General features: G+C 36.1%; 11 protein-coding genes across 13 annotated transcripts; 5 read left to right on the plus strand and 6 right to left on the minus strand.

Annotated features, from left to right (window-relative positions):
* Window positions 1–11,769: 11,769 nt before the first annotated feature.
* On the plus strand, window positions 11,770–13,106 carry LOC147282055 (Glutaredoxin family protein). The gene has a single exon (XM_086248910.1). It carries the CDS (start codon window positions 11,770–11,772, stop codon window positions 12,973–12,975), a length of 1,206 nt encoding a protein of 401 aa, XP_086105036.1. The 3' UTR covers window positions 12,976–13,106.
* Window positions 13,107–13,550: 444 nt separating this feature from the next.
* LOC147282056 (subtilisin-like serine-protease S) lies at window positions 13,551–17,169 on the minus strand. Its single transcript, XM_086248162.1, has 11 exons — window positions 17,050–17,169; window positions 16,840–16,931; window positions 16,641–16,738; window positions 16,356–16,517; window positions 16,054–16,165; window positions 15,364–15,895; window positions 15,126–15,220; window positions 14,780–15,031; window positions 14,483–14,597; window positions 14,186–14,384; window positions 13,551–14,095 (listed from the first exon to the last, which is right to left on the minus strand). The coding sequence occupies exons 1-11, from the start codon at window positions 17,167–17,169 to the stop codon at window positions 13,551–13,553; spliced, it is 2,322 nt and encodes a 773-aa protein (XP_086104288.1).
* A 1,122-nt stretch (window positions 17,170–18,291) lies between these two features.
* LOC147282057 (subtilisin-like serine-protease S) lies at window positions 18,292–21,933 on the minus strand. Its single transcript, XM_086248165.1, has 10 exons — window positions 21,857–21,933; window positions 21,667–21,764; window positions 21,423–21,587; window positions 20,737–20,848; window positions 20,067–20,592; window positions 19,877–19,971; window positions 19,523–19,765; window positions 19,310–19,424; window positions 18,995–19,193; window positions 18,292–18,827 (listed from the first exon to the last, which is right to left on the minus strand). The coding sequence occupies exons 1-10, from the start codon at window positions 21,931–21,933 to the stop codon at window positions 18,292–18,294; spliced, it is 2,166 nt and encodes a 721-aa protein (XP_086104291.1).
* A 3,210-nt stretch (window positions 21,934–25,143) lies between these two features.
* On the plus strand, window positions 25,144–27,593 carry LOC147282058 (F-box/kelch-repeat protein At1g57790-like). The gene is made up of 2 exons (XM_086247220.1): window positions 25,144–25,260; window positions 26,193–27,593. Exons 1-2 carry the CDS (start codon window positions 25,232–25,234, stop codon window positions 27,289–27,291), a joined length of 1,128 nt encoding a protein of 375 aa, XP_086103346.1. The 5' UTR covers window positions 25,144–25,231; the 3' UTR covers window positions 27,292–27,593.
* A 970-nt stretch (window positions 27,594–28,563) lies between these two features.
* On the minus strand, window positions 28,564–33,159 carry LOC147282059 (RNA-binding (RRM/RBD/RNP motifs) family protein). Of its 3 annotated transcripts, none has more exons than XM_086249078.1 (9): window positions 33,032–33,159; window positions 31,557–32,034; window positions 31,358–31,474; window positions 30,996–31,136; window positions 30,657–30,830; window positions 30,008–30,215; window positions 29,737–29,912; window positions 29,303–29,388; window positions 28,564–28,981 (listed from the first exon to the last, which is right to left on the minus strand). In XM_086249078.1, the coding sequence occupies exons 2-9, from the start codon at window positions 31,998–32,000 to the stop codon at window positions 28,843–28,845; spliced, it is 1,485 nt and encodes a 494-aa protein (XP_086105204.1). In that variant the 5' UTR covers window positions 32,001–32,034; window positions 33,032–33,159; the 3' UTR covers window positions 28,564–28,842. The 3 variants fall into 3 exon arrangements, with proteins under 3 accessions (XP_086105204.1, XP_086105207.1, XP_086105206.1); XM_086249081.1 differs by having other exon boundaries at window positions 31,557–32,009; window positions 33,032–33,141; XM_086249080.1 differs by having other exon boundaries at window positions 31,557–32,378; window positions 33,032–33,141.
* Window positions 33,160–34,253: 1,094 nt separating this feature from the next.
* On the minus strand, window positions 34,254–36,371 carry LOC147282060 (replication protein A 14 kDa subunit B-like). Its single transcript, XM_086248820.1, has 3 exons — window positions 36,259–36,371; window positions 35,232–35,490; window positions 34,254–34,592 (listed from the first exon to the last, which is right to left on the minus strand). Exons 2-3 carry the CDS (start codon window positions 35,485–35,487, stop codon window positions 34,528–34,530), a joined length of 321 nt encoding a protein of 106 aa, XP_086104946.1. The 5' UTR covers window positions 35,488–35,490; window positions 36,259–36,371; the 3' UTR covers window positions 34,254–34,527.
* Window positions 36,372–38,040: 1,669 nt separating this feature from the next.
* LOC147282061 (F-box/LRR-repeat protein At3g58900-like) lies at window positions 38,041–39,820 on the plus strand. Its single transcript, XM_086248166.1, has 3 exons — window positions 38,041–39,141; window positions 39,271–39,414; window positions 39,572–39,820. The coding sequence occupies exons 1-3, from the start codon at window positions 38,041–38,043 to the stop codon at window positions 39,818–39,820; spliced, it is 1,494 nt and encodes a 497-aa protein (XP_086104292.1).
* Window positions 39,821–44,388: 4,568 nt separating this feature from the next.
* On the plus strand, window positions 44,389–46,738 carry LOC147282062 (uncharacterized). The gene is made up of 3 exons (XM_086248167.1): window positions 44,389–45,831; window positions 46,151–46,336; window positions 46,478–46,738. The coding sequence occupies exons 1-3, from the start codon at window positions 44,389–44,391 to the stop codon at window positions 46,736–46,738; spliced, it is 1,890 nt and encodes a 629-aa protein (XP_086104293.1).
* A 663-nt stretch (window positions 46,739–47,401) lies between these two features.
* Window positions 47,402–51,543, minus strand: LOC147282063 (putative RNA-dependent RNA polymerase 1). Its single transcript, XM_086246702.1, has 4 exons — window positions 50,902–51,543; window positions 48,754–50,567; window positions 48,498–48,648; window positions 47,402–48,389 (listed from the first exon to the last, which is right to left on the minus strand). The coding sequence occupies exons 1-4, from the start codon at window positions 51,541–51,543 to the stop codon at window positions 47,559–47,561; spliced, it is 3,438 nt and encodes a 1,145-aa protein (XP_086102828.1). The 3' UTR covers window positions 47,402–47,558.
* Window positions 51,544–57,902: 6,359 nt separating this feature from the next.
* On the plus strand, window positions 57,903–59,750 carry LOC147282064 (putative F-box/FBD/LRR-repeat protein At4g03220). Its single transcript, XM_086248168.1, has 4 exons — window positions 57,903–58,112; window positions 58,281–59,015; window positions 59,121–59,303; window positions 59,502–59,750. The coding sequence occupies exons 1-4, from the start codon at window positions 57,903–57,905 to the stop codon at window positions 59,748–59,750; spliced, it is 1,377 nt and encodes a 458-aa protein (XP_086104294.1).
* A 1,035-nt stretch (window positions 59,751–60,785) lies between these two features.
* LOC147282065 (putative RNA-dependent RNA polymerase 1) lies at window positions 60,786–64,558 on the minus strand. The gene is made up of 4 exons (XM_086247318.1): window positions 64,037–64,558; window positions 61,951–63,773; window positions 61,695–61,845; window positions 60,786–61,586 (listed from the first exon to the last, which is right to left on the minus strand). The coding sequence occupies exons 1-4, from the start codon at window positions 64,556–64,558 to the stop codon at window positions 60,786–60,788; spliced, it is 3,297 nt and encodes a 1,098-aa protein (XP_086103444.1).
* Between the last annotated feature and the right edge of the window lie 2,302 nt (window positions 64,559–66,860).

Raw genomic sequence — 66,860 nt, forward strand, 5'->3', positions numbered from 1 at the left:
TCGAATGATCCAAGTCAGATGTGCCATATGTTTCATATATATCTCGTCTCCATGCCAACTCAGATAGATTGAGCTATTTGGAAATATGTGACACCGCCGTAATTGTTCTGAATTAATAATCACAATTATTGTTAGATTGCTTCAACATTACACTGATGGCTTGGTAACAAACTAACAACTATATCTATGGTGTTGCATGTTAATGGCACTCTCCAAAAATAAAACAAGGAATGCACAAAATTGATATGAATTACAAAAAATAAGGAACAACGAGTTAGTGACATTTTTATTTTCATTTGATAAGGACAGATGAAAGACTTTTTGAACAAAATAGGACAATATTCATCAAACAAATAACATGGTCCGATTCACTTTTATGTAGATAGATTTGCGAGTACTCACAACTAGTGTTTGAAGGCTCGAATTATTGATTAATTAAAATCAATAATTACATTACAAAAATAATATTTATTATTTTTATATATTACTTGTGAAATGTTGATATATCACTATACAAAACAATTACAATATTTGTCAAGAGTGTTCAAGCCCTCGGTTAAAATGTGGAGGGAGTTGATATAAATTAAACACATAATTTTGTTAACATTAATGTAATTATTACAGTGACTTTAAATATCAACGAAATATAATTATTCTCGTAATCATATTCTATCCTGTTACCTTTTTAATAAACAAATTGTTTTTATAGTATGGATGGTATAATTTGTTTTGCTAGGTGAGCTAAAAGCACGAGTTTAATTCCACCCTTAAAATTAAGAAACTTGGATTCCAATTTGGTTCAACCCCTTTGACCGCATAAGAAGTGTCTTACACTCACTAACCAATTTCGTTGGCTTGCGCTTATTCTTTATATAATTATTTATATATTTACATAGGTTTCTTAAATTAGCCATGCAAATGATTCAACATATACAATTATAAAAATAAAATAATAATAAAGAAACATAAACTAGTGTACCCGTGTCCGATGGTCCATATCAAAATTGGGTGACACTACTTTTCGTTGCTTTTTTTTCTTTCAAGTATAATGGCTAGTCATATATAGACCATGTAGCTAGCTAGCTAGACCATACATGCACTTGTCCGAAAAATAATGGCTAAACTATATAATAGGAGATACATATTTGTCTCATTCCCATAATACCTCAATGCTATATATATATTAAAGAGCTAGAAGATACCTTCCCACTGTTAATTATTTGAGCCAATGTCCTTATTTTCTAGTGATTTAGTGGTGCTAAAAAGAATATAAAAAAAGGTCCTAAAGAGTAGTAGTAACTAATATAGTAAATTAGTAATGATTAATTTATTCAATAATTGAATCTACCATGGACCTCATTTATTTACTGTAACTAAAACATTATTATACCATCTTGATGAAGAAAAACTAATATAATAATTAGTTTCTCTAATATTATTTTTCTCCAAATCACCATGTTTTGGCCAGTTACAATTTGAAAAAGAACCAAAAGTGGCAAAAAGAAAATATATAGTAAGAATAATCCCTAATTTCTGTGGATGGGCAGTCGTATGATAAGTTTCTGTGCCAATTATCACTAATGATAGAATGCAATTGGTAAATTTTTACCCACATACTTAAAAAAAAAAAAAAAAAAAAAAAAGTAAAAGTAAAAGTAATATAGAGTTCGGATTACGTTTCATTTAATTTTCTATGTGGAATTAGCGTGTCTGGTCCAAACTCTATTGTTTTAGCATCTAACTTATTCTCTCTAAATAATATAAATCTTATGTTTTAAACTCCTCAAGACTAGTAAAAATTATTGGGCGTAACAGATACATTGTCACGTGGTGTAACCAATCCAACGTGTAAGAGTATTATTGGACGATATATTTATATTAGTAAGGTATAATATTAATAACATCTACTCATATTATAATACGTTGGATTGGTTACACTATTTGGCAGTGTATCAGTTACAGAAAATAATTTCTCCAAGAGTAGTCTGTAAACTAGTGGCGGATCACGATAGAATTTTTTTCTTTCCTTAATCTTAAGTGAATATGGAAGTTTAACACAAATTTTCTTGAATTTTTCTTTTAAAAAAAGAAATTAAATATTTCATATATAAGTTAAGAGAAGGTTGAGGCATGCTTGCCCATATTCAATTTGATAAATTTCTTTATCACGCCTGTATAGTGACAAATAATATACTACACTACTACACTATATCTAAACACTTAGGCCTCGTTTGGTGCATAGGATAAATAGCTAAATTCATGTGTATTCAAGGAAGAACATGAAAGGTGTCTTCTAACTTAAAGGAAGAATATGAGAAGAAGATTGGAAGAAGATGAATTATTTAATCCCACCATTTTTGGAGGGATTGGAATGGATAAGTCTCCATTTATGATTAGTTCATCTTAATACATCTTATTCTTTCAAGTTAGAAACTTCTTCCTTGAATACACATGAATTTAACCATTTATCAATCCAATCCTATCCTACGCACCATAGTGATATGTGTATTCAACGAAGAAGATGAATGATGTCTTCTAACATGAAGGAAGAAGATGGATTAGCTATGAGGGGAAACTTATCCCCACTAATCCCACCATTTTTTGGTGGATTGAAAGGGATAAGTTTCCCCTTATATAGAATTAGTCCATTTTCTTCTCATCTTATTCCTTTAAGTTATAAGTTTCTTCTTTAAATACACATGAATTTAGTCATTTATCCTATCAAATCTACCAGGATTGAAGTGCCCACCATTCGAATTGGGAAATTGGCCAGTGGGAGGAGCTGAGGAACTACCACCAAAATGGAGATGGGAAGCACGGTGAGCAGCAACCAAGGCATGAGAAGTCGGAGAGACCATAAGGTGCACATTCTGAGCCTCAAACGAAAGGAGACGCACATGAAGATCAAAGAAGCTGGGAAGCGGGGAAGCATTCAGAATAGCCCTAACCACCGTAGAATAGTCAGTGCCGAGACCATGAAGAACCGCAGTGACAAGATCATCATTAGACACAGCTTTGTCAATAGTAGAAAGAGCATCAACCAAGGACTTGGCAAACTGGAGGAATTCAGAGACGGACTTGGCCAATGTTCGCATGCCAAATAACTGGAAACGAAGATTAGCAGCGTTGGCAACAGAGGTTTGATAAAACTATTTCCAAAGACAAGCCTAAATCGCAGCAGCGAAGGATTGACCAACAACAAAGGAGAAAACCGACTCAGTGAGAGTGGACGTGAGATAGCTAACAACTAGCTGATCTTGCTGAAACCAAGAGGTGAAGGTCGGGTTGGGCTGCGGTGGCAGACCGTCAACATTGGGAAGAAGAGCGGAAAGAGTGGCGTTAGTGCCATCAACAAACGAGTATAGACCATGCCCAATGAGGAAGGGTCGCATCTAACTCGCCCAGAGAAGAAAGTTGGACTTTGTGAGTTTCAGAAAATGAGCAACGTTTAGTCCAGGAAGGGAACCCGAGGAGGTAGAGGAGGAAGTAGGGGCGGTAGCCATTGAGAAGAGAGAGATAACGGAAAAGATGGCTAGGGCAAACAGAGGGAGGTGTCAAAAACAAGGAGAATAAGAAGAAAAACCCTAATAGCTCGTAAGAGCCTCTGATACCATGTAGAAGTGGTAATTTCTGATCAACATTAAGTGGGATAAAACCCATATATTTATACATCCCTAATCTTACAAATACAAGGAATGGTAACTTAACCCACAAGACAACGTGTAACACAAAGTAATTACAAATCCTACTAGAACTAGGGAACATGACTAACAGAATTTAGTCATTTATCCTATCAAATCCAATCTTATACATCAAATGAGGCCTTAAGGTTATATACAAATACGAGTTATAGCCCATTAATATTTAATAGGTTCTTAATTAAGGATTCCCTATTTTGGAAAGAAAGTTAAATGGAAGGAAACTAACGTAATAATTAGATATGAAGGATATGATATACCCCATGCCCTAACATCAGCTAGATCATTTAAAGATTGAGAGGCGCAGCTGGTTGATCAATTTCTAACTTCGATATATCGATCTTAATTTTCTAGGTCCTTAAATCAGGGAAACTAACAAAATAATTAGCAGTAGTTGACTTAATTGCAAGCAGAGCCATGCATGATTACATGTGATATAGGTTGCCATGTCTCCTTTTCGTTAGTATTATCATGTTGGTTACCATATATGTCTCATATGATCACCATAGCGACATGTCCCCCACTCCTCTCATGTTGCATGTTCTTTTTCTTCATATATCCATGCTAAATTAATTGCAAAATGTTCATAATTTACACGTATATGTGTCACCTATATATGTATATTCTTCGCTCTGTGGTTATTGGGTGGTTAGGTAAATGTGAAATTTTTCGCTTTTTCATGAGCGAGAGATCATATATATATATATAAGTTGTAATTATAAAATTATTTATTAATTTAAATGTAATTTGCTATAATCAAAATGTGCAACACAACATATATCGATTATATTTTTGTGGTCGAAAATGTCTCTTCTATGTATACGGCCAAGATAGTTGTATTTTTCGACCTTTACCTTAATATGGTGGGCGTGCCACCACACGGACCAGAAGCCAAAGTGTGGAAACACAAAAATGGATTTGTGTGTTTGGATGACAGTCGTACATGTAACCAAGACAATTTCAACTGTAACACATATACCTACAAAATTTTTACTCTCTCTCTATATTAATTTCTAAAAAACAGAAGGGTGAAACTCCAATTCTTGCTGGAAATGTAAGGTTAGACACTCAATTATTGGAGCTATAAGCCTCCACCTAAAATGTACATGAAATTAATTTGATCACTTGAATTTGAGAGAATGCATATATAGGTAGGTATTATCCAATGGATACGCCGCCTAATCTAAAGCATGGCAATTTAATTTGAACAGTTTGCCCTATAATTAAATTCATATATATGCCAATTTCTTGTACGTACATATATACATGCAGGAGAATGTCAGCTTCCAGCAATGCTTAACCAACCATCGACTCTTTCCAACCACCCCCTTTATTAAGTAATAATTATATATCCATCCAAAGTTATATATGATGACGTTTGAGATGCTATATACCTACCAAATATCATTCAACTAATTTCAAACAATTAATAATATTTCATAATTAATCTTGCAGCTAATTGCATGATTCCTAATATGGCTTTTGGTAACATCATCTTTTATATATATATATATATATATATATTCTTCTCTTTAAAATAAGAGTGAAGAAGTTGGTCTTCCTAGAAAGACAAAGATGAAAATGTAATATATAGCTCTTTATTACAACCATTGATGCCATGTCAATGAGATGAGTACATATATAGTTAGGGAGAGAGAGGCTAGGTAAACCTGCACCAAATATATATGGAATGGAATTTAGGGGTGTGATTTGGATTGGAAAATCCGAATCCGACCGATTTTGATATGAAAATTTTAGTTTTGGAAAGCTCGAATTATATTTGAAATCCGAAGATGCCAAAATTTGAAATTCTGAAAAAAAAAAAAAAAAATTGGATTGGATTGGAATTGAAATGATTTTGTAAATTCCGATCCGATATTTCAAAAATTATGTCAATTTATTTCGTATTTATATTAAATATTATCATTTATTATTTATTTAGTTTTCTACTATATGTTTCAATAATTTATTATTTGTTTCAAACATACACATATACATACATATATATATTAAAAACAGCTAGATGACTAATTATAAATATATGTATATTATAAATATGTGTATCATAATAACATAAATTCTAACAAAAACACCCACATTTTTGTACTTGTAATCACTAATTTTTTTTTTTTGTTTTTATTAGGGGGGAGGGGAAATTGAAGATGAGGCAATTAATTTCATAATTATTCACACACAAAAAAAATTCAAATATGCTCTAAAAAATATTCCGAAAATGTGAAAATTCCGATTTTTTATCCAAACGTTGAAGTGAATCCGACTATTGAAGACATTATCCCCAGCTCACTTATCCCACATCTTACACTTCCGATTATATATAAATCCTAATAAAGTGTCTGGATTTATAGCTTAAGTTCAGGCTTAGGAAGCCGAACTAAACTAAGCCGAGCCAAAAATAAAATAAGATATAAAAAATTAAATTAAATAGAGAAATAAAGATTAGAGGTGCAGGGTTTGTGGGCTGGGCTTGTTTACTTGTTAAGAGTCCGAGAAGAATTCTAAGATAAAGACGAAGACACAATATAATACATATCTGATATCTGATATGTCCCGTTTTATATGGCTTCTTCCGGGTTACGAGCCCCAATTCAAGTAAGCAAAGACGCCGCCAGATATGAACTTATTAATTATACGTGAGCAATGATCGATGAAGCTTCATCCTCGTAAAGCTTCTAGAGGCTGATCCAAGCTTTCTCAATTAAATTAAGAGGATTGTTATCCACTTTCTTTATTAATCTTTTCTTTTATTATTCTTATTTCGTAATATATTATGAAATATTCATTTTTTAGATAATTTATTGAATATTATTTTTGTAAAAAATTAATTAAATAAAAAATTATTTGATCATGTAATTATGATTAAATAAACAAATTATTAATAACAGTTTGATTCACCGTTTATTTATTTGATAATAATTACATAAGTAAACGATTTTCGATTTAAATAATTTTTTGAAAAAAATGATTTTCAATAAATGATTTTAAAAATGAATAGTTCCAATTATAAAAATATACTACGGAATGAGAATAATAAAAAAGAAGATCGGTGATGAAGGTAAATTGAAAAAAGTGAATAGCATTCCCCCTAAACTAATATACTTTGATGTATACTCATAGTCATCCAAAACCAAAACAAATATTCAATCGATGAACTCTTTACTGAATGTATAAGCCAAATTCAGTTTACCCACTAATATATTTTACTTTAGGGCAAAAGACCATTACCCACTAATATACTTCACTCTATCTAATTCTCTTCGGACAGGAATATGGAGCAGTGTGCTCTGCGTCCATGGTCCCATGCAAATGTTGTGTATTTTAAATTGACCCTATTTATTTGTATGTTGAGGGTCTTTTTTTGGTCCATATGATGAGTTGAGTTTCGGCAAATATAACTTTTAGATTTGAGGGACTGACTTTTGAGCATATATAACTTTTAGATTTGAGAGACTGACTTTGATGGGCCGACATGCTTTAACCAAAGTAGCGGGTCAATGGGTTGTCCACCCATCCAAATTAAATATATATATATAATTACAGCGGCTGTTATTCACACATGCATTGTAAATTTGTAACAAATAAAAGTGAGAATAAGATAACATTGTCTGTAATTTTATACATATTCTCATTTTGTGATCATGTACTTCTTAGACAAATTCCGTTTCATTAGATTTCTTACTATTACAACCAAGTGTGTATACACAAAAGATGAGATGCTCAATCATTCATATCTAATTCAATGGTTGGGAAACAAATACCGATGTAAGCTACTTCTTAGGCCACCTTTACTAACGTTGAATGGGAGAGAGAAAAGAAGGGGTTAGAGTAAAGTCGTAAAGATTAGTCATTTTCATTAAGACATGGCTTATTCACACCATTGCTCCATGTGAGATACACTTTTTTTTTACTTTGCTCCCTGAAACTTAAATCCTCTAAGTTTGCCACCTGAACTTTACACAGTTGTTGCAAAAGACCATATGCCGTCAACTCTGTCAATTTTTCCGTTAAAATAGCTGACGTGGCACCTATATGGCATGAGTGAGACCATTTTTTAGTTATGTAAGATCCATGTAAACAAAAAAAAAATAACAAACAATTTTTAAATTAAAAAATAATAAGATCCATGTCAATTTTTTATAATTATTTTTGTTCACATGGATCTTACATAACTAGAAAAGGGTTTCACTCATGCCATATAGGTGCCATGTCAGCTATTTTAACGGAAAATTGACAGAGTTGACGGCATAGGGTCTTTTGCAACAACTGTGTGAAGTTCAGGTGGCAAACTGAGAGGATTTAAGTTTCAGGGGGCAAAGTGAAAAATAGTGTATCTCACAGGGGGCAATAGTGTAAATAAGCCTTAAGACATTTACTAACTGTATATGTAGAATCATAATAAAAGTAGAGGAGTGAGATATTAATAATTATGAATCATAATATAATTTAATTACTAAAATACTCATATATAAAATACATTATATTTTATTCAACTACTCACTTGAGGGCAATTTTGATATGAAGCAATGACATCCAAGTAGTGTGATTCCTCTAAAAATAGAGATGTGATTACTTATTTTAGAGTGAGTTCCACTTACTTTTTGATTCCTAAATATAAATAAACAGATGATTGAAGTGAAATGAAAATGACTCATATTCATTCCACTCACATTTCGTAATAGTAAATATAGGATCAAAGTATAATTCTAGTACTGCAGAGCTATTTTTAATACTCCCTCAATAATAAAAGCTAAAGGTAACAATAAATCTGATCATAAAGAGGCTATATATATAATTTATTTAAATTATTTTGACATTATCATGTAACTTTACAGTTTGGTTAGTGTTTTAAACCCCCACCCTACAAAGAAAAGGTCTGTCATCTGTGAGTAATAAAATGGAGAATTGCTGTTGTTGATGATAGTGATGATATTGATGACAGTGACGATATCTTTTTTTTCAACCCTAGGGCAAGTAACTTACTTATAGAAAACAACAAATTATAACCATGTATAAAGTATCAAATTTTACATTTCTTAACTAATAACTAGGCACAGTAAAAAACTCAAAAGTGATGCACTAATGCACTACGAACAACACTTTAAGGGGAGTGGTTGTATATACAATCGCATCAAGCTTTAAGTTACACCATAAAGGTTTCTAGATGATCACATTTTTTGGTGAAGTTCTAGATGATCATATTGTGGATGAGTTTCATATATATGGGTTTTTAAAAAAGGAGCCATATATGGCGATTCTTGGAGAACTTAAACATCATGCTGGGACCAGTGAGAAACCTATGACTTTTGTGACATAACATTAACTCTTTAGCCCTCCTTTCCTTTATTTCTTGTTTGTCGTACTCTGTTAATTCTAGGAACAACATCTCATGCACATAAAAGACAAGCATAAAAGGACATTAATACCAAAAAGTACTAATTAGCTAACCTACGATAAACTAATTAATTAAAGATATATAGCATCATGATTCTCCCTCAACAAGATATAAACGAAGGAAAGGCACAAAATAATTGAGTCTTATTTTTTCTTCTTGAGAATAAAACAATTGTGTCTTAGAGCGCTTCAACTCAGTAAACGTATCACAAATGAAGTTTCACTTTCTTTCAAATCGATATCTAAAGTATCTATAATTGATTTTGTGCTAAATCTTTTAGTAATTTCCTTTTCATAGTACATAATCAAACAATTCATGATAAAATTATCATGTATTTCTTTTATGAAGTCTAATTTTGACAATATGTATAGTCAAAATTATCATTTGTAATTGTACTCAAAGATGAATGAGTAAGCACAACACAATTATTTTATGAATTAACAAACATATATATCAATCAGTGATCTTATACTTATGAAACAATATTAATACAGATCATAATTATATTTGACAAACTTATGAGTTACTCTGCATTTGAAGCTACAATATACTAAAATTGTTGAAGTTGTATTCTTAACTGCATCTTCTCATATATGATTTGTGGAGTCTTACGGATAAATTGGTCTACCAAATGACAAATTTCACTAATTCTAAAAAATTCATCCCTTTGGCAAGGATCCAAAGCTAAGCTAAGTAACTCTAACTCACGTCGTAATAAAATCAACGGGTATGATGGTGGGTTGAAGTTCATGTTGTAACATAATTAATGTCTATTTGTGTTCGAGTGTCGGGCCTAAAATTTGCATTTTACAAAATGGGGCAGGTTTTCAGAAATTGGTTGGGCCGTGTGCATAGCAGGCCCATTCATCAAAAGGAAATAGACCGGACTTAACAAAAAATTAATGGGTCGTCTATGGAGACAAGCCCAAACAAAGCGACGTGACCAACCCATGGGCCAAAGACAGGATAAAAGCCCAAATTAAAAGCAGCACGGGCCGAGCCCAATTACAAGGATTAGATCAAAGAAGACAAGTCTCACTAGAACAAGGAATCGAAGAATCCTCAAAAGATCAAGAGTCATGACTCTTCAAGATTCTTGCTGGTTACAACATTTTGAAGGATCGTAATTCTTGGCCGAGATCCAAGGCACTCATTAGGGTTTTACCACTATAAATAGAGGCCTTGAGTCACCAAGAACACAACCTTGACCCCCAGAAAAATACTAGAGATCACAAGCATAGGTTGTTTAAGCCGCGGATTAAGGAAACCACGTCCTTCAAATTTGCATTGGGTGTGCCAGTACGTGGCTGCTAGGTCGGGCGTGCCAGTACGTGGCTGCTAGGCTGAGCGTACAAGTGATGATGTTGTGCGAAACTGACTTCCGGTCAGGCGATCGTGGACCGAGGAGGAACACCCCTCGATGGCAAAGGTTCTAATGCCTTGGCTGCAAGGACTTAGGGTAGTGGAGCTGTATTTGGGGTAATGGTGATGTGATGGATGAAAGTGAATGTGCGAGTGATGGGTGCAAAATTAAAATCAAGTAAATAGCAACTAATAAAAGTGAGAATGAGGGTACTCCAAGATTTTGTTACTATGTTATCTTGTTTTGGACTTCCATAGGTTGTTACTGTGTTCTTTTAAGTCTTCTTTTCAATTTCTAAGTGTTTTTGAGAAACTTTTATGGTTTCTCTTAAGAACTTAGGATCAAAACCCTTGTTTTCTTCAATTTTTGTTGGAATTAATATAAGTATGTTGCTTGGATTCGAATAATATTAGTTTAGAATCTAATTTCTTGTTCTTTAAAATTCTGCATAAGTAGGTTTATCACTTTTTTTTTTATTGTTTTTATAGATTAAAGTGATGTTAGATTATGCGTTTTACCGTTCATATTCATATTATTACTATTAATTCCAAAGATTGCTTGAGTTTTGATTTTGTTTTTACAGTTAATTGTTATTTACTTGATTTTAATTTTGCATCCATCACTCGCACATTCACTTTCACCCATCACATCACCATCACCCTAGATACTGCTCCACTACCCTAAGTCTTTGCAGCCAAGACATCAAAACCTTTGCGATTGAGGGTTGTTTCTCCTCAGTCCACAGTCGCCTTACCGGAAGTCAGTTTCACACAACATCATTACTTGTACGCTCGGCCTAGCAGCCGCGTACTGACATGTCCAATACAAATTTGAAAAACGTGGTTTTCTTAATCTGCGGCCTAAACAACATGTGGAGAAGAGATTTTGAGGCAAACATTGAGATAAATTTGGATCATCATCTTGTCTTGATAAGTAAAGCGTATCATCCAACATCATCCAATTTTTCAATAAGTGCTATAGTAGACGAGACAAAACTCGTGGCATAAAAAATTTTAGATTTTCCTTTTTCTTTATCAAACACATATTTGAAAAACTTTTTGTAGAACCGGGTCAAAAGCAGATATTAAAAAAAGTACGAGGGATATATTAACGAATAAGAAAAAACGACAGGGACTTCCTACAAAAATTCCCACCAGATTCGAATTTTCGGACCGTTGAGACCCGTTGCAGACAAGGTAACCGTTAAGGTTCAAAACACGAAGAAACTCCTCTTTTGCTTCAAATCCAAACCTTCCAAAAACAGAGACTGAGAGACAGAGAGTAAACCCCACTCGTCAATGGGTTGTGTTTCATCAAAACTGTTCAGGAACGATCAAAAGGAAGACATCAAATTCAACAATGGCGGCGACTACGTGATCAACCACGTGGTCTCTCTCACTTCAAGCACGTACGGGGCTCTCAATCTGGACAATGAGGAGCCCATCAAAGACTGCGTTGTTGCTGCAGAGACTGCAAGGAGGACCAACAAGCGATCGCCTCCTCGCGAAGATCGTCCAGAGGTCATCAACGCTTGGGAGCTCATGGAGGGTCTCGAAGAAGGAATACCCATTTCGAATTCGGCCAAGAAGAGCCCAAAGTCGCGTGCTTTTCTTCGTGGGTTTGCGGATTTTGATGCCAGGAGTCCGCTGAAGTTGTTGAATCAGATTGGGTCTCCGATGAAGGCGAAGAGATTTGGAGGGAAAGAGAATAAAGGGAGAGCGATTAATGGGTCGGGTTTTAGCCCGAAACCGGTACTGAAACCGAACAGTGGCTCTGAGAATTCTTGTAAGAAGGTGTTGAATCTGAGTCCTGCGGTTAAAGTGTCTCCAATTTCTGAGAGAAGGAAGAGTTTTGGTAGCGATTCTTCGAGAAGGAGGAGTTTCAGTCCCCTGTTTGATCCGGAACTTGTTGCATCTTATGAGAAGGAAATGTCCGCTGAAGAGGAAGAGCAGATCAAGAGGATGGTCCCGCCTTCACCGAAAGCCAGGAAACTGAGGAATGCTTCCCGGGATTCGGAGTCTATTATGAGATTGTTCGAGAAGAAATGCCCTCCGGGTGGCGAAAATGCAGTGGTCATCTACACCACAACATTAAGAGGAATTAGGAAGACTTTTGAGGATTGCAACAATGTGAGGTCTATAATTGAGTCACACCTTGTTCACACGCTGGAGCGCGACATATCTATGGATTCAGGGTTCAAGGAGGAGATAAGGGGGCTAATGGGCACCAAGGAGGTTAGAGTTCCACTTGTATTTGTGAAAGGGAGGCTGATTGGTGGAGCTGATGAGGTGGTGAAGTTGGAAGAGGAAGGGAATCTTGGGATTTTGTTTGATGGGATTCCAAAAGCTCTTGTTGGGTGCCAAGGATGTGCTGGGATGAGGTTTGTGATGTGCATGGAATGCAATGGAAGCTGCAAGGTTTTGGATGAGGAACAGAAGAAGATGGTGAAGTGTGGTGAGTGCAATGAGAATGGTTTGATTCATTGCCCTATTTGTTGTTGCTAATGGTATTGCATTGACACGTTAGATTACCTTTCATCTTGGAGTGGTTTCAGATTTAGGTTTTACTAATCTTTGGTTTTCTGAAAGCAGAAGAACAAGGATTTTAGTTAAAGAAAGCAGCTTTGTTCAGTTTGGGAGTGGGGTTCTAAAGTGGGTTTTAGGCCCCCTTCTATGTATGCTTGTAATTCCGGATTACTTATTAAATTTCTTGGACTAATTTATTTTTTACACTAATGTTTGTCGAAGTAGATGTTCTGCTTTGCTAAGTATGCTTCTTTATTTATTTATGATAAATTACATCAATCATGATTTTGTGCTTCTTTTTATTCTTATATGCCAATTTCTTTTTTTCTTTTTGGCATTTGGGTAGTTGCCTAGAATCGCTAGTCTTATTAGCAACAAGCCATTTCATAGTGTATTGTTAGTATTAGTAGAAGGCATTGTGAAAGAGCAATATGCCAAATGGTACAAAAAATTTCAAGTTATATTGGACAGATATGCAAAAAATTCCAAGCAACATAAAAGTAATAAATAAACCAATATAATCCACTAACCAATATGTAACCAAAATGTTCCTACTAAACCCCAATTACATTAAGATAAATAGGACTCCTAACATGATGAGTGTATCCATCAGTCCAAACTATGCTGCCATACACCTCTCCCATAGAGTATTGTGGATAAAAATCAACTCTGTAAGTAGCCTTTGTTGATCCATCCGAAAAATCCAACACACTAGGATACACATAGGTTTCAACTCCTGGAGGACTAGTAATATAAACTCTATATTGTTTCGGATCGTTTCTTCCACCTTTATAGGTGACTGTTCGATAAACTGCTGTAGGTCCGTACATGCTTCCAACACCAATGGAAGGATAGTTCAAATTGTATGCAGCAACCGGTGGATGTGGGCATAATACAGGATCTCCAACCAACAATTGTAGTTGGTCTTGAGTTTCACCGGTAGAGCACAAAAAACTAACAATGTTGTTTATGTTAAAGTCATACACCAATCCCGGATCAAATGCACGGTCAGGATTCAAGTGCCCAGATCCTAACTCATAGGGTGATGCTTCCCTGTTACCAAACCGGATAGGATTGCCAGTATTATCCTTGGTTCTAACTGCATAAGAAGATAAGTCTTCTTCTTTGAGATATACCAAAAAAATACAACTATTTGTACAACATTTATGTACCACTATGTGGACCTAACCTGTTGTCATCAAGGCGGACTTTATTTCTGCAGGACTCCATTCTCTGTTACGAGCTTTTACAACTGCTGCAACCCCAGATACGTGAGGGCACGCCATTGAAGTACCCGAGTCCAGTCCAAAAGAAAGTGCATCAGCTGCTTGACCTGCACTTGGTGGCCATGCTGCCAAAATATTGTATCCTGGTGCTGTGATGTCAGGCTGTAGCCATGTTAATTTGTTTTAAACACACAATCAAAATCATATATATACAATTCATTAATATTGTTTCTGATTTGGTAAATAAGTAACAAGCTCACTTTGATAATGTCAGGTGTTATAACATTAGGCCCTCTTGATGAAAATGTGGCCATTTGTGGAGCAGGCTGCATACCAAGTTGTGCTCTATTGTTCAAGATTTTAGCAGTTGGATACCTGTAACATATCAAACACTTTGGTTTAAAACATATATAGATCCATAATATATCAAACACTTTGTTGAAAACATATATAGATCAATAATATATCAAACACTTTGTTGAAAACACAGATATATTCATCATACTATTGTGTAATGTGACATGTAAAAGTTAAACCAGATATAAATATGAAATAACCTTGTTGAAGTCACATAATTGTAAAGTCTTCCTCCTTCACCCGCACCAATTTTGGCAGTGGGAACAGCAAAGTCCCATAACTGATCCAGGTCTCCATATTGATCAATGAGAATCATTGCAACAGCTCCACCTTCTTTTACTTCTTTTGATTTCCCTATTTGATCAGCCATGATATCATCACCTTGATCCATGACACAAACCACAATCTTTCCTCTTATATAATCATGATTGAGTGTATTTTTCTTGCAAAAACTGTAAATAACAATTTGTAACCAATTATTAATTTAAGTTATAAACTAGGTGTGCTAACACATACTAAAACTTCTATGAGAGCAGACTAACATACCTTGCTTCCCCATAATTTACCCCATAACGTGCGGCCTCACTTGCTAATATAAGATTATAGTAACCATTTAAATAGTGCATGTTTAATCCAAAACCCTATAGTTCATTATATATCATCAGTAGATCACACAGCAATAAGTCCAAATACTCCTAATAAAATTATAAGACAAATTTTTGAATTTCCTATCATTCTTTTTATGAGTGCTAAATCAAAAAATTACGAACGAATAAGATTGTACCGTTAATTCTTCTCCATCGCCAAGACGAACAAATGAATAAACTTCTCGATCGATTGTACTAGCAGCAACTGTAAGAACCCAAGGGGCAGTGTTAACAACACTACCACTACCGCGTTCTCCATAATTTCCGGCAGAAGCTGAGACAAGAATTCCTCTTCGGAAAGCATGAAGAGATCCAATTGAAAAAGGATCCTTAAAATAAGGTATGGGATTAGTTGCTCCCAATGACATTGAAATAATATCAACATCATCCAAAATTGCATCATCGAAGGCTTTAAGAACATCAGCATAACTACATTGATTATGCCAGCAAGTTTTGTAGACAGCTAGCCTAGCTTGGGGAGCTCCACCTCGAGCAGTATCGGAGCCAAATCCCGGTATATTAAGGCCTCTCACTTCTGCTCCTACAGCTGTTGAAGCTGTATGACTACCATGACCAAAATCATCTCTAGGAGATAATATAGTATCAGAACCAAGAGGACCAATGTCAAGCTCATATCCTTTGTGATAGTAACGAGCTCCAATTATTTTCCTAAACAATAGAAATACACACAATAATGTTATGCCTATTCTTAATCGTAACAAAGCCATAAAATCAACAAACAAAAAGAAAGCTTTTGTTGCTAATTAAAAGTAATTTTTATCTTTTAATTGAAAATGTATAAATTGTTTACTTAAATCCTTATCTACCTGTTACAATTAGCTTTGGTGAATTGTTGTCCAGTAACACATTCTCCTTTCCAATGCTTTGGCACAGGACCTAATCCATCATCACTAAAGCTCTTTGCCTCAGGCCAAACACCTACATACCAATTACAACAGCAATCAATAAAAGTACATAAAAATATGCATATCAGAATTAGAGTCTAACACAATGTCTCAATCATTTAAAATATGTACCTAAAATAGATAAAATTTGGTAAACTAACTTATCATTAATAAATTTAATTAGTATGTACTTACAAATAAAGGAAATAGGAATTGAAGCTTACCACTATCGAAATGACCAACAATCACATCATAGTTTTTGTCTTTCCTATAGCTTTCAAATAGACCTTGACCCCTTTCACCATATATTTTCATAAAGTCCCACGACCTTGTGGTATGAAGAGTATAAATCGTACTTTCAAAAACAGAAATGGTTGAATTATGATCTACAAACCAAACAAAAGGTATGTCTCAATAATTCAACTGCTATTTAAACCAAACCAAAAAAAAAAAAAAAACAAGAAATATGTGCTAGCTTGTCGATTAATATGCATATGTATATCACGTACTTTTTAAGATTTCAGCATGTTCTTGTGTAAGCAGAGCTGAGAAGCCTCTAAAACTCTTAGTGTAATGGTGAACAATTGCCTTTTTGGCTCCATGATGGCTGAAAATGACATAAAATTTTCATTTGAATACTTGTTTTCATGATGTGCATAAAATATATTGAATAATGACTATTTATGTATATTTCGTTTTAAAATTTACCTGCCCACGACTGAAGAAAGCAATTTATGATTATGAGCCTCGACAGTTTTCGAATTTGAATACGAGTGAGACCCCATATAAACAATGTAATGCTGAAAATTAGTCAAAATTGTTTCACTAATTAGTCTCGAAGTCATCACTTTTAAATTAATTAAATTCTTAAAATTAAAAAATATATATCATGAGCGAAAAATAATAAAATGTACCAACCTTGAGATTTGATCCATGAAGTGAAGAAACAGCAGGAGTGGATTGATTAAATCGATTGGACCGGCCATAAGCAGAAAATGAAAAAAGTGAAAAGAAAATGAAAGCAACAGTAAACTTCATATTGTTAGTTAACAAAATGGATAACAAGTGATCGAACTCGAAAATATGGCTTAGAAGTTAGAATCTCCTATATAGAAATACACAGACATTTATCAACTTCTTAGCTATAAAATCTCTCCTTTATCCCCGAAAAAAAGGAAAGAATTGAAACATACAAATATTTTTCAAAGAACTTATCATTTTATAAGATAATCCGATCAGTGAACTAAGACTTAGTTTCGACCTAGAATTGTCATCCACAATAACTTTTGGGTGTCTAACAACAATCCCAAACAGGCCCTAAAGTTAGGTCAAACACTGTAACCATTACCAGTTTTATAAGTTAAATTTCAATTTAAAAATAAAGTCGGTTTTAGTTAAATATATATTTACTAATTTGTTAGCTTTAAGATGCGCTGCCTTATTTGTAATAACATAATGAAATTATGAAAGAACTAATAGGAGACTGTACACATATCTTGCCCACTAAAGCATAATAAGAAAATGTGCTTGATAGTTTAACATGGATTCTTTTGAAATCTCCACCTTCGAAGGTAAATTTTTTTGTCTATTTAGAAAGTTCACAATATAGAGCCCAAGAGAATTCAATATATATACACAATGTGTTTGTGTGGTATGCATGTATGCAACCCAGTAACAATTTTCCCCTTTTCAATACCATTAATCTTAAATCTTGAATCTTAAGAAGAAGAAAATTTCAGTTTGCAGTGGAGGAGAGAATGTCATATTTTCTAAGGTAAAAGAGAATATATATATATATATATATATATTAGATTAATAGTAATAACACAATTTTAAGCTAAATTGGAAAATATGCAAATCTTCTACACCACATACAACACAAGAAAACTTGAGAAAATCTACATCATGTTCAAGAGTAGAGTTTCAATTCTTTGTTTATAAGAAAGATCCCCTTCTATTGATCATAAACTCAAGGACATTACATCATAGTCAAGAGTGGATAAGATAGCTAGCCAACTTGGTCCATCGCGATCCTCAATTTAGGGTATGTTCAATTCAAAAATCAAATTCCTATTCTAGATAAACCGAAACACATAATTTCCCATAGCCCAGTTTCTACTAAACTATAAATCTAAATATATGAAACCTCCCTGGCTGAAACTAATAAACAAGATTAAGAAGAATTGGACTCCTAACATGTTTCTCTCCATCAGTCCAAGTTATGCTGCCATGGACATATCCTAGAGCTTCTGTTGGAGTAAAATCAACTCTATAAGTGGCCTTTTTCGAATTCGAAAAATCCAGAACGTCAGGATCCACTCTCACTTTAACCCCTCGTGGAGATTCAATATGAATTTTATATATTTTTCGGTCCTCTTTTCCACCTTTGAAGGTGACTGTTCGATAAACAGACATTGGTCTATTCATCATTCTAACTCCAATGGAAGGATAATTCAAATTGTATGGAGCAACAGGTGGAAGTCTGCACACTAAAGGCTTCCCAATAAGCAATTGTAGCTGAGCTTCAGTTGCACCATAAGAGCACAAGAAATCAGCAATGTCTTCAATGTCAAAGTCATACACTAAGCCCGGATTAACAGCGTGATCGGGATACAAGTGCCCAGATCCAAAGTCCAAGGGAGTTGCTTCATTTGAACCGGACTGAATAAAATGGCCAGTGTTATCCTTGGTTCTAACTGCATAAGAAATAGATGAAATTTTGTTTGTTTTTTAACATATATACTCAAAAGAAAAAACAGAATCAAACTATTTATGCCACATTTATGCACCACTTTCCAACATTTGTACCCCATTTATGTATCACTTTGTGGACCTCTAGCATTTCTGAAATATCAAATTTAACCTGTTGTCATCAATGCAGACTTTATTTCTGCAGGACTCCATCTTTTGTTATGAGCTTTTACAACTGCTGCAACCCCAGATGCATGAGAGCAAGCCATTGAAGTACCCGAGTCCATACGAAATGAAAGTGCATCAGCTCTTTGATTTTCACTTGGTGGCCATGCTGCCAAAACATTGACTCCTGGTGCAGTGATGTCAGGCTGCATCCACATGAGCAACAAATCACAAGCTTGTACCAACAAATTTGCAACCCGGCCACATGAGCCATTGTTATGAAATTAATTTAATGGTTTTGATAAACAAGTAACACGCTTACTTTGATGATGTCAGGCATTATAGAATTAGGTCCTCTTGACGAAAAGATTGCGATATTTGGTGCACGTTTTGTACCAAGAACTTCTCGATTGTGCAAGAGACTTGCAGTTGGATGACTGAAAATGTAAAACACTCGGTCAAAATTAAACATAGAATCAAACTAGTGATTATAGATGAAAAAAACACCACCCAAGTATGAACATGAAATGCTAACCTTGTCGAATTCATATAAGTAAAAAGTCTTCGTCCTTCACCATGACTTATTACCGAAGTAGGGACCGCAAAAGAAATCAACAAGTCTAAACTATCAAATTGATTGATGAGGATCATTCCAATAGCTCCACTTTCTTTTAAGACATTTGATTTCTCCAGTACATCATCAGTGTTTTTAGCCATGGCACAAACCACAATCTTTCCGCTTACAAGAAGATCATGGATTGTATTACTTCTACAAAAACTGTAAATAGTACAATTTAAAATTAATTATTAAAGTTACTAGATGTGCAGAATTAAATGGATTGCATGCTAAAATTAAATTAATTAATACTCTACTTTGCAGAATCCTTACCTTGCTTCAACAGGATCTACCCCAAAGAGTGCAGCATCACTTGCTAATACAAGTTCATGGGAGCCATTTAAATGGTTCATGTTTAATCCATAACCCTATAATTCATTATAACATCAGTTAATTACTAAGCAATTATTCCAAATACACCAATATAAATATAAAAATTAAACTATAAATAATAAGTTTATACCTTTATTTCTTCGTTATTGCCAAGACGAACGAAAGCATAAACTTCACGATCAATTGTACTAGCAGCAACCGTGAGAACCCACGGGGCAATATTGACAACACTTCCTGGCTGCCCTAAATTTCCGGCAGAAGCCGAGACAAGAATTCCTCTTCGAAAAGCATGAAGAGATCCGATTGCAAAACAATCTTCAAAAATATTTTGAGGACTACTTGGTCCGACTGACATTGTAATAATATCAACACCATCATCAATGGCGTCGTCGAAAGCTTTAAGAATATCAGAACAACTACACTGATGATGCCAACAAGTTTTGTAAACGGCTATGCGAGCTTGAGGAGCTCCACCTCGAAGAGTATGGTTACTCAGTCCTGAAATGTTAACCCTTATTTCTGAACCCACAGCTATTGAAGCTGTGTGAGTACCATGCCCAAAATCATCTCTAGAAGATGATATACCAGACCCAAGAGAACTATTACCAAAGTCATGCTTATATCCTTGGTAGTAATAACGAGCACCGATTATTTTCCTACAACACCAAATATATATACTAATAACCATTAGTGTACTGAAAAAATAAATTAAATTTTGTTCTTGTTGATTAAAAGTACTAATCTTTTAATTAGATAAGCACAAACTGTTTACTTAATCTTAATTTGCAATATTTATCCACCTGTTACAATTAGCTTTCGTAAAGTGTTGTCCAGTAACACATTCTCCTTTCCAACGCTTTGGCACAGGCCTTAATCCTTCATCACTAAAGCTCTTTGACTCGGGCCAAACACCTACCAATTAAAACAACAATCAATAAAAGAACGCAAAAAAAAATCTGGAGAAATGCTAGCTACATTTTTTTTTTCCACATTCTCCTTCTATCATATTTCTTCTCCTAATTTTATGATCGGAAATATTCATTATCTTGACCACATTGTAAAATTAATGGACTAAATAAAAAATCATTTAGTCATCTAACATTTATCAAATAAATAAACGGCTTTTAGATTCGTCTATTTATTTGATAAATGTTAGATGACTGAACGATTTTTGATTTGGTTGATTTTTTTACAAATATATATGATTTTTATAAGGTGTTCTAAAAAAAACGGTTTAGATCATTAAATTAAACCGCAGATCAGAAAGGACAAGAGAGAATATATATATATAAGGAGAAAGTGGAGAAAAGAATATAGCTAGCATTCCAAAAAAATCTAAAAGCATACTATATATAATATGATTTTTATTAATTTATTGAAAAAAGTTTTGACTGTCATTAATTAATAATTTGGTATCAAGAGTATAATTCATTGATATTTAATTATATGTACCTAAAAAAATAAACGAATAAAAATTGAACCTTACCAGCATCAATATGTCCAACAATCACATCATGTGTCTCGTTTTCGCTACGGCGGTAAAATTCATTTATAGTTTTGCCCCTACTCTCTGAGTCCATAAAATACCACGACCTTGTGGTATGAAGAGTATAAATCTTGCTTTCAAAAACAGAAATAGTTGAATTACTTTCTGCAAACAAAAACAAAAAAAAGTTACTCCAAAATTCAACCAACCCTTCAAAAAGTAAACAAAAACTACCTTCACATACTTCTTAAATTTTCAACTTGTTGTGGTGTAAGCAAAGCTGAGAATCCTCTAAAACTCTTAGTGTAATGGTGAACAATTGCCTTTTTGGCTCTACAATGGCTGAAAAGGGCATGCATAAATAATTCATTTAAATATATTGAATATGATTATGTATATATGTACGTATAATTCGTTTAATTAAAAACATTTACCTGCCCACGACTGAAGAAAGCAATTCATGATTATAAGTCATGACAGTTTCTGAATTTGGATACGAGTGAGACCCCATATAAACAATGTAATGCTGCAACGATAATCATTTCTTTATTAATTAGTCTTAGAATCATCACCTTAATTTAAATTTAATTCCTAAAACAAAGAAATAAACCAAAAAAATATGCATATACTGAAAATTAACTTAGAACCTTAAGATTGGATCCATGAAGTGAAGAACCAGTGGGGCTAGATCGATTAAACCCATGAGCTGAAAATATAGAAAGCGAAAAGGAAATTAAAAGAGCAATGAATTTCATCATTATTGATGAATTCATGCACTTTAATTTCACACGTTGGTAGTAAAATGAATGAAAACTAATTTAAAAAATGACACCCCTTATATAGACTCATGCAGCCTCTTCTTTTAAGAATTTAATTGGAATATTCTGATTGTTTATTAATTCAGATATACATAAAATGAATGTTCTTAATTAGATTAAAAGAAAAAAGAACTTCAAATTTTCAATAGATAAATCCAATCGTTTTCTTCATTTGCATTGATAATAACGATCAACTTCAGTAAACTATAGGTCCTTGCCCAATCAACCTCTATATGGTCTGGCCTTATCTTTGAGAGGTGATGTTATATACATCTTAAAACTTGTTCTAGATATCCATGATTTAAAAGAAATTAAGATAAAATTCTATATTTTCGATAAATTAAGATAAACTAGCTTGTTTTTTAAATAGTAAGTGCTCTTGTTCTGGATGATTAACTAGCTGTTAGTCGATCGTTACTGTTTAGTTCAATCTCTCTTTTGTGGATTGCCAAAAAAAATCTCTTTTGTGGGAGGAGGTCTTTAGTTTAAATTAATCTCATGGATAATTAGTTGTTGATTAATAAATAAAAACTAATTATTAGTCTAATAGCATTTCTCTCTCCAATGTTAAATGACAAAATATTTAAGAGCTGGAAACTTGTGGCAATATTTTTGGTTTTTTTGTATTTTCTTTAAACTTGATATTTCTCAAAAATGTGTGTTGTAGAAACTAGCAGTACAGGGCAACTTTTGGGTGAATAGAAAATTTTGCATTTTTTAGGATTGTGGAGTGGCATCACTTTAGGCCCAGGCTCTTCCGGCCACTTTAAATTACTGAGTTGACCATTATATTTTTAAATTTCAATTTTATCCTTAAAATAAAAAAATTCACTTTTATTCGTCGGTCATTCGACACTTGTCTATCGAAATATTTGTGATTATTCGGCACCTAACTGCCGAACATTCGCGGAGTTTTCTGTAAGTAACTACCGAATGTAAATGAAAAAGTCATACTGCCGAACATTTTTATTATATTCGACTGTAAGCTGCCGAACTCTTTAGTATATTTTGATGGCATAATACTGAATGAGTCTGAATGATTCTATAATTTTTTGCAGGAAATAGTAAAATAGGAAAAATTTGTCCAATATATGTCAGGATGGTCAACTCAGCAATTGAGAGTAGTCAGAATAGCCTCTGCCATCACTTTAATATTTTGGACGAGTTGGGCCCTCTCGTTTTTTTAATTGGTTGGGCTGCTCTTTTCTCTAATGATAGGAATTTGGGCTGAGTTAGCTGGGACCAGCTCGGCCCAGCCTGATTTACACTTTTTTTTTTTGTTGTGTTTTTACTTTTTAGACTTTGCCGATTAAAGTTTTATTGGAAATTAAATTTATTTTGAACTTTTATTTAACTAAGCTAAAGATAATTCAAGTAATCCTTTTTTTTAGCTGGGGGAGGAAAATTCATACTTGAGACCTTTTCAAACTAACCTCTCGGCACATGCTTATACGCATGTTAATATATATTTTCTAGTGCGTATATATTGGCATTGAAAACATGTCTTTTTATGACAAAATCATACAAATGTGGCTTATCTTTTTCACGAAAATTCTTTTTTGATATTGTGATCACATTTATATGAAGACCATATTAAAGTAAGAATGAAATGCGCAATAGGACCCTTTAAGATGGAAATAAGAGCAATATATCTGAAAAATTATACATAAGTGAGATATTGAAAGAAACTAATATCAGGTACTTAAATTGGTCTTTTATTTTATATATATATATATTTATACATAGAATTTGCCAGTAATTCAGTAATATATTTGAAGTAATTTCAATATCTTTTGTTTGCTAGTTGATGATTTTAATTGCTATATTAATTTAGTTTTTAAATTAATTATTGAATTTATATCGATGTAAAATGGTAATTGACATTTTCTATGTTAAGAAGCAAAAGAAAAATCATGTTAACAAGAAGAAGAAATGACAAAACAGGAAAAAAGATAGTTTTCTCAATAATGATATAGATTTATTTATTTTTTTTTTTTGGTGTAAAAGTAAAGATAAAGATTAAGAAGAAGAAAATTATGGTAAAAGGAAAACGAAAAAGTGAAAATGGAGTTTATTTATTTTTTAAGTTATTGAATGTGCTGCATTTAGATCTGAACATGTCATATCTAAGCATATTTGTGTTATGTGAAATTATTTTTAAATACAGTTATTGAGACATTTCAGTTAAAAGAGATGTTGAATTGTTTCACTATACACGTAAGTTTGATCCCCCTCTTCTTAATAATAAAAAGATTATTTTTGAACTCAAACTTGACTCAAACACTCCTTTACATGTCAAATCAAATTGAGTTTCCAAAATGGATATAACGGACTTATAACATTAATTTGTTTACAAGAGATTATTAACTAAATTTTTGGTGCTGCTTGTATCCTATTAATGGATTATGTAAAGACTAAGGAGGCAATAAAGATTTAGCTATAAAATATTGCACGTCCTTTTTACCAAAAATAAATTTGCATGTTCTTTTTCCCAAAAACAAAATTTGCATGTTTTTTTTACCAAAAACAAAATTTGCATGTTTTACTAACAGTCCCACGGAGACAAAGCACACGCACACAGCAACACGTTATTGGGTTCCTCACGCTGTGACCCACATAGACCAGTCGAAGTGTTTTCACTGAATTTATCTTCAGCTGGAAAAACCTCCAAACTCCTTATGAGACATAACCAGTAGGAACCTGCCACGTAATATAAGTAAAATATATTTCTATAGCAATCATGGTGTGGTCAATGACTTTTCATGATAGCTTTCACTTCCTAATTCGCCCTATTCATTGTGTTAAGTGTAGTAACGGATGCACCCGATTCAGATTGACTGATCAGCTAACACGTGGGCAGTCTCATTTGCAAGTAGTGAACAAGTGATATAACTTCCGTCTGTTTCTCTCAACTCTCTCAGCCTTCTCCTCTCTTTAACATCTCTTTCTTTCTCTTTGTGTGTCAAGGGCGGCTTCATTTGGTTTCACACTATGGCTGGGAGGAAGAGGAAGCTGAAATCGTAAGATTTGATTTTTGTTCATTAACATTTTGTAATTTGGATATTTTGTTATTATTGTTTTTCATTTTGGCTTCAGGAAATGAGTTAAGGATTTGAGGAATTGGATCAGTTTGGGGTTTGTGATTGAATACCCAATGGGTTTTTAGTCAGGAATAAGCTTTAATTGTTGGGAATTGAAGTCAATTATGAGAAGTTAGATGGGTTTTTGAGAAAGAGTTGTTATCTGTGGCTAAAGAGTGAGGAATTGGATTAGGTTGGGGTTTTTGTTGAATACGCAATGTGTCTTTGTCAGGAATAAGCTTTAATTGTTGATAATTGAAGTCAATTATGAAAATTTAGATGGGATTTTGAAAAAACAGTTTTTATCTGTGGATAAAGAGTGAGGAGTTGGATCAGTTTAGGGTTTTGATTGAATATCCAATTGGTTTATCAGTGAGGAATAGCTTTCATTGTTGAGAATTGTTGAAGTCAATTATAAAAATTTAGATGGGTTTTTGGTGGGTATTATAAATTATCTCCTTTTGGTATAACCGTATAAGTGTATTATGTCTTAGATTCATAATTTGCTTATTTGCATAACTTGCTTAAACACAAATACCAATATGATCCTGTACATTAATAATGAAAAAAAGCATTATGATAGTTTGATCATTGACTAGTTAGAATATAGTTGTGCTTTATGATATTTGCCTGTGAGATTCTTCTAATTGATCTCAACTATGATTTTCTGTGGGTTTTGCTGTTACATGGTAACAAATTTGAATTAGCAATAGAAAGCACCTTCAAATACAAAATGATGTTCATGGGTTCCAAGCTGTCTTATACTACACGTTTTTAACATTTCCTTTTTGCAATTTATTATGGCATTTTCATCTCAATGGGTTTCATTTGATGTTCAGTATTAGAACTAATCAGTATTTTATGATGTATAGGTTAGCTGAAACAATCACAAACAGTAAAAGAAGAGTAAGCAAGGAGAAGAATGAGAAATTGGAGCTACAAACTTGGTCAGACCTTCCTACAGAACTTTTGGAACTCATCATGTATCGTTTAAGTCTAAAGGATAATATTTGTGTGTCTGTTGTATGCAAGAGATGGCACTCAACTGCCATTTCTGTGCGGGTGGTTAACCAATCACCATTGCTTATGTACTTTCCAAAATTTGGTGACTTGTACGAATTCTATGATCCATCACAGCGCAAAATCCACTCCTTGGAGTTACCTGAGCTGAATGGGTCCAGGGTCTGCTACACTAAAGATGGTTGGTTGTTGCTATATAGACCCAGATCTCACCGTGTGTTCTTCTTTAATCCTTTTACTCGGCAAGTGATCAAGGTACCAAGATTCGAGTTGACTTATCAGATAGTTGCTTTCTCTTGTGCACCAACTTCTTCTAGCTGCATACTTTTTACGGTAAAACACATCAGTCCGACAATTGTTGCCATTAGCACTTGTCATCCTGGGGCAACAGAGTGGACTACTGTTAATTTCCAAAACCGTTTGCCCTTTGTTAGTAGCATTTGGAACAAGCTTGTTTTCTGCAATGGGCTGTTTTATTGTCTAAGCCTCACCGGTTGGCTAGGAGTTTTCAACCCACATGAACATACTTGGAGTGTTCTTGCTGTTCCTCCACCCAAATGCCCCGAAAACTTTTTTGCTAAAAATTGGTGGAAGGGCAAGTTTATGACTGAGCATAAAGGAGACATATTAGTTATATATACATGTTCTAGTGAAAATCCAATTATATTTAAGCTGGATCAGACAAACATGGTATGGGAAGAAATGAAAACCCTTGATGGTGTGACACTCTTTGCTAGTTTCTTGACATCTCATTCAAGAACTGACCTCCCTGGAATAATGAGAAACAGTGTCTACTTCTCTAAAGTTCGTTTCTATGGAAGGTGTTGCATTTCATACTCTCTTGATGATTGTAGATACCATCCTCGTAAGCAGTGTCATGATTGGGGAGAGCAAGATCCTTTTAAAAACATTTGGATTGAACCACCTCAAGGCTTCTCAACCTTCACTTGATTAAAGTTCCAGTGAAGCAATTTAGTCTGTACCAAATTTATTGGATGTTGTCCTATAGATGGTTCATGTGTAACAAGTTGCTTATGGGGTCAATTATACTCCTTAAAGAACTCATTCCCTTCTGAACTTATGTTTCTTTTTTTATATGTAAGTCATCTATCATCCACATAAACGTTGCCAGCAGTATGTACAAATGCTTCATGTTCTAAGATCTTATAGTTTATCCGATCTCAATGTTTTAAGGCTTTTAGAGCAAGTATGCTGCAGAGAATCCATTTATCCAACGAAAAAGGATTTTAACTTCCAATTTTTTTGCTATGTTTAGAATGCAATTACACTAGATCAAGTGCAAGATGCTAATATCTCTAGACTATGGAGCTATAAACAAGACTGGCTTCCCAGAGAACTTTTCACTCTCAATAGGATGTCTATGGAATTAGAATCCAGTCCTTCGAGAAGGGAGTTGGCCACCAACATTCCTAACTTCTAAAGTTTATACAAAGATATATAAAAGTATATGGGACTGTTTAGTCTGGTTTTGTACCAGCTCATGTGTGGGAAATATACATGAAAAAGTTTGTGTACACCAGGAAGTTTGTGAGGTGACAAGAAGCAAAGAGTTTATGACTTGGAGAAATAAAGGATCTAAATGTGGGGACCCTCTGGAAGATTAGTTGCACCCTTATCATTCCATGGTGCACCCCTTTGCTTATTCTGGAATTTACAAAAATCTTCAATGTAGATTTTCCACTTATGGCTTTTGAGGCCGTACCTCTAACATCACTGCACTATACGCCCACCTTCAATCAGCATTCACTCTCATTCTCTCTTTGAGATTCAGGCCATTAGACCAAACGGCCATGCATTATACTTTCCCCCCTAGAATTCTCCTTATTATAGGTGGCAAAAGCATCTTTCCAAGTTTTTAGGGTTAACCCAAATAGTAAGAGAGGATTAAAAAATGGATTAAGATTGGAATAAGTTATGGTAAAAAACACGTTAGGATTATAATAAGTTAGGGCGGGAAACATATTAGGATTAGAATAGTTCAAGGATTATGTAACCAAATAAAAAATTGACCCTTCCTTCATCTCTACTAATCTTCATATTGATTTTTTACATTGTCTTTTGGGTCCTAGAACATTTTGCCCTTTCGAAAGCAATCTTTTACCAAGTAATTAAATTTGTAGGAATTGAAATTCAAAATAATTAAATATGAGAAAAATCTGGTGAACTAACAAGTGAACTGGGATTGGTTCTGTGCAATGCAACTTGACTGAACTTGAATTCACAGCTTCTTGATTAACGTGAAACAGAATTTGAGCCAATATCAATTCCATAATTTAATCAAACTTAATTTAGTTTAGGAAAATTACACGTGGATCTGTTCCCAGTAATTCTCCCCTTCACATGAACCAGCTACATTTGATTTGAATTTAATGAACAGCACAGTTCCAAATCTCTACATTCCTCACAGGTCCAAAGTAGTGATTGTCAAGCCCGGACACTGTCTTCTTCCCTTTCTCAGCAGCAGGAGGCAAAACTCACTAATTAATAAGGGTTATAGCGACTGCGGCCACGACTGCTCTCATTGTTGCGCCTTCCACCACTTGAGCTGCCACCACCACCACTTCTTCCACCTCGGTTCTGCTGTGGCGGAGGGGGGTGTGGTTGTACTCCGGGCTGTTGCCTAAAGAAAGAAATGCAGAAGTTCAGCTTCAGTTGTAGAGTAGATATGCACTAGAAGAAACAGAGAGAGTAAAACTTCATATGCAAGAGGACCATAAATGTGCAGGTTGCATTGAGGATTTATGAATTTAAAATGACAGATAATTGAAAGTCATTGTAATGAAGGTACAATTAGCATTTCAAACGGGTAAAAAGTGGTTTGTTTGATAAGACAATAAACACAAGACAGATCGGTACAAGCCTGCAAATTGTCTAATGACACAATAAATGAGGGGAATAAGTTACGAACCGACAAATTCCAAACAAAAAAAATGATACTTACAGGACATATCCAATCCTTCCATCAGGCAAAAGCATAGGCATCATTGCCATGCCAGCAGGAGTTGGTCCCCTACCATAGATCAGTGGCTACAAGAAATTGGCAACTATATCAGCAAAAATATCAAGGGACGAACTAAAAGCAGAAAGTTCGATATAAATCAAGTATCTACAATCTACATAGGAAACCTCCTCTAGAAGTTAAATAAACAATTTTTCCTTCCTTCAAGTTTATGCCTAACTGGAGAGGCATGTAGTTTTAATGATTGGGTTGTGTTGGGGACGCATGCCCTTTAACAAAACAACTAAAAATCCTGTTTGTGAATACAAGGTTGGTAACACTGGGACCACTTCCAGCCAGTTCGAGGAATAAGGCACTCCATCTGGACCCATATTTGTCTATTGCATGCAATGATAAAATTACAATTTAAATCTTACTTGTGCAAAGCCTTGACCACCATATCCAGCACCTAAGCCACCATATGGACCCCCTACCATGCCATAACCAAGACGTGGTGGGTAGGTTGGAAGTAAGGTTGACTTCTGTTGATTTGACGCTCCAGAAGACTTCTGATCTGCTTGTGGCTTTGCAAGTGAACAGTCCAAAACTTGACCTATGAAACAGAGAAGATTATGAATTAAGATTCTCCTGGAAACGGGTTAACTATTGAGGAGAGAAGTTGAGCTACAAAGTGCGTTAGAAAATTACCACCAATTTCATATTTTTCGGTGTTCTTCAATGCCTTCATGGCACATGACCTTTCCGCAAAGTGCACAAAACCAAATCTGCTCTTTTCCTGTCCTGCTTTTGCAGGAGGGAGAACCACCTTTGTGATCTTCCCATGACGTTCAAACAGCTCCCTCAGATGATCCTGAGTAATGTCTTTCGGTAAATTCTTTACATAAACTGCCTTAACCTGAATCAATCAAAATTAAGATGTCATGACTCAAACAACATCCACAAGTGCAAGTAACAATGCAAAGAGCAAACAATTACACAGTCGTAATGCCACACATGGAAGTCATAGTTATAATGTGGTGGAGATCATCGGATGGAGAATTCAGAAACCAAAAAAAATATTATGAGTGCAAAACTATTTCCATTTTCAAACTGTAGAGGAGTGTCAATAACTGTAATTTATGACCAACTAATGCCCATTCTTTTCTAGTTGAATGCTCATTCACATCTACGAGTTAGCTAAATATTCTCCATTCTATTTCAAATAAAATAAACCACCATCAGTTTCACCCCCTATGCACCTATGTAACAAAGATCCAAGCACACAGGCATGCAACAAGACAACCACCAACAGAAAGGAAAAAGACAAATGCCAAAACATTAGTACATAATAACTAACCTGAGAAGCAGCAGAGGATTCTGTGTTTTTAGGATCAGCCCAACTCACAGTTGGAGCATTGTTGTCGAGCTTAAACTTGGGGGTTGACATCTTCTGCCTTGAGTATTCTGCACATGCATGATTATAATACTCAATGAAAGCAAATCCACGATTCCGACTGGAGTTCTGTGGGTCCTGTATCAATAAGACACAACCAACAAAAGAACTAGATCAAGATACAATGAAAAACCAACATTTAGCAAAATTGTGGAGTTGGAAGAGACAAAAACAGGGGTTAACTAAAATCAAATATAATAACATAAATAAGCTCAATAAAAGATCATAGAGTATATCTTAAACCTTCAACAGTTCCACAGAAATGACTCCTGGACCAATATCTGTTACAGCCTTCTTCATATCTTGCTCTCCCCAATTTCTGGGAACATTTCCAATGAACAACCTATGCTTTGCTTGAGATGTTGAACACTTGATCTTTTTTCCCTGGAGAAGGGAGCCAAAAGAAAGTTAAGGCTACAAGAAATTAAAACCTCAATAATCCAGAAAACTTAAGGAGAACTTAAATAGGATCTAAGTAATAAATCTCAAAAGGAAAGGCATGAATGAATGTGGATGCACAAGTTAGCAGCAGCACAACCCTGAATTGATAAGTTACAATAGCAATTATTAGGGAAGAGAGTTCACAAAAAGTGAGTTGAGATCACCTTTAATTCAGAATTATTCAGTTCCTCGATGGCCTTAGAAGCCAATTCCTTGTTTCTGAAGGTTACAAAAGCATAACCTTTGGCCTCACCCGAATCTTTTCCCTTCATTATTCTAACCTATTCACAGCAAATATAGATTTTATCAGCCTAAATATAGAAGCAGCAGGCAGGGAGCTTTACAATCAACAGTATAACTTACCTCAGTCACTTCTCCAATAGATTCACAAAAGCCCTTCAAATCCTCTTCAGATGCATCATGAGGAATGCCGCCGAGATACACCTCTGACCCATGCGAAGGGCGTGCAAGAAGCTCCGCATGTTTCTTTTTCTCCTCTTCCTCCTCTGCCTCAGAAACTTTCATCTCTTCATCATCATCTCCGCTTTTTTGTCCATTAGATTTTGTAGCAGCTCCCTTGTTTTCTTCCTCCTCCTCAACCTCCTCTTCTGGATCTTCTTCCTCCTCTTCCTCTTCTTCTTCTTCTTCCACCTCTTCCACTTCCTCCTCTTCCTCTACTTCTTCATACTCGACCTCTTCTTCTATTGTTTCCTCAGGTTCATTGTCTCCATCAAGGTCCACCCGCTCTTCAGATTCTACAGGCCTTTCAGGTGCATCTCCAGCAGCATTCGCCCTTGTTTTCGGCATCTTATATATCTAGAAAAAAAAGCTTGCAAGGCAACTGTGAAGAAAGCACAGTAGCCAGAAGCATTCACAGAAGAAAGAATACAGATATGGAAAGGTGGAAACAACATGAGAGGCCGAACGAAGTTGCAGAGTAAGAATTTTGAATGAATCTGTGCCATGAGGTGTGGATTCAAGGACTTGCAAAGTCAATGATTTTCAATTAAGGGGTCATCATATCGTAAAAAATAGTAATAGATTACACACAGAAAAGAGAAGAATTCTGCATGATTATCAAGAGGGTGATGATGCTCAGCAGGCGAAATAAACAATGAAGCAGCGAATTTCTCGAATATTTAGATATCGAAAGTAAATGGATGGTGTAATTGTTTAACTATCTATCTGGAGAATTTCATTCGCAAAGAGGGAAAAAAGAAAAGGAAAAAACATGAATAAGAAATCATACTATATGTTGGAAATCAAAGAAACAATAACATATTTGTACTGCACAGCTGAAAAGGTAAATTCATGGTTTCCTAACAGCTTACTCTTTTGGGATAATTTTTGAATCCCAAGAGGCTGATATATGACAAAAAGATTAACAACGCCTACACATTGAAATTGCAATTATTTGAAATAAAGAAAGATTACATTGATTATTGGAAAATCAAAAAATAATGGGGTGAAACTCAATTCTGTCGAATTAAAACAACTAAATGCCTCAAGCTCTAAAATTTGTAAATAATACTCACAAATCTATCTAGAACTAACCTAAAAGTGATTTAATTTCCCTAAAACTAGAGAACTTATTAAACATTTAGCTGGTTTTTCTCGGAAAATTTTTCCTCCAAACTTTCTTGAACAAAATGTTGCACTAGCACCATTTCCACATAAAAATAATACTACCCAAGTACCTATAAATAAATTACATTTGTGTATAATCCAAATTAGGAAACGTAAAAGAAATACGAGTATTTCTACGAGAAGAAGCAAAAACAAAATATTGAGAACAATAATCCAATGAAACCATGTTAAATTTCATAGAAGGGAAGTACCTGAGTCGGTGCTGGAAACAATTTGTACGACCTCGGAACCCTAAATCGGTGCTCGTAGCTTACTAGCTCGAACCCAACCACGAAAACTCGAAAAGGAATCGCTTTTGAGTTTTGAGTGTCGTTTTGCGAATTTCGGACATAGCAAGGGCTTGTAATCTCTGATTCTGGATCGTAAGTCAGGGCTTAGGCCCACCATCTCATACACATGGACGACAGATGGCCCATTGGGCTAAGTTCGTCCAGCCCAAAGCTCAGCTCATCTTGGCTCATATTAGTAATTCTTTGTTTCTAATTTAAGTCGTTTCTAAGGAGTTCATAGTAAAACTCAAGAATACATTGTATAACCCTTATATTGTAGGAAAATACTTACATACTTCCATATTGTAGTGATGTGACATCCCTTGAAGAAAGAGATAGAGACAAAAGAGAGAGAGAGAGAGAGAGAGAGAGAGAGAGAGAGAGAGAGAAAGAGAGAGAGAGAAGAGATGTCATGTGGTATCACATGAAGGGATAAATAAGTTATTTTCTATATTGTAAACTATAATACACAACTTAATTTAGAAATTAAAATTTTCCAAAGATAAAGGAAAACAATATTCATGGAATATGTTGAAAATCCTCACCAATTTTCCAAAGATAAAGGAAAACAATATACATTTTCATTCTTTATAATTGTGACAAACGTGGTTTGAATTTGAATTTGTATTAGAAGTGATGACGAAAATCAGCTTCTTTTAATCCTCATTGGTCTAGCCACAAAGCTAAATCGTGTGGTATGAACTGACATTCTACAACATAGCAATGGGGAATAAAAGAACAACCCAAAATTTACAATGGACCATAAGAAAACCATAGTAAAATTTCCATGTCTAAAACCTTCAAAAAAGCCATAAGAAACTTAAAGCATTGTAGTTTCTGCAGAACATTACAAGCCTTAGAACCTTTGAACCTTTGAACAGAAACATATATGGCACAAAAGTCTAACACGACTGAATTCTTTTCCATCAAAAGTTGTCAAAGATGGAAATGACAGAAGACACAGCTAAATAGCTAATGACCAATTGAACATTACTTAGGTGCCCTTCCTAAAAAACAAGAGCTCGATTTATTGCACAACCCAGCTCCCAATTTTTGCAGTAGATTAGGCAATTTGCATTTTGAGGCATCGCCGAAAATGAAGTCAAGCAGTAATTAAGAGAAAAAATATTGAGTCTGCAAAACATGAAACAAAAATTCAACACAGCAATCTGGTGGATGATGGATTACGCGTAGGTTCAAGGACTCTGGTAAAATAGACCTTAGGTTCAATCACAAAAACGTCGATTAGTCAAGATTTTCATCACTTCACAGCTATCAATTCAAGAAATTGACAAAGACAGAATTAAAACTATATGACCAACTCCATTAACTATTATCCCCTCCGTCTTCAGAATCCCATGACCATTAGGTTGTAACTTGGAAGCACTTTCCAGTTTACAATGCAAGCTTGTTGGAACTCAGATGAACAGGTGCTTAAACTCCCCATTTGCGAGCTGACAGAGCTGATTGTAAGTATGTGTATCTGCCACCAGGGAAGAGAAAACAAAAGTCTATCGGAACAGGCAAAAGAGTATGTACAGATAGCTCAATGACTAAGCACTAACAGCACTATCAAAAAGAAACAAGTTGAACACTAACACACTACAAGATATGTGAAGGGAACATCACACACAAAAACCAAAAAAAGGGTTACATTTCACATTCCTCTATGATTTAGCTACTTCTGAATATAGTTTTTAGTGGTTTCTAATAAACACATGAATTTGAAAACAGCTTTTGGGATACTAAACTACCATGTGCATTACATAGAAGTTTCATGCAAAATAACCAGTTTGAAGAACTGGCATACTCCATGATTTAAAGTAGTTTACTTTTAAGTGTTATGTTGATACAATTTTAAGCTTCATAGTTTTTTTTAACAGTTAATTGACAGAAAATGTATCTTAGGGATCCTGAAAGCATCATTACTCATTAGACGTTAAAATAAACTGTTGCCAGGAAACTTTTGATACTTAAGAGAAAAACGAGAAGCTGAAGCCATTCTATAGGTTCAGCTTCACCCAATCACAAGCATAACAAACTTTATACATTAATAATTACATAAGCACTGTAAACAAGCATCATTAGGTAGGAATGGAAAGGAGGGGAGGAAAAGACATACCAATTGTGTCACCAAAGTTGTTCCATACGTTAGCAGTGATGGATTTGTCACTGTCAGCAATACCGATGACCTCAACAAATTTTGTAAGAGGAATTGGCGGGGAGCCCTTTACAACTAGCTGGCCTTCATCAGTAGATTTTCCAATGACAGTTCCAGCCTCAGTTCGCACAACTTGAATCACTGCCCGAACTCGCCTTCCAACATACAACCGCAGCAGCTCTGCATTGACAAAAACTGCAGGATTCGATGTATCCATGTCCTGCAAAACACATAGAAAGCTACCTTGTTTACAAGCTCTTTATAGCTGTTTGCTTGATAATAAATGAAAGCTATCAAGCTCAAACTATTTTAGGTTTAGCCAAAAGAAATAATTAAGAAAAAATACCTCTCTAATTATATGGTAGAAGAAAACCCATTATAGGGGAAGCTAAAAAATAGTTAAAACTATGTTTCAAACATGCTGTAGACTATCTCCATTTACATACATGCTATTAATGCATTTCTTGTGCACAATTTCAAAAACTTCTACACTTCAAAAGGCTTTCTGAAATTCTTAATCTTGTCACTCTAATTTAGTGAATTCTTAAAAGCACATTATCCTGGGAAAATCATAATCTAGAGAAACAGAAGGCATCCAAAATTGTATCCATGGAAAACTTAACAGAATCTTGCTAATCAAGATACCCAATTAGTCTGACAACATTACTCGATAAAGAACATCACCAACCTGGTCAAGCAAAGTTCATTACAAAGCACAACAAACTGAACGCAGGGATTGAGCACTTAAACTAAAATCTGGATCTGACTTAACTACTAAACATATTTGAAACAGAAATATAAAGGCACATTGGAAAGCATATTTGTTTGGAAAAAAAAATTAAAAGAAAAGCACATTGGAATCGGTAGCTGCGTTTGGCTGCTGAGAAACCAAAATTGGAATGACAGTATCTTTGTCTTTGGACAGTTTACCGGTAGCAGCCAAACGGTGCGTTTCGAGGTTCGAGAAACTAGGGTTTCGAAAACTTACTTGATGGTCGGAAGAGATCGCCGGAGATTGAGTCGAAAGTAGAAGTTGTTTTCGAAATGTAGAGAGAAAGAGAGGGCGGGTTCGCAGGGCGGTAAAAATGAAAATTGGGAGGGTTTCTGCGAGGGTTTTTATAGGAGCGGTTGCATCGCCACTCGCCCACACGTGTAGACTTAAATAAGGAAAATAAAATAATTTTTGTTACAAAAAAGAAAAATAAAATAATTTAGAAAAAAATAATTATTATTTTTACATGTGTGGAATTTTGAAGTCATCAGACATCAATTACAACTTTATTCTTAAAATTTTAAGACAAATGAGATTTAAATAAAAGAAACACATCTGCCACTATCATCACCACCGTCAGCGTTGTCACCTCCACTACCACTATCTCTAAACTCTAGCATTCTCGTTGCAGCCACTACCACTATCACCCTTGCTACAGTAATCACCGCCATTGCTTCCAGCGCTATTGTCGCTACCATCACCATCGAAATACTGGAACAAGGCATTAGTTATTTCTCTTGTTCTTGAATTGATTGGAATAGAAGTATGAAGTTATGACTTAATATTTTGTCATTATGAAATTATGTAGTACTATCAAATTTCTTCATCTAAACGCATGACAAGGGCTTAATTGGGTTGAAGAATGTCAAAATTGTTAAAAATGTAAACATCAATATTTCATGTTGGCTACTTTGTAAGATATCACTAGGCCGCCATCATGATTATCTAATGCAAGTGAACTTTTTGGTCGGCTTTTCCATCAAATTAGGCAAAATTGCGTGTCAATTGGGTTTTTAACTATGCATAGTTGTTATAGTTGAGACAAAAAGTTGAGTGGAGAGTGGATTACATGATTTTTTATTTTTGTTAGCCGAGAGTGAATTACATGATAAGTACTGTAATTTTTTAATTTTTAATTTTGGGAAAGCATGAAGCACCAAAATCATCCCTTCGTTTTATAAACATGATTGTGAGAAGTTTGGTCTCAAAACAAACATGATCCCAAGAAGTTTTGAAGGCTAGAAAGGTACAGAAGAAAAGAATAAGAAGTTGTGGGCCCTGAGGCCCAGGATGATAATGTTGGGTTCCATGCATATTATACAAGAGAAAACAAAAACACATCAAAGAGAACTCGGTCAGAATTGAGAAGAAATGACGTGGGGCCCATTTTTGGCACGTCTTTGATATTCCTACAAAAGGAGGAGAGAGCCGCACAAGGCCACACACGCATTGCGAGTCGAATGAATTTTTGGGTAAGCCCCTCTACTACTACACAGTACACTAGATAGCTTACGTTTACGTTCTTTTATATTCTTTTATTTTTTCATAAATTATTTTGTTTTACAACTTCTGATTGGTAATTTGGAATTCCATTGTCGACGGAGAAAGCTGCAAAGTTTGACAGAGCTTTAATTTCCTCTCTCCAATCTGTATAATTTCTGGGTCTGTTAATCAAAAGGATAGCCTTAACCCTTTAAGGGTTATTAGTTAACATCTATTTTTTTTTTCTTTTTGAAAAAAATTTAGCTTTAACCTTGAGTTTGATTTAACTAGTAGTATGTAAGAGTGTAAGATCGTTTATTGCAAAATTTTTGTTGTCTCCTAAAAATCCCTCAAACAAAAAATGAGAAGAATCATATCCAGAGTAAGAAAAAACGAATCGAGATTAAACGGTTGTAGGCTTTGATTCCATATCTGTACAAGATTTTGTTTTAATGTTCTTAATTCTTGTAGGTGTAATAAGGTACGTGTTACAAAAACAAAAAGAAAGCACGTAGCATGGAGCACAAGCATAAGTTATTGGCAACTGCAATAGGAGATTGTACCGACAGTAGAATTGACAGGTTGAGTACTCTTCCAGACGACATTGTTCATCACATTCTTTCATTCCTTGATCTTAGAGACCTCGCTCAAGTGGGCTGTGCGTCCACGAGATGCAGAGAGTTTTATCTATCAACTCCATCATTGAATTTCGATGTCAGGCACTATGAGGGTTACAAGTGGCAGTGGAGGCGATTGAAGTTGTTGAATTACTTTGATAGGTTATTGATGCAACGTGTGGATAATAAGATACAGAGCTTTCGTATTCAGTGGGTCTATGTGGGTAAGACTAGAAACCGCTTCATTGAGCAGAATTATCGAATTATCACATGGATCAAGAATGCAGTAAGGTGTAATGTTGAAGTGCTTGATCTTGAGTTGTATAAAGATGGTGAACAGTTGTATTCACATTTTCAAGAGTTCTATACAGATGGTGATGATGATGAAGAGTTCAATACAAATGATAACGGGATACCAACATTAACATTGCCATCTTGCACCTTTGTCTGTCAATCTTTAAGGTCTCTGAGGGTGGTCTTGGCAGGGAACATTTTTAAAGCGCCCTCATTTGCTTGTTGTACGAATCTCCAATGCTTGAAGTTGAAAGATTGTACTATAGATGAGGGGTTTTGCAAATCAATCTCAGGTTCCTGCAAATGCATGAAAGAATTATGTCTTGAACGTGTGAGTGGGATAACAAATATGAGCATTGAAAGCTCATCTTTGGAATCATTTTGTTTTGTGTCTGCCAATAGTTCTCGTCCCCATCAAACTGACTGCCATCTCAACATCTCATGTGAAAAACTTGAAAATTTATATATAGATTGGTATAATACTTCACCTGGCAGGGATTTGTTGAACATTTTTGTTCCAAATCTTAAATATTTGTATTGGATTGGGGATATTGGGATGAAATACCGTCACTTTGAGAAATTAATGTGTTTAGAAAAAGCTGAGATTCATGTGTATCCATGGAAAGAAGATTATGACAAAGTATTTGAGGTTCTTTGCAGCATGCCCAAGGTGAAATCTCTTATTTTAAACGGATTGACTGTGAAGGTAAAGAAACTACCCTTCATACTGTAATTCTCAACTACATTACTGTTTATTCTCGATCATAGGGTGTTTGGCTTCTCATTGTTAATATATTTCCTACTTATGATTTTTCCTTCATTTCATAAATTGCAGGCTCTGTTTAGGGAAGGCTCCATGCCAACACCAATATTAGATGGTATTTGGTACTTTGGTGTGGATATTGGGAGTTTGGAAGATGACCTTGTCCCGCCAATGGTGCATCTTCTTAGGGGAATGCCTAATCTGAATACTTTGTATGTAAGGACGTCCAAATCCCCATGCGGCTATGACCCTCCACCTAATGTAAGTAATTAAGAGCACATTTTACCATGTGATCGATGGCATCCTTCATATATTTGGCAAATTATTTTGATCGTTTTTATATTTTCAATTGGTTTGTCTGTCACTTTTTTAGGTATCCCGGTTTGATGGGATATATTGGAAATCTCAAAACCTGCCTTTTATTCATCATCTTAAGGAGGTCACAATAGAGCTTTCCGATGAGGCTGTGCATAATGAATTGGAGTTAGCATTGTATTTGCTCGAACATGCTGAGCATCTAAAGAAAATGGTCATACTTTATTCTCTCGGACAGTCAATTGCTTTATGGAGCGTATTACGCAAGATGAGTTCCTTTGGCAAAGTTGTCCTTCAACAAAGATAATGTCATAAAACAGTTGACCAAGAAAAAGATAGCAGCTAGCTGGTACAATATTTACAGACAAATTTGTTTATGTTATAATGTTGAAACGTTATCTTGATGTTGATGGATACTACATTTATATAGATTGGGAGAACACTAATATTGCTATATCTTAGTTTTTGATTGTTGAATGGGAGAACATTACTCTAGCTGTATCTTAGTTTTTGATTGTTAACGTTGTCAATAGTGCAGTTTGTAGATCTATAGTAATTGTGTTTGGTACATATATTGATTCAAATTTCTTAATGTAATTTTCAAACACTGGGTATGAAAAAGTCCTTACCCCATGTTATGTATCAGTTTTATAGTAGTGGGGTCTCAAATTGGTAATAATTGAAAGATGCTTAATTGGTTTTTGGCTTTGATGGTGTAGGGTAATTGACAAGTGTTTTCTCAAAGATTTTGGTGGTTTAATTTGGATTGGAATGCTCAAGTTTGGTTTCATATATAGGAGGTTCAAAGCTAATTTATTGAAAATTCTAGAAAGTGAGTTGGTTGGTGAACCCATGCATCAGCCTTCTCCAAACCACTGCAAAAGTTGGGACATATTACAGAGTTCTTACTAATTGGAGATTAATTAATTTCAGTACTGATAATGTCAGTACTCATCATTTAGTCTCTTTTCTAGTTTTAAAAAATGAAATATGTGGTCAAAAAACCACAATGCCTATGTATGAATTGGGTATTGTTGCACACAGATATTAGATTGTTAAAAGTTAATATTGGTACATTCGAATCTTGCCTTTATTTATTTATTTTTTGCTATTAATATTAAGCATCACTTTGGGACTATTGAACTTAATATTATGTTAATTATCATTGAAGGGTACGTAGTTGTGTTGCTCTTTGGCACTATGAATAAAGATTGAGTGTTTCTTGACCGGCTAAGTGATGAATACAAGGCTCGATTGCGTTCTTTCATTAACCATGCCTTAGAAATCTGTGAATTTGAAAGTACTGTTTAGTGTCCATGTAAAGAGTGTTGTAACCAATTTGGAGGGTTATAAACGTAACAGGATGTCTAATTTATCTGTTATGTGCTTATGAGAACATGTATGACTTAAATTAGTGCTATATTCTTTTAGTATTGCATATTTTTATTATGTAGAAAGCAATAGATCAATTGGTCGGATCCTAAGACACTGGAATTGCAAGACAAAATCAAAGGTGGTGAAGGACAAATTGAATGATTGTCGAAAGGCATGGAAGTCTAAACTGAAGAAGAATAGTATGATCCATATGTTGATATGGATGAGAGGTTTACATGTGATGATGATCGCGTAAACAAGCACCAATGGCATAAGTTAGTGGCATGGTGGGACGGGGATGACAAGGTAATTACTATTCAATTAATGGTTTGCAAACTAGTAAATTGAGTTATATTATATTTCAATGTGTTCGATCTAATACTAACCTTAAGGTATTACTTGTTCAAATAAACTAGCTAGAAACACTCAACTACCAACAAGACTAACCGTAAATAGCTGAAGTTGTGTCACACAACAGGAATCACAACCTTTGCCGAAAAAAGATATCAATGGGTGAGTTAATTGGCTGCTTTGTTTTGCATGTATAGAGTTTAGGATTTTCAAACATGCGTATGTGTTACATTAAAAAAAACAAGTCTTTTTGCTTCTATTTCGAACAATTAGCTGATTTGTATGCATGTTTTGTTTATTTTTCATCATTTTAAAGTGCTACGTTAGTATGTGAAGTATTTTATACATTAATTAGTAATAATATGTGCATGACTTTGGCTAGTGGCACCATGACTGCAACATTAATCGGACATGGCAAGATACATCTAAAACAAAATATTCTTATCAAAGATTATTGATCGAATATGTCTTCAATCAAAATGCATGGACCTTTTTTCTACTATATGACTAGTCTTTCATTTCACATTTTCATTTGTCCAAAAGATGTTAGATTGGTCATATAATATTATAGATGTCTGGATTTGTACAAATGCTCAAGTATTACTGTTTGCATTATGCTTTCAACACACACATATATATATATATATATATATAAATGAAGCAAGGCATTAGGAACAGCATTATAACTGTGTATGGTAATCTTCCATACACATATGTAGATATCCTGGTAAGTGTAGATCGACTAGTTTCAGTGTGATTTATAGATGTCCAACGAGTTATTACTTTTTTATTGTGCTCTTGTGGTATTGCATTAATCATATCAAATCCAATTGGTCAGATCCTTGCAGCTAGCGCCTGCAGGAGATATCCCGGCCACTTGAATTAATTTATGTAGCCAACTGACTTCCTCACACTTCTAAAGCAAGCGGTAAAACTAACATGTCAAACAAGCACAATACATATGGAGCTTAATGTGATGTCAACTAAGGATTGCTATGTACCGGCCTGCCTTCGAGTCCATCCACATTCTGAATCCTTTGACTGGTTAATTAGTACGTATTTTGTTTTCTGAAGTGAACGTACTTCTAATATATATTAGTATGATTAGATATTTAGATAATATATAGTAAGGTGTTTTGGCTTGACTTTGATGGCATATGGGCCGATCGAAGATCGAAGTGGCTGGACAACTATCTGTTTTGCTGAGAATTGGTATTTGGATCCCAAAGGGAAGATTATTAATATTTTGTGCTACTATTAAGGATTTTAACACTATGGATGCTTGTATAGCTAGGTTCATCGATCACAGTGGTGATCATCTTCAGATGTATTAAAAATATATTGGAATTGCCCTTAATTGGGATTTGTCAATGGGTATGCATTGAGGATTGCATATTATTTGTATGGTATAATTTAGCAATGTTGTGGGAAGCTATTTTAGGTATTAACTAGATTTTATATGAACTGGATGTTGTGTATATTTTAGGTATTTAATATGCAGTCGGTTTATCTTTTAGCAAATTACATTTAAATTAATAAAATATTTCAATATTCTATAATAGTTAATGTAAATTTTCTTTTCAGGTCAATGTCTTTTGAAATTATATCTCACTTTAGTCATTAAGCTTAATTCACTTGATGATGTTATGTATTTTAATGCATTGAAAAATAATAATTTGTCAACCAACCATAGCCCAACTGGTCCTACTCCCTAGGCCCCCCCAATACTGGACCCCCCCCCAATTAATCAATATTTTGGTGCAATCCAACTGACAGAGAAGTGCCCTGCTGTGAAACAGAGCCCCTAGCCGATGCCGGTATCGTACCGGTCCCGGTGGCCGAAATTATCGACGGTTCTGCCTACTGTAAAAGCCACCATATGGTTTCCCCATCAAATCGGGTTGGGGGGGGCTTGGAATCGGGTTTGGGAGAAGAAGATGAAGAAGAAGAAACTTAACTACAACTAAAAGCTAAAGCAAAGAAACTTAAAGAAATGCCTGAAATGAATGAGTTTTGAAAGAAAAAAGAGAGAGATTAACAGAGAGGAGGTGAAGGGAGCAAAGGCCAGAGCTTAAGCACAGTGCGAACGCACTTTATTCTTACTAATCAGACAACTATTGTGCTGCAAAAAGAAATATAGGGCTATAATACATGGAAGAAAAAGTTTATTAGAATTAATTGTCATTGTTGGAAGTAGCAATATTGCTACTATGAGACAGTAATTATTTAAATTTTAAAAATACTCTATTAAATATTATTGTTTAACAGTAGCAATTATTGTTACTATGAGATATTAATTATTTAAATTGAAAAAAATACTCTATTAAAAGTAGCAATCATTGTTATTGTGTCAATTTTCTTAATTTAAAAAGAATCTATAAAAAAAAGTATAATATGGACTTATTTGTATAAAAATATGAATTTTATTTATACAAAGTGGGTCTATTTATCATTCATTTTTTAGGTATGTATTTTTGTACAAAAAAACTCTAAAAATGAACTTTTTAGTAATTTATTTTTTAAAAAAATTATTATAATTTGATATTTAATAATAAGTTTCTAATATAATGACACTCCAAAGTCCAAAACTTAATTGGACTATTAAAAAGTTGCGCCAAAAACCAATTAATTGTAAATTAATTAAAAAACTCCAATAAGCGCAATAACCTAATAAGCGCCGACCTCTTACGGTGATCCGGGATTTTAATCTCCCCTCTGACATGAGTAGTAGATTTTAATCTCCACCTAGCTTGCACTCTGATCATGCGACAAAGGTAAACTACTAAGGAATTCGATTTTTATTTTTCTTCCGCTGCGAAATTTAATTATTCTCAAAATAATTTCTCACACACACCAACACCCACGCTTTCTATCTTTTCTCTTAATGGTTGTTTCTCAGCAGGTTTTTAAGATATTCTCAAATTTTGAGAACAGAGGCATATAAATTGAATTTTGGGTAATCCCCTCTATTGCTAATTTTTGTTGTCTCCTAAAATTGACACAATTATATTCGAAGATTAGAGATTCGTAGGCTTGGTGCTGTTGGGGTCACATGTTTCATAATTTTGCTTTCAACATTGTCCTTGATCCTTCCTTGTAGTTGTAATAAGGTGCTGTTTCAAAAACAAAGAGAAACCAAGTAATAGTATGATGGAGGAGCACAAGCACAAGTTATTGGCAACTGCAAGTCGTCAACCTCTAGACAGGTTGAGCACTCTTCCGGAAGAACTTGGTCATCACATTCTTTCATTCCTCACATTTCGCGACCTTGCTCAAGTGGGCTGCGTGTCCAAGAGATGCAGAGAGTTGTATCTATCAACTCCATCATTGAATTTTGATGGCATTCCCTTTATGCCTTACGAGCCGTGGAAGCAATTGGAGATGTTGAGTTGCTTTGATAGGTTCTTGATTCAACGTGGGGATAATAAGATACAGCGCTTTCGCGTAGTGTGGGACTCTGTGTGTGAAACTACAAACCGCAGTATTGTGCAGAAATTTCGACTTGTCTCGTGGATCCATTATGCAGTAAGGTGTAATGTTGAAGAGCTTGATCTAGATCTCTATGCAGGTCCTGAAGAGTTCAATACATATGATAAAGGGACAGAAACATTAACATTGCCATCTTGCATCTTTCTCTGTCAGTCTTTGAGGTCTCTAAGGGTGGCCTTGAGGAGAAGGAAAGTGGCTCCCTCATTTGCCGGTTCCAGAAGGAAAGTGGCTCCCTCATTTGCCTGTTCCAGTAATCTCCGATGCTTGGAGTTGGTTCAAGTTACTATAGATGAGTGGTTTTGCAAATCAATCTCCTGTTCCTGCAAATGCTTGAGGGAATTAAGGCTTCAAAGTGTTCATTGGAAAACAAATATCAGCATTGAAAGCTCATCTTTGGAATCATTTCATTTTGTGTCGTCTGTCGGGAGGTATTCTAATCCCCGTGTCATTGACCCCTGCCATCTCAACATCTCAGGTGAAAAGCTTGAAGATTTACATGTAGAATATCGGGGTTATAATTATACTTCAACTGTCACAGATTTGTTACACATTGTTTTTGCTCCAAATCTGAAATATTTTGAATGGAGTGGGGGTATTATTAGTGCGCCCTCATTTGCTTGTTCTACTAATCTCCAGTACTTTAAGTTGAGAAATGTTACTATGGATGAGGGGTTTTGCAAATCATTCTCATGTTCTGGCAAAAGCTTGAAACAAGTATGGCTTCAACATATTTTTGGGATAACAGATTTTAGCATTGAAAGCTCATCTTTGGAATCATTTCGTTATGTACATATCAATGGTTGTGGGCCTCAACTTGTCAATGACCGCCATCTCACCATCTCAGGTGAAAAACTTGAAGATTTACATATAGAGGGTCATACTTCACCTGGCAGAGATTTGTTAAACATTTTTGCTCCAAATCTTAAATATTTGAAATGGATAGGGGATATTATGATCAATCTCCGCGACTTTGGGAACTTAATCTGTTTAGAAAAAGCTGAGATTCTTGTGTACCCAAGGAAACATTATTTTGACAAAGTATTTGAGGTTCTTTGCAGCATGCCCAGAGTGAAATTTCTTACTTTAAACGGAATGACTGTGAAGGTAAAGAGATTACCCTTAATACAGTAATTCTCTTTTTGCAATATGTATTTAGAATATATCACTCCATAAATCTTTTTAAAGGGTATTACAAGGAACATATCTTCGTTATGTGGCTACAACATATATGGCAATACTAGGAATAGCTAACTTTTGTTTCTCAAATTTTAAAAATTGTCTTATATTTTTGTGCAAGTTTCGTTTGAAAGCCATATCAATTGGATCACAATCAATAATTCAAGTACATTACTGCTTCTTGTCATATGCTATATATGGGTTCTCATGCCTTTCCTACTTATGATTTTGCCTTCATAATTTGCAGGCTTTGTTTGGGGAAGGCTCCTTGCCAACACCACCATTAGATAATATTTGGTACTTTTGTATGGGTATTTCGAGATTGGAAGATGACCTTGTCCCGCCAATGGTACATCTTCTTAGGGGAATGCCTAATCTGAATTCTTTGCATGTAAAGACTCGCAAAGACCTAGGCTTCAACCCTCCACCTAATGTAAGTAAGAGCACATTTAGCCATGTGAAGTTTCTTAACTAGGAGGATGTTGATCATGGTCAAAAAGTGTTGTCATTCATTTTGGCAAATCATTTTCATCTTTTTTAAAATTTTCAATTGATTTGCTTTTTACCTTATTAGGTATCCGGATTTGATAGAAGATACTGGAAATCTCAAAACCTGGCTTTTATTCATCGGCTTGAGGAGGTCACAATAGAGATTTCCAATGCGGCTGTGCGTAATGAATTGGAGTTAGTATTGTATTTGCTCGAACATGCTGAAAATTTGAAGAAAATGGTCATATTTTGTTCACCAAGACAGTCAACTGTATTAATATTTACTGTATTAAGCGCGAAGAGTTCCATGGACAAAGTTGTTTTTCGAGAAAGATGGGAACACTAATTGATCTTGATATGTCTTAGTTTTTTATTGTTGAATGGGACAACACTATCTTTGTCTGTAGAGCTATATTATTGTGTTTGGTAAATGATCGATTCAATTTTGTCAAGTGTAATAAGCGAAAAAACAAAAAAGTTGAGTATGCTTAATTGGGTTTTGGATTCGATGGTGGGGAGTAATTGATCGACATGTGTTTTCTCAAAGATTTTGGTGGTTCTGCATTGGAAAATTAATTTCTCATTGATTGGAATGCTCAAATTTGGTTTCCTTGGTGGAACAAAGCTAATTTATTGTAAATTCTAAAAAGTTAGTGGAGCAACTGTTGGTGAACCCGTCAGCCTTTCCCAAACCACTGCAAAAGGTGGGACATATTACGTACAGAGTTTTACTTGGAGATTACTTGGGACATATTACAGAGTTTTACAATAGCTAACTATCAGTTTTTCTTTCAAAAACAAAGAGAAACCAAGTAATAGTATGATGGAGGAGCACAAGCACAAGTTATTAATTGGCAACTGCAAGTTGTCAACCTCTAGGAGCTTGTAGAATAGACGGTTGAGCACTCTTCCGGAAGAGAGATGCCAAGAGTTTTATATATCACAAGTTAGGACAAATACTTAGGTCTATAAGATCTACAAGGTATCTACACACTTTTTGAACCACAAGTTTCTGCTGATATACATAGAAATTCAATTGCTTACATAAAACATTTTACAAATCATGAGATCATGACATTCATATATTTAATTTAAAAGGAAAAGCACATTGACACAAAAGCTAATTAAGAACATCTTTCAATTTTCAAACAACCACTTGATCATGCTTACTTTGTCAAAGACTTAAGTAAGGAATTTTTTATACTTGTTTTGTCCATCTTGATCTGGATGAGCTTGTCAAACACACACCATGGAAAGCTTAGGAAATGGTCTCTTTCCATTCCCTCATTGTAGCGACCCCAGTACCTTGGATGATAAGTAACATGGTACCAAGCTGACGCTTTTGCTGCAGCTGCTGCATACACATCGTCATCATTTTCACTTGACTCACTTCTCAGCAGCTGCTTCTCATTAAACCAGGTCCTCGCTTCCTTTTTCAATGACCTCACTGCATAATTGATCAAGTCCAAGTCCTTTCTCTTATTGAAAAACTTTGATATTTGAGTGACATTCCCACTTAGAATTTCGGCTTCAGTTTTGAAGCCGTAATATTCCATCAAGTTTCCCAACTTGTAGTCATACTCACTTTTGTAATTCATGGCCTCATTGATGTAATTTTCAAAGCCATCTACTTCCATGTCAGGGTCATAACACATGCTAGCAACTTCCCTAGTGAATGACTTAAATTTAGGAGAGATTAAATTCGATACATCTTTCACCTTTCGAAAAAGCTTCCCAATTACACGTTTGGACTCATAGCTGGGCATGTCAAGCTTTTCCATGAAATCTGGGTACGTTTTGACCCGTAGCTCGGGTGGCAATTTCACTACCACACCAGTTTTGGGAGAGTCAACAGCGTCGGAGTGGAGCTTGGCGAGCTTAATGCATGGAGCACTATTAGCCTTCTGTGGCTCTCTGTCTGCAAACACAAGATGTGCATTTGAAATGATCCCCAAGTTGTCATCGACTATGTATTTGGTAAAAGACTCCTCAACTTCCTGCAAGAGTAACCCAGCAAAACAGAATACCAAGTTATCAACCATGTTATGAATAAGCTTGAGATAATTCTACTTGATAATTAAATCGAGTAATATATAGTTAAATACCTCCATTGTAACATCATGGTCCAATTGCATAGTTGGTGCTGGAGTATAATCCATGGGATTAACTTGCCTAGGAGGAATCAGATCAGGGTCCCAACTAACAAAGTAAACATCTCCATCCAAATCATTTCCTGAGCATTCATTAGGATGTGGTCTAATTCAATGAAAAAGCATAGTCAGTAAATAGTTCAAAGCAACAAATTAACTAATGTCAAACAAAGAAACACTAAAATGCAGTACAAATCTGAAAGTTGTGTACCTCTTTCCTTTTTGAGGAAAAACAACACAATCCACCATGTGCTGCAAAGCCGGCACATTGACAGCCTTTAGAACACGTACATCTCCTGGGTGTAAGCAGGGGTTTTTAGCAACCATTACTTTCCCCTCAACAACAAAATTGTCTTGGCTTGAAGTAGCACCGCCGCCACTGAAAATAGCATGGTGAGAACATTGCACAAACACCTGGCCATATTCCAGCGTCCTGGTTTCGTCAAGACATCCCATCAAGGATCTTCCATTTGGAACAAAAATCCTTGTTCTGCTCCGCAGCTCCACAAATTTTGATGCACAGAAAGCTTGAAGCATCAATGACAAAAATGGTTCTGCATCTGGCTTATAACCACACATAAGCATTTCCTTTAAAATGCTTGTCACCTCTCCTTGAAACATCAATTCCAGTGCTTGCTGTGCTTTTAATGGATCAGTTAGAATATCACCCAACTGATCCATAGCTTTGTCTTGCTTTTTCTCAAAAACACGATCTTGAACTCCGAGGGTGGACAAAAGAGTAATCAATTGACGATTCAGGAAACAAGGCTGGTACCTGCTCCATGCCAGAACATCTAACTTTGTGTTTTGAGATTTGAACTTGCGCATGCTATTTCTCAGCGACAAGGTTTTTGACGATGTTGGATCAACTGCCACAACACCTTTGTAGCCACCATATCGAATTTGAAAGGCGGATGGAGTAGAACTTCTCCCACACTTTCTTGCCACTCTTTCAGCAAATTCAGCAGATATCTTCCCAATTCCATCAGAGAAACAATATTTGGTTCCACCTCTTTCTATCTCCACATCATCGAGGAATTCAATTTCATCACAACCAACAGTAAAAGTTTCCCTGGAGGAGCTGAAAGATTGACCCAGCCTGGCAGCATATTTTGCCACATTTCTAATGGGAGAAAAATCACCCATCCAGTTTCTGATGTCTTGAGCAGTAAGCTCACTCCTTGATGCAAACATCCACACAGAATGTTCTCGTAATTGACTCGAAGAAAAGGCAAGAAACTCAAACTTCTTGTCACCAATGACTATGCCATTTCTTAGAGTAGAAAGTATTCTTTCATAAACTCTAGTTCTCCTTTCCTCCTCCGTTGTATGTGGACACAAATCTACAGAAAACATCTTGCCCAAATCCTCATCGACGAAAGATACACGAAGAAAGTTCTCAATATCTTGGGAATAATTTCGTAAAACGCCATTGGAAAGATTTACCTCTGGGCCACAGAAGTATACTTTGGATGGTGTTATTTGGACCCTGTGTACATACACAAACCCTTCATCTAAAGAAATAGCAGGTGACTGAGGGATTCGGTCACCTGCCATGTAATTTTTGTACTGCTCTCTAAGCCACCTCACAGGTTCATAGCAGCACTCTTTTAAGTGAAATAGTTTGTCCAGGGCACACTCTATGTATTCAATTCTTATTCTACTAGGATCAACTAACTTATAAAATTTGACACCAAGTGCTTGCCCAGGAACACATCCATGTTGAACCAATGAATTTATCTTAAAGAGGATTGTGTACGGCAAATTAATGCCTGGGGGTGGACTCACAAGTGGAACAAGATCTGAATTACAGGAGAAAGCGTTACCTCTCTCCACAATGAACTCTCCTTCATCTTCTTTGTAATGAGCAAAACTATTGCGCAGGTTTGGAGTGAAATCTGAAAGCTCCAAACAAAAAGCAGAGGATTGCCCAATGCAGCATGATGGAGTGAAGTCAACTTCTCGAACCCAGTTCTTGTCAGAAGCTTCCCTGCCTTTTGTATAAATCCGAGGGCCACCACGTAACTAGCAAAAGAAAAAAAAAAAAAAAAGATAAATGTTAACTATTTTCTCCCGAGTGCCACACATACAGACATACTAGTATAGCAAGTGTTCTATCAACAGACTAGAAATTCTATATGTCAAAGCAATTAACTTGATGACTAGCTAAATTTTGAAGTTATTATAATATCATATATTTTATGACAAGATACGAAATATAATTTATTGAGAGGCTCAGAATATTATATATTATAAAATAAGATTTTACATTCCCAACGTGGGATATACTCACTACAATGTGTAATTATAATAAAGAAATACATGCACAAATGGTAATCATTTTAATTTAACTGCAAACCTTGATGAGAAGAAACTTTGATAGTCGACCACGTGGACAATGTAGCTCAATCCGGAAAATAATATCAGAGGAGACCTCAAGCTTGTACTCAACAGAATCATGAGAGAAAAACAAGGAGATGTTTTGAAATTCCATCCCAAACTTCACAAAAACATCCGATGTTGTCCAAAGCACAGAAAACTTTTCCTTGGAAACCTGGCACCCAAAGTGCAGTTTTGCAAGCTCCGTGCTATGAGGTTCAGACCTTTTTGAGCTGGGTTTGATGTCAAGCTTCCATTCTCGAGCTTTCAGATAAGACTCCCCGTACCACAGGCTTCGATCTTCGGCTAATTGTATTATCATTTCAGCAGATTCTGCACTTCTGAAATGAACTTTGGCAGACGCTCTTGATTGTCCATCTTTGGGAGGAAGAAACTTCACAGAAGAAACAGTTCTTTTTCCAGTATGTGCCTCCAGAACTTCTTTCACGGCTTCTGGAGACACAACACAGGGGAATCCAGACAGCCAAATTGTCTTTTTTGGTCTGAATACTACTTTCCTTAAGCCCAAAATGGGAAGCAAAAGGAACAAAAGGCCCAGGGCAGGAAACAATCCCAGAAGCCACATCAGGAAAGCAATAAAACTAAAAAAATAAAAGTACATCAACCAGAAGAAATAATCTTAACCATGCTGAGTAATTGATCCCAACTTCTGTTTCAGAGTACAAATTGAAATTAGTAAGTCAAAACTGATCGAAAGTACATGTAAATAAAAGAATGTAATGCAAATGTGAGAAAAGAGTCTTACTCTGAATGTAATGCAACATTCTTTGTATTTAAACTACTTTCAAATATGATTTATTGTCTACGAAGTTTGTAAATTAAATTGATGTATATGTTACTACTCTTAAATTAGTTGTAGGGATGGTGATCCAATGTGTTAATTAAGTAAAAAAAAAAAAAAAAAAGTTGAACTTAGCCCTTGAGAGAAGTTTTGCACCAAGCATAATGCCTTTACCCTTGAGAGAAGTTTTGGAAAGATGGAACTTGCTCCCCAAGGAGTTAAGTTGAACTTAGCCCTTGAGAGAAGTTTTGCACCAAGCATAATGCCTTTACCCTTGAGAGAAGTTTTGAAAAGATGGAACTTGCTCCCCAAGGAGTTAAGTTGAACTTAGCCCTTGAGAGAAGTTTTGCACCAAGCATAATGCCTTTACCCTTGAGAGAAGTTTTGGAAAGATGGAACTTGCTCCCCAAGGAGTTAGATGGATGGAGTCATCCCACATTCTAGATTCTTCGTTGGGACTGTTTAGAATTGGATTTATTTGTTATTGTGATTGCAGATTTGCAGGAGAAAGTGGGCAGTACAATTTATTTGATCACACTTTACCAATCTAGCTTATTACTTATGTCAATAAAAATAAACATGAACCCCTTGAAATTTGATCACACTTTACCAATTTTATTAGTTCTTTCAATACACTAAAACATGAACACTTTGAATCTTGATCGCACATTAAACCCACCAAAACATAACACCTCTTTTAAATACTGATCGAGGGTGATAGCAATATATTGAAACAAAACAATATTCTACAACAAATATTCAGCACAGAAAGCTGAGTTCATCACACCATTTTTTACATCAGTGCAGATCAAATTTGGGATGAAAACTGTTAAATCAGTTAATTAATTAGCAAATTTGGATAATCAATCCATATGAAGATTGAAGCATAAACAAAAATAGTATACCACCTACTCGATCATCTACATGTTAATATTAATTAAAACTTTGTTTTCAGATGAGCCTATCATGTAAAACTTTTTTTCTAAATTATTCGTACTTACAAGCTCAACTAAGCTGGTAACAATTCATGCTCAACTAAGCTGGTAAATTAAGGCGTCCAGATCTCTGCTCTATCAGAACCAAGGATACAATTCGTTCACTTAAATTACAACATTATTATAACAAAATTACCCTCTAAATTGAAGGGTATTATGATAATAATTGCACTTGAAAATGAATATATAACATAAAAAATTACTAATAAGCCCAATATCTTATTCCAATAAACAGTAAAGGGCTGGGTCGATCTACTGCCAAACCCACCCGCAACCAAAAATCGACTTAACCACTCTGACGATGGACCGACGAGTCGGTGTTGGTGCGCCTACCTTACCGAAGGTGGCGGTGGCAGGGGGAGTCTGAGAATGCTGAACCATCAGTGTTACCGAATCGATCGAGACCGATATTCTTCTTCTCCTTCTCCTCCTCTTCTCTGGTTTCTTTTCTTTTTCTTCTTCTCTTTTCCTCATGAACATCCCGAAGGTGGACTGTGAGCTTGGGCTTAGTAGTGGTGAAGCTCCGGGGAGTAGGTGCGAATGCAACGGTGGCGCTTGGGTGCGACGGTGGCGTTGCACGCGTTGGTGTCTCGCAGGCGAAGCTTCGGGGTTGAGTTGGAGTTGCAGTGGGCATTGGGGTTGGAGTTGCAGCAGCTAGGTGACTGGCCGAAGTTGGAGTTGCACAGAGAGAGAGAGCGCTTGGTGACTAGCCGGAGTTTGACCAAACAGCCCGACAACAACCGAAACCGACTGTGTCGGTAGCGGGGGCGGTGCCCAAGTTGGCCATTCCGCCGGTCGTCGGTTGGGACATGGCGGTTCGGTAACCGCTACCGACCCACCCCTAAATTAGTCTACATGATTAAACACTGCTTGGATTTGCCCCATCAACAACCAACCTATTCTTACTCTCTATACCCAACAACACACCCAACAACATCACCCCCCACCACCTAACACCATAACAACCACCATCGGACGTCGACACATGACTAACACCACCCAACATTGAGATATTTTCATTAAATAAAATATCTTCGGCAGCCCTCCACCTCCCTCTCTCTCCCTCAAATCAAAGTTGTCCTCCCTTGATCTTCCTAGTGAGCTTCAATGACCCATCTGGTTCAACCATCTAACTTAATTCATCAAGAAAAACTCAGGAGAAAACAAACAAACGAAAAGTGAAAAAAGGTCGAGAAGCAACGAGATTTTACAAATATCGATAAATAGATCAAAACATTCCAGTGAGATATTTATTTTTGAATGTGGGTTTCTAAAGGCTGGAAAGGTTGCCGGCTTCCTTGCTCCGGTGGTTTTGCAAATTAAGAAAGGAAGAAAGTGAAGGAGAGAGAGGAAGAGAGTGGAGAGAGAGAGAGAGAGAGAGAGAGAGAGAGAGAGAGAGAGAGGCATAGGGCTATCGGTCCGCCGACAATTAGGTGACCAGATAGAAGGATTGTGGCGGGCTAGGTGGAAGAAGAAGGAGTGGTGGTGGGGGGATGGGCTATTGGTGGTGATTTGGTTGCTTTCTTTTTTTTTTTTCTTTTTTTTGTTAATTAATTAGTATGTACTTATTAATTAATTTGTATTAGGGTAGAATAGGAAATTAAAATAATTAAAATATTGGGGCTATTAATAAATTAATCCTAATATTAAATAGTAAAAAGTCTGAACGCTAGAAACATACAGAAGAAAGGAATAAGAAGTTGTGGGCCATGGCGATAATATTAGAAGACAAATGCATGTTAGGTTCCCGTGCAATGCAAGGAGAAAAGAAAAGCCCATGAAAATAGAAGAGAAGTCGGTCAAAATTGAGAAGCCATGAAAATAAAAAGAGTGCTGCTATTTGCACACCTTAAATTTTTCTTTGCACACCCTTTCTTGAAAAAAAAAAAAAAAAAAACTCAAGGGAAAAAACCATTTGGCCCTTCCCTCACCCACACACCCCCATCCATTTTTCTTTTTGCACACCCTCCCTAAACAGAAAAAAAAAAAAAACACACACACACACCCAAAACTCACACACCTCATCCCCATCTCCCCCCCCCCCCACGTAAACACCCCCTCCCCACCTCTCCACCATGCTGCACCACCCTCCCCGTGCGCAGCAACACCACCGTGCGCCCACCACCCTGCTGCACTACCCTCCCCGCGCCCACCACCATGTTGCACCACCCTCCCCGCGCGCAGCACCACCACCCTGCTGCACCACTCTCCCCGTGCCCACCACCATGCACCACCCCTCTCTCTCCTCCATGCTGCACCACTCTCCCCGCGCCCAACCCAGCCCCGACCACCCCAGCCCTCCGCCCAACCCAGCCCCGACCACCCCACTCCTCTCTCTGTTTTTTTTCCCTCCGCCGATCACCACCTTCCTCGCACCAGCAGCACCACATTCCTCGCAAAACCACCACCGCGCGCCACCACCTTCCTCGCAGCTAGCTCACCGTCGCGCGCCGGAGAGAAGATAACTTAAAAAAAAAAAAAATGGAGTGGGTTCGGCGGACCAGTGCCGAACCCGATGGTTTCGTTCGGTAAGTACCCACCGAACAATCCTATTCTATTCGGCGGGTACCTGTTGAACGAAACCACCGGGTTCGGGACTGGTCCGCCGAACCTGCTGCATTTTTATTTTTTTTTTATTTGTTTGGCTGTCTGCTGGGTGAGAGGAGAGAGGGAAGGAGAGAGAGAGAGAGAGAGAGAGAGAGAGCGCTGCGCGCGGTGGCTGGAGGGCTGGGGTGGTCGGGGCTGGGTTGGGCGCGGGGAGAGTGGTGCAGCAGGGAGGAGAGAGAGGGGTGGTGCATGGTGGTGGGCACGGGGAGAGTGGTGCAGCAGGGTGGTGGGCGCACGGTGGTGGTGCTGCGCGCGGGGAGGGTGGTGCAGCAGAGTGGTGGGCGCAAGGTGGTGGTGCTGCGCGCGGGGAGGGTAGTGCAGCAGGGTGGTGGGCGCAAGGTGGTGGTGCTGCGCACGGGGAGGGTAGTGCAGCATGGTGGTGGGCGCGGGGAGGGTGGTGCAGCAGGGTGGTGGGCGCACGGTGGTGGTGCTGCGCGCGGGGAGGGTGGTGCAGCATGGTGGAGAGGTGGGGAGGGGGTGTGTACGGGGGGGGGGAGATGGGGATAGGGTGTGTGAGTTTTGGGTGTGTGTGTGTGTGTTTTTTTTTTCTGTTTAGGGAGGGTGTGCAAAAAGAAAAATGGATGGGGGTGTGTGGGTGAGGGAAGGACCAAATGGTCTTTTCCCTTGAGTTTTTTTTTTTTTTTCAAGAAAGGGTGTGCAAAGAGAAATTTAGGGTGTGCAAATAGCAGCACTCAATAAAAAACGTGGGGCCCATTTTTGGCACGTCTTTGATATTCCTATAAAAGGAGGGGATCAGGATCCTCTGCCAATTTTTCCCCTGCCAGACTATACCAGGCTTTTGATCTCAGCCCTTCAATAATCTTTTATGGCTGAGATGATCCTGGTCCTTTTTTTTAACCATGATAAAAAATACTTTATTTCCTTTTCACAAAAATTAACAAAACTTTTCAACCAAAAACAAGAAAAATGACAACTTGACGTAGCCCCATCTCAGCGCCACCCCCTCTCCCCTCTTTTCGGCGGCCTCGCCGTCGCCGACTTCCTTCTTCTTCGGCAGCCACTCAATCCTCACAGTGAACAATTTCACTTTCTCCTCAAACCAATTGAATTTCTACCAAACAGTATTACAAATATGAAAAAGCCAAAAGCCATAAGAAATGCTGAATCAAGAATCAATTGCTTAGAGTTGAAAATAATATTTTATTATTATATGATGGGATTGATATATGTAATTAAAGAAGAGTATCGGAACCATTGGACCAAGGAAAGAAGCCAAAGAGAACGTCAGGGAAGGAATCGGCTGAATCGGAGGAAACTTTGGAAGCTGAATTGTCTGAAATCTTGGTGGGTTTTTTTCTCTGGGTCCGTTTTCGTTGCCGTGTTTGATTCTCTCTGTTTTATTTTTGAGATTTTAATGGGTGAGAGAGAAAGGAAAGAGAGAAGGAAAACGAGAGACAAGAGGATTAGGTGGCTGCGGGAGGTGGAGGAGGAAGCCGGCGACGGGGAGCCGGCGAAAAGGGAGAAGATGGGTTGCGTGCAAGTTTTGTCACTTTTCTGCTAAAAAAGGAAATAAATTTCTTTTTGTCATGGTTAAAAACTTAAAAATAAAAAAAACTTGGACATTAAAAATGTAGTGTGATCTCAACCACACAATTTGTTTCAAAGGTTGAGATTAAAAGTCTGGTATAGTCTTGTATCAAACAGCCTGGTAGAGGATCCAGATCCAAAAGGAGGAGAGACAGCCGCCGCACAAGGCCACACATGCATTCCGAGTTGAACGAATTTTCGGGTAAGCCCCTCTATCTACTACTACTAAGTACTAGCTTATTTTTTGTTTCTTTTATTTTTTATTTTATCATAAATTATTAGAGAGAATTACAGCAGTGGGTTTTAAAATTTATCTTAAATATCACTTTAGTCTACAAACTAGTTTTTTGAATTCTATAAACTATATTCCATGAACTTTAACATATGTATACTTTAGTCTATTTTGTTAATTTCATCTATATTTTTTTTATCAATTTTAGCCGCTTGGGAAAAGAAAGAAGCGTGAGTTACAATTTTTACCTTTTAAAAGTGACTCACATGTTTGACACGTGACTAAAATTGATGAAAAAAAATAATATATTGACGGATGGACTTAAGTAATACATGGTGAAAGTTCGCGCACTATAAAATTCAAAAAATAAATTCGCGGATCAAACTGATACTTAGGATAAAGTATGAAGATTATTGTTGTCATGTGCTCTAAATTATTATGTTTTGCAACTCTGTATAATTTCTGGGTCCTTTAATCAAAAGGACAGCCTTAACTAAGCGTTAGTTGCACATAATATGTTTATTTTCAAAAATCTATTGGACAAAAATTTAGCTTTAACATTGAGTTGAATTTAACTAATAGTATGTAAGATCGTTTAATGCAAATTTTTTGTTGTCCCCTAAAAATCCCTCAACGAAAGATTGACAAGAATTATATCCGGACTAAGAATAAATGAGATTAAATTGTTGTAGGCTTGGTGCTGTTGATTCTATATATGTACAAGATTTTGTTTTAATGTCCTTAATCCTTAAGGTGTAACAAGGTGCTCTTACAAAAACAAAAAGAAACCAAGTATCATGGAGCACAAGCATAAGTTGTTAGCAACTGCAAGTTGTCAACCTCTAGGAGCTTGTACGGACAGTAGAATCGACAGGTTGAGTACTCTTTCGGATGAACTTGCTCATCACATTCTTTCATTCCTTGATTTTAGAGACCTCACTCAAGTTGGCTGCGTGTCCAAGAGATGCAGAGAGTTTTATTTATCAACTCCATCATTGAATTTGGAGGTCAGGCACTATGAGGATTACAAAGGGCAGTGGAAGCGATCGATGTTTTTGAATTCCTTTGATAGGTTCTTGATTCAGCGTGGGGATAAAAAGATATAGAGCTTTCGTATTCGTTGGGTCAGGGACTATGTGGGTTTAGGTTACACTAAAAACTGCCTCATTGAACAGAATTATCGACTTATCACGTGGATCCATAATGCAGTAAGGTGTAATGTTGAAGTGCTTTATCTTGAGTTCTATACAGATGGTGAAGCGATCGATACATATGATAAAGACTCGTATTTAGATGATGATGATGACAGAGAGTTCGATACATACAATAAAAGGATATCAACATTAACATTGCCATCTTGCATCTTTCTCTGTCAATCTTTGAGGTATCTGAAGGTGGTCTTGACGGCAGGAAACATTCTTAAAGCGCCCTCATTTGCTTGTTGTACAAATCTCCAATGCTTGAAGTTGAAAGACGTTACTATAGATGAGGGGTTTTGCAAATCAATCTCAGGTTCCTGCAAATTCATGAAAGAATTATGGCTTGTACTTGTGAGTGGGATAACAAATATGAGCATTCAAAGCTCATCTTTGGAATCATTTACTTTTGTGTCTCTCGGTTATGACTGCCATCTCAACATCTCATGTGAAAAACTTGAACATTTATACATAGATTGGGAATGTATGTCACATGGCAGTGATTTGTTAAACATTTTTGCTCCAAATCTTAAATATTTGTTTTGGAGTGGGGATATTAGGATGAATTACCGTGACTTTGAGAATTTCATGTGTTTAGAAAAAGCTGAGATTCATCTGTACCCATGTTATATTTATGATTATGACAAAGTATTTAAGCTTCTTTGCAGCATGCCCAGGGTGAAATCTCTCATTTTAAACAGAGTGACTGTGAAGGTAAAGAAACTACCCTTCATACAGTAATTCTGTTTACTCTCATAGGGTATTTGGGTTCCCATTGTTTTCCTACTTATGATTTTTCCTTCAATTCATAAATTGCAGGCTTTGTTTAAGGCAGGCTGCATGCCAACACCATTAGATGATATTTGGTACTTTCGTTTGGATATTGGGGGATTGAAAGATGGCCTTGTCCCGCCAATGGTGCATCTTCTCAGGGGAATGCCTAATCTGAATACTTTGTATGTAACTTCCGCACACCCAGACGACTGTGACCCTCCACCTAATGTAAGTAAGACCACATTTTGCCATTTGATGTTTCTTGAACCATGATCAACATTCTCCCAATTAAACAAGCATCAAATATTTTGGCAAATACAAATTAAAGACGACTACGTTACTAGTCATAGTGGTATTTCATTTGTATTTGCCAAATTATTTTTATCCTTTATAAATTTTCAATTGACTTGCTTGTCACCTTTTTAGGTATGCCAATTTGATGGGAACTATTGGAAATCTCAAAACCTCGCTTTTATTCATCAGCTTAAGAAAGTCACAATAGAACTTTCCAATAAGGCTGTACATAATGAATTGGAGTTAGCATTGTATTTGCTCGAACATGCTGAACATTTGAAGAAAATGGTCATACTTTATTCACTTCCACAATCAGTTGCAATATTTTCCGTACTAAGCAGGATGAGTTCTATTGGCAAAGTTGTCTTTCTACAAAGATAAAGTCACAAAACATTTGACCAAGAAAAAGAAAGCAGGTTCAATTTTTACAGACAAATTTGTTTATGTTATAATGTTGAAACCTTTATCTTGACGTTGATGGATACAGTGTGAAATGCATTATATAGATTGGGAGAACAGTACTAATCTTGATATATCTTAGTTTTTGATTGCTGAATGGAAATACTAATCTTTGTATATCTTAGTTTTTGATTGTTGTCAATACTGTAGTCTGTAGATCTATAGAAATTGAGTTTGGTACATATATCGATTTGAATTAATTTCTTAATATAATACTCAAACACTGGGATAAGAAAAAGTCCTTGTACCCCATGTTATGGTAGTGGTGTTTAGATGTAATCTTTGTTATTTCCCACTAAAAATCGTGAATGGTTCCTTTCAGCATTGAACCACATGGTTGCAGTTCAGTGCAACAATGTTAATTGGTCTCTAATGGTTTCTATGTTTCCGATGAGTTTAATTAATTAAACAGGAGTTCAAATGTTCAATACATATGATAAAGGGAGAGAAACATTAACATTGCCATCAATCTCATATTCCTGCAAATGCTTGAGGGAATTAAGGCTTCAAAGTGTTCATTGGAAAACAAATATCAGCATTGAAAGCTCATCTTTGGAATCATTTCATTTTGTGTCGTCTGTCAAGAGGTATTATCATCCCCATGTCATTTTGTGCCATCTCAACATCTCAGGTGAAAAACTTGAACATTTACAAGTAAAATATTGGACAAATACTTAAACATTTAATTAAAGGTTGATATCATTAAAGGACAAACACTTAGGCCTATAAGATCTACAAGGTATCAACACACTCCTTGAACCACACCTTTCTGCTGATATACATAGAAATTGAATTGCTTACAGAATACATATTACAGATCATGAGATCATGACATTCATATACTTAATTTTAAAGGGAAAACACATTGACACAAAAGCTAATTAAGAACATCTTTCAATTTTCAAACAACCACTTGATCATTACTTAATTTGTCAAAGACATAAGTAAGGAATTTCTTCAACTTTTTTTGTCCATCTTGATCTGGATGAGCTTGTGAAACACACACCATGGAAAGCTTAGGAAATGATCTCTTTCCATTCCCTCATTGTAGCGACCCCAGTACCTTGGATGATAAGTAACATGGTACCAAGCTGACGCTTTTGCTGCTGCTGCTGCTGCATACACATAGTCATCACTTTCACTTGAATCACTTCCCAGCTGATGCTTCTCATTAAACCAGGTCCTAGCTTCATTTATCAATGACCTCACTGCATATTTGATTGAGTCCAAGTCCTTTCTCTTACTGAAAAACTTTGATATTTGAGTGACATTCCCACTTAGAATTTCGGCTTCAGTTTTGAAGCCGTAATATTCCATCAGGTTTCCCAGCTTGTAGTCATACTCACTTTTGTAATTCATGGCCTCATTGATGTAATTTTCAAAGCCATCTACTTCCATGTCAGGGTCATAACACATGCTAGCAACTTCCCTAGTGAATGACTTAAATTTAGGAAAGGTTAAATTCGATACATCTTTCACCTTTCTAAAAAGCTTCCCAATCACACGTTTGGACTCATAGCTGGGCATGTCAAACTTTTCCATGAAATCTGGGTACTTTTTGACCCGTAGCTCGGGCGGCAATTTCACTACCACACCAGTTTTGGGAGAGTCAACGGCGTCGGAGTGGAGTTTGGCGAGCTTAATGCATGGATCACTAATAGCCTTCCATGGCTCTCTGTCTGCAAACACAAGATGTGCATTTGAAATGATCCCCAAGTTGTAATCGACCATGTATTTGGTAAAAGACTCCTTGACTTCCTGCAAGAGTAACCCAGCAAAACAGAATACCAAGTTATCAACCATGTTATGAATAAGCTTGAGATAATTCTACTTGATAATTAAATTGAGTAATATGTAGTTAAATACCTCCATTGTAACATCATGGTCCAATTGCATAGTTGGTGCTGGAGTATAATCCATGGGATTAACTTGCCTAGGAGGAATCAGATCAGGGTCCCAACTAACAAAGTAAACATCTCCATCCAAATCATTTCCTGAGCATTCGTTAGGATGTGGTCTAATTCAATGAAAAAGCATAGTCAGTAAATAGTTCAAAGCAACAAATTAACTAATGTCAAACAAAGAAACACTAAAATGCAGTACAAATCTGAAAGTTGTGTACCTCTCTCCTTTTTGAGGAAAAACAACACAATCCACCATGTGTTGCAAAGCCGGCACATTGACAGCCTTTAGAACACGTACATCTCCTGGGTGTAAGCAGGGGTTTTTAGCAACCACTACTTTCCCCTCAACAACAAAATTGTCTTGGCTTGAAGTAGCGCCGCCGCCGCTGAAAATAGCATGGTGAGAACATTTCACAAACACCTGGCCATATTCCAGCGTCCTGGTTTCGTCAAGACATCCCATCAAGGATCTTCCATTTGGAACAAAAATCCTTGTTCTGCTCCGCAGCTCCACAAACTTTGATGCACAGAAAGCTTGAAGCATCAATGACAGAAATGGTTCTGCATCTGGCTTATAACCACATATAAGCATTTCCTTTAAAATGCTTGTCACCTCTCCTTGAAACATCAAGTCCAGTGCTTGCTGTGCTTTTAATGGATCAGTTAGAATATCACCCAACTGATGGATAGCTTGGTTTTGCTTTTTCTCAAAAACACGATCTTGAACTCCAAGGGTGGACAAAAGAGTAATCAATTGACGATTCAGGAAACAAGGCTGGTACCTGCTCCATGCCAGAACATCTAACTTTGTGTTTTGAGATTTGAACTTGCACATGCTATTTCTCAGCGACAAGGTTTTTGACGATGTTGGATCAACTGCCACAACACCTTTGTAGCCACCATATCGAATTTGAAAGGCGGATGGAGTAGAACTTCTCCCACACTTTCTTGCCACTCTTTCAGCAAATTCAGCAGATATCTTCCCAATTCCATCAGAGAAACAATATTTGGTTCCACCTCTTTCTATCTCCACATCATCAAGGAATTCAACTTCATCACAACCAACAGTAAAAGTTTCCCTGGAGGAGCTGAAAGACTGACCCAGCCTGGCAGCATATTTTGCCACAATTCTAATGGGAGAAAAATCACCCATCCAGTTTCTGATGTCTTGAGCAGTAAGCTCACTCCTTGATGCAAACATCCACACAGAATGTTCTCGTAATTGACTCGAAGAAAAGGCAAGAAACTCAAACTTCTTGTCACCAATGACTATGCCATTTCTTAGAGTAGAAAGTATTCTTTCATAAACTCTAGTTCTCCTTTCCTCCTCTGTTGTATGTGGACACAAATCTACAGGAAACAACTTGCCCAAATCCTCATCGACGAAAGATACACGAAGAAAATTCTCAATATCTTGGGAATAATTTCGCAAAACACCATTGGAAAGATTTACCTCTGGGCCACAGAAGTATACTTTGGATGGTGTTATTTGAACCCTGTGTACATACACAAACCCTTCATCTAAAGAAATAGCAGGTGACTGAGGAATTCGGTCTCCTGCCTTGTAGTTTTCGTACTGCTCACTAAGCCACCTCACAGGTTCATAGCAGCACTCTTTCAAGTGAAACAGTTTGTCCAGGGCACACTCTATGTATTCAATTCTTATACTACTAGGATCAACTAACTCATAAAATTTGTTAACAAGTGCTTGCCCAGGAACACATCCATGTTGAACCAATGAATTTATCTTAAAAAGGATGTTGTACGGCAAATTAATGCCTGGGGGTGGACTCACAATTGGAACAAGATCTGAATTACATGAGAAAGCGTTACCTCTCTCCACAATGAACTCTCCTTCATCTTCTTTGTAATGAGGAAAACTATTGCGCAGGTTTGGAAGCACACACCCATATGAAAGCTCCAAACATAAAGCAGAGGATTGTCCAATGCAGCATGATGGAGTGAAATCAACTTCTCGAACCCAGTTCTTTTCAGAAGCTAATTCCCTGCCTTTAGCATAAATCCGAGGGCCACCACGTAACTAGCAAAAGAAACAAAAAAAGAAGAGATAAATGTTAGCTATTCTCCCAAGTGCCACACATATATACTAGCCAGAATAGCAAGTGTTCTATCAACGTACAGACTTCAAATTCTATATGTCAAAGCAATTAACTTGATGGCTAGCTAAATTGTGAAGTTACTATAATAGTCAAAGCAAGTGTTCTATATGCTCGCTACATTGTGTAATAATAGTAAAGAAACACATGCACAAATATAGTAATCATTTTAATTTAAATGGCAAACCTTAATGAGAAGAAACTCTGTTAGTCGACCACTTGGACGATGTAGCTCAATCCGGAAAATAATATCAGAGGAGACCTCAAGCTTGTAATCAGCAGAATCATGAGAGAAAAACAGGTAGATGTTTTGAATTCCCATCCCAAACTTCACAGAAACATCCGATGTTGTCCAAAGCAAAGAAAACTTTTCCTCGGAAACCTGGCACCCAAAGTGCAGTTTTGCAAGCTCCATGCTATGCGGTTCAAACCTTTTTGAGCTGGGTTTGATGTCACGCTTCCATTTTTGAGCTTTCAGATAAGACTCCCCGTACCACAGGCGTCGACCATTGGCTAATTGTATTATCGTTTTAGCAGATTCTGCACTTGTGAAGTGAACTTTGGCAGCTGCTCTTGATTTTCCATCTTTGGGAGGAAAAAACTTCACAGAAGAAACAGTTCCCTTTCCAGTATATGCCTCCAGAACTTCTTTCACGGCTTCTTGAGACACAACGCAGGGAAAACCGAACAACCGAATTGTCTTAAACATGGTGATTGAGTAATTGATCCCAACTTCTGTTTCAGAGTACAAATTGAATTTAGTAGCTCAATACTGAAAGTATATTATAAAAGTGTACGTCTATGAAAGAAGCAGAGCTCATGAAGCTACTATTTATAGGAAAGAAAGAGATTGCATGGTAACTTGTAATGGCAGTACTTAACTCCATCTCACTCACACCAGTACTGCAAGTAACTTGTAATGGCAGTTATATGTCTATAGCTTGCCTCCGCGTCTTCTCTGTTTGGCGCCAATTTGTAAAATAGATCGAGCAAGTAAGGACCAGCTTCTTTTTACGAAAAGTGGAGGAATCTAATTCCATTGCGACACGTAGCAAGGTCATTGCACATTGCTGAATATCTCTCACTTGCATAGGTAGGTCACTGTGAGATATGTAGTCAACATTGTGCTTTTTTTTTTTTTTTTGGATTAAGTAAATTTTATTGAATGAAAAACTAAGCAGAAGGATTACAATCACTGTTTAACCGGGAAAGAAGACATTGTGCTTAATAAATTAATGTGTTATGCAACATTATTTGTATTTAAAATACTTTCAAATAAGATTTATTGACGTCTTTGAAGTTTGTAAATGAAATTGGTGTATATGGTACTAATTTCAATTTATACATGCAACATTATTTGTATTTAAAATACTTTCAAATAAGATTATGGTCTATGAAGTTTGTAAATTAAATTGGTGTATTTGGTACTACTCTTAAATTAGTTGTAAGGACTAGGGATGGTGATCCAATGTGTTAATTAAGTAAACAAAAAAATAAAAGTTGAAACTTAGCCCTCGAGAGAAGTTTTGGCCAAGAACCTTCTGGAAGTTTTGGACCAAGCATAATGCCTTAGCCCTTGAGAGAAGTTTTGGCTAAGAACCTTATAGATTTCAGAATCTCACATGGGACATTGGCATTGGGTCGCTGTCCTAATACTATTTTTCTCCATGATTTGCTCCTTATAGACATTAAGACTACTTTTTGGAAAGATGGAACTTGCTCCCCAAGGAGTTAGTTGGATGGATGGAGCCATCCCACATTCTAGATGTTGGAACTGTTTAGAATTGCATTTGTTATTGCAGGAGAAAGTGGGCAGTACAATATATTTGTACCAGTACTTGGCTAATGCACTTTACCAATCTTATTACTTATGTGAATAAAAATAAACATGAACCCCTTCAAATTTGATCACACTTTACCAGTCTTATTAGTTCTTTCAATACACTTAAACATGTATACTTTGAATCTTGATTTCACATTAAACCCACCAAAACATAACACCTCTTTTATATACTGATCGAGGGTGATAGCAATTGAAACAAAACAATATTAAAGGTTTACAGTCAACTAAGTTCAATTCTTGAGAACAGTTTTGCTCACCCCCTTTAACTAAGGTGTATGCTCACCTCCCCTTTCTCAGGCCAAGCAACTCTCTTCCTCATCCTCTGCTGTGGTTTCAAATAAACTCAGAGATGAGAAAATGAAGCAATCTGAGGAGTCTCTTGAGGAAAGTCATGTACCTCAGCTGCTGGGGTCCCAATTGAATTCACCCACAACTTGGCAGTGAAGGCAGGCCTTGATTTCAAGTTCAGACATTATGGCATGATGATAGCTAGATAGAAATATGTATGCTCATCAAGCTGGCCATGGTTGGACCTGAAGAATTTTGTTTATTTACAAAAAGATTGTTAATTGTAAATCTCTATGATGTATACAATTAATATGAGAATTGATTTATCATATCATCATTAGCCCTTTTTCTCTTTCTTTCTTATTTTGGATTTGTCTGCCTTAATTTCCCAGCACATGGCGATCCAAACCAATTTGCTTAGTTGACCAAAAACTTTGATAGAGCTACTGAAGTTTTGCAATGAACAAGCGTCCTCCACCAATTTCCACCATGGTTCAATATAAATTTTTGAAAGCAAGAAAAGGAAAATTCTGGTTAATTATATGCCTACTTGATTATAATAAAGGTTGTTTTACATAGGCTGGGTGAATGAGATGTTAACATGTTATTGAAGGAGGAGACTTTTAATCTTATGTGCCTCACAGTGATTCTCTGAAATATTAGATCCTGATAGTAAAGGGCTCATAGCATAGGCTACTTCTCAAATCATATCCAGATTTTGGGGAAAAAAATAAAATATTTATGGGTTAACTCATGTTTAGTTTTTTAAACACATGACAGTATCTTAGATGGGAAGTAAGCATACACCTTAATTAAAGGAGGTGAGTAAAATTGCTCTCTCAATTCTTTAATTTTGTTTCATTTCTAGTCAATCGAACAT

Source organism: Dryas octopetala, chromosome 6 (genome assembly GCF_963921425.1).
Source record: "Dryas octopetala chromosome 6, drDryOcto1.1, whole genome shotgun sequence".
Taxonomy (NCBI): Eukaryota; Viridiplantae; Streptophyta; class Magnoliopsida; order Rosales; family Rosaceae; genus Dryas; species Dryas octopetala.

Coding starts and splice junctions, on each gene's coding strand:
- LOC147282055 (XM_086248910.1), top strand. CDS start 11,770: ATGGGTTGTGTTTCATCAAAACTGTTCAGGAACGATCAAAAGGAAGAC.
- LOC147282056 (XM_086248162.1), bottom strand. CDS start 17,169: ATGAAGTTTACTGTTGCTTTCATTTTCTTTTCACTTTTTTCATTTTCT. Junction 16,932..17,049: donor TTCATGGATCAAATCTCAAG/GTTGGTACATTT, acceptor ACTAATTTTCAG/CATTACATTGTTTATATGGG. Junction 16,739..16,839: donor CTTTCTTCAGTCGTGGGCAG/GTAAATTTTAAA, acceptor TGTCATTTTCAG/CCATCATGGAGCCAAAAAGG.
- LOC147282057 (XM_086248165.1), bottom strand. CDS start 21,933: ATGGGGTCTCACTCGTATCCAAATTCAGAAACTGTCATGACTTATAAT. Junction 19,972..20,066: donor GCAATAACGAAGAAATAAAG/GTATAAACTTAT, acceptor AATGAATTATAG/GGTTATGGATTAAACATGAA. Junction 18,828..18,994: donor GTCTGCATTGATGACAACAG/GTTAAATTTGAT, acceptor TTTCTTATGCAG/TTAGAACCAAGGATAACACT.
- LOC147282058 (XM_086247220.1), top strand. CDS start 25,232: ATGGCTGGGAGGAAGAGGAAGCTGAAATC. Junction 25,261..26,192: donor AGGAAGAGGAAGCTGAAATC/GTAAGATTTGAT, acceptor TATGATGTATAG/GTTAGCTGAAACAATCACAA.
- LOC147282059 (XM_086249078.1), bottom strand. CDS start 32,000: ATGCCGAAAACAAGGGCGAATGCTGCTGGAGATGCACCTGAAAGGCCT. Junction 30,831..30,995: donor TTTCTGTGGAACTGTTGAAG/GTTTAAGATATA, acceptor TTATTGATACAG/GACCCACAGAACTCCAGTCG. Junction 28,982..29,302: donor GGAAGGATTGGATATGTCCT/GTAAGTATCATT, acceptor TTCTTTCTTTAG/GCAACAGCCCGGAGTACAAC.
- LOC147282060 (XM_086248820.1), bottom strand. CDS start 35,487: ATGGATACATCGAATCCTGCAGTTTTTGTCAATGCAGAGCTGCTGCGG. Junction 34,593..35,231: donor CAACTTTGGTGACACAATTG/GTATGTCTTTTC, acceptor CCCTGGTGGCAG/ATACACATACTTACAATCAG.
- LOC147282061 (XM_086248166.1), top strand. CDS start 38,041: ATGGAGCACAAGCATAAGTTATTGGCAACTGCAATAGGAGATTGTACC. Junction 39,142..39,270: donor TAAACGGATTGACTGTGAAG/GTAAAGAAACTA, acceptor CATAAATTGCAG/GCTCTGTTTAGGGAAGGCTC. Junction 39,415..39,571: donor CTAATCTGAATACTTTGTAT/GTAAGGACGTCC, acceptor TCACTTTTTTAG/GTATCCCGGTTTGATGGGAT.
- LOC147282062 (XM_086248167.1), top strand. CDS start 44,389: ATGGAGGAGCACAAGCACAAGTTATTGGCAACTGCAAGTCGTCAACCT. Junction 45,832..46,150: donor TAAACGGAATGACTGTGAAG/GTAAAGAGATTA, acceptor CATAATTTGCAG/GCTTTGTTTGGGGAAGGCTC. Junction 46,337..46,477: donor GCTTCAACCCTCCACCTAAT/GTAAGTAAGAGC, acceptor TTACCTTATTAG/GTATCCGGATTTGATAGAAG.
- LOC147282063 (XM_086246702.1), bottom strand. CDS start 51,543: ATGTACTTTTATTTTTTTAGTTTTATTGCTTTCCTGATGTGGCTTCTG. Junction 48,649..48,753: donor TTTCCTCAAAAAGGAAAGAG/GTACACAACTTT, acceptor TCATTGAATTAG/ACCACATCCTAATGAATGCT. Junction 48,390..48,497: donor ACCATGATGTTACAATGGAG/GTATTTAACTAT, acceptor TTACTCTTGCAG/GAAGTTGAGGAGTCTTTTAC.
- LOC147282064 (XM_086248168.1), top strand. CDS start 57,903: ATGGAGCACAAGCATAAGTTGTTAGCAACTGCAAGTTGTCAACCTCTA. Junction 59,016..59,120: donor TAAACAGAGTGACTGTGAAG/GTAAAGAAACTA, acceptor CATAAATTGCAG/GCTTTGTTTAAGGCAGGCTG. Junction 59,304..59,501: donor ACTGTGACCCTCCACCTAAT/GTAAGTAAGACC, acceptor TCACCTTTTTAG/GTATGCCAATTTGATGGGAA.
- LOC147282065 (XM_086247318.1), bottom strand. CDS start 64,558: ATGTTTAAGACAATTCGGTTGTTCGGTTTTCCCTGCGTTGTGTCTCAA. Junction 61,846..61,950: donor TTTCCTCAAAAAGGAGAGAG/GTACACAACTTT, acceptor TCATTGAATTAG/ACCACATCCTAACGAATGCT. Junction 61,587..61,694: donor ACCATGATGTTACAATGGAG/GTATTTAACTAC, acceptor TTACTCTTGCAG/GAAGTCAAGGAGTCTTTTAC.